General features: G+C 35.3%; 7 protein-coding genes across 11 annotated transcripts; 5 read left to right on the top strand and 2 right to left on the bottom strand.

Moving 5' to 3' along the window:
- The first annotated feature begins 1,995 nt into the window (after window positions 1-1,995).
- Window positions 1,996-2,955, top strand: LOC107061390 (uncharacterized). Its single transcript, XM_015310564.1, has one exon. The coding sequence runs from the start codon at window positions 1,996-1,998 to the stop codon at window positions 2,953-2,955; it is 960 nt and encodes a 319-aa protein (XP_015166050.1).
- Window positions 2,956-18,304: 15,349 nt separating this feature from the next.
- Window positions 18,305-21,123, bottom strand: LOC102599827 (actin-depolymerizing factor). The gene is made up of 3 exons (XM_006351615.2): window positions 20,982-21,123; window positions 20,090-20,355; window positions 18,305-18,765 (listed from the first exon to the last, which is right to left on the bottom strand). The coding sequence occupies exons 1-3, from the start codon at window positions 21,000-21,002 to the stop codon at window positions 18,615-18,617; spliced, it is 438 nt and encodes a 145-aa protein (XP_006351677.1). The 5' UTR covers window positions 21,003-21,123; the 3' UTR covers window positions 18,305-18,614.
- Window positions 21,124-22,136: 1,013 nt separating this feature from the next.
- On the bottom strand, window positions 22,137-26,065 carry LOC102599499 (chromatin modification-related protein MEAF6-like). Of its 2 annotated transcripts, none has more exons than XM_015310586.1 (6): window positions 25,893-26,065; window positions 25,705-25,799; window positions 25,530-25,600; window positions 23,863-23,932; window positions 22,594-22,646; window positions 22,137-22,472 (listed from the first exon to the last, which is right to left on the bottom strand). In XM_015310586.1, the coding sequence occupies exons 1-6, from the start codon at window positions 25,903-25,905 to the stop codon at window positions 22,370-22,372; spliced, it is 405 nt and encodes a 134-aa protein (XP_015166072.1). In that variant the 5' UTR covers window positions 25,906-26,065; the 3' UTR covers window positions 22,137-22,369. The 2 variants fall into 2 exon arrangements, with proteins under 2 accessions (XP_015166072.1, XP_006351676.1); XM_006351614.2 differs by having other exon boundaries at window positions 22,142-22,472; window positions 25,530-25,630; window positions 25,893-26,062.
- Window positions 26,066-27,458: 1,393 nt separating this feature from the next.
- On the top strand, window positions 27,459-33,838 carry LOC102599170 (pre-mRNA-splicing factor SLU7-like). Its single transcript, XM_006351613.2, has 10 exons — window positions 27,459-27,602; window positions 27,680-27,843; window positions 27,927-28,039; window positions 28,382-28,795; window positions 28,906-29,041; window positions 29,134-29,433; window positions 31,654-31,870; window positions 32,760-32,863; window positions 33,219-33,287; window positions 33,383-33,838. Exons 1-10 carry the CDS (start codon window positions 27,587-27,589, stop codon window positions 33,458-33,460), a joined length of 1,611 nt encoding a protein of 536 aa, XP_006351675.1. The 5' UTR covers window positions 27,459-27,586; the 3' UTR covers window positions 33,461-33,838.
- A 4,313-nt stretch (window positions 33,839-38,151) lies between these two features.
- Window positions 38,152-40,039, top strand: LOC102578993 (11S globulin seed storage protein 2-like). The gene is made up of 3 exons (XM_006351633.1): window positions 38,152-38,754; window positions 39,104-39,565; window positions 39,659-40,039. Exons 1-3 carry the CDS (start codon window positions 38,152-38,154, stop codon window positions 40,037-40,039), a joined length of 1,446 nt encoding a protein of 481 aa, XP_006351695.1.
- A 547-nt stretch (window positions 40,040-40,586) lies between these two features.
- On the top strand, window positions 40,587-43,357 carry LOC102578656 (TGACG-sequence-specific DNA-binding protein TGA-2.1-like). Its single transcript, XM_006351632.2, has 3 exons — window positions 40,587-40,724; window positions 41,551-41,796; window positions 42,972-43,357. The coding sequence occupies exons 1-3, from the start codon at window positions 40,587-40,589 to the stop codon at window positions 43,116-43,118; spliced, it is 531 nt and encodes a 176-aa protein (XP_006351694.1). The 3' UTR covers window positions 43,119-43,357.
- Window positions 43,358-44,305: 948 nt separating this feature from the next.
- LOC102598738 (uncharacterized) lies at window positions 44,306-47,477 on the top strand. 4 transcript variants are annotated; one of them, XR_001473950.1, is made up of 6 exons: window positions 44,306-44,650; window positions 45,246-45,318; window positions 45,890-46,057; window positions 46,794-46,971; window positions 47,059-47,354; window positions 47,456-47,477. XR_001473950.1 is itself a non-coding variant. In XM_006351612.2 (5 exons), exons 2-5 carry the CDS (start codon window positions 45,293-45,295, stop codon window positions 47,161-47,163), a joined length of 477 nt encoding a protein of 158 aa, XP_006351674.2. In that variant the 5' UTR covers window positions 44,307-44,650; window positions 45,196-45,292; the 3' UTR covers window positions 47,164-47,477. The 4 variants fall into 4 exon arrangements, 1 of the variants encoding a protein (XP_006351674.2); XR_001473949.1 differs by having other exon boundaries at window positions 44,307-44,650; window positions 45,196-45,318; XM_006351612.2 differs by having other exon boundaries at window positions 44,307-44,650; window positions 45,196-45,318; window positions 47,059-47,477.
- The last annotated feature ends 16,686 nt before the right edge of the window (window positions 47,478-64,163 follow it).

Here is a 64,163-nt window from a genome sequence, read left to right as displayed (position 1 = left end):
GCCTTGAGCAAGCAGACGGCCGACTCAAGGTTGCCTCGAGTGTCAGAAACATGATTGAGACATGAAGTTTTGAGGATTTCCATTACTGTGGCTACACCACCCTCCCAAGACGTCACTCGTTGAATTCCACTGGGTATGTTGTTGTTGTTGTAGGATACCTTATATCCTACAGATCCACGAGGATGTACCATGACTTGAAGAAGTGGACTTATTTATAGCTCCGGCCTTAGCATTAATGACATGAAAGCCTGCTACATCAATTTGAGATCCTGTAGTAATAAAAACGGATTAAAAGAGTTGCCATAAAATTTCTGACAGAGCTCTCAGACCTTCAAAAGTCATGACTTTGCTTTTGTAATTGTAGATTGCTTTACAACAATTGGCACCATACGATTTTAGCATCCCTAACATATGATAGAGGAGGATCATTGGTTATTTAATGTTTTCAAAAACCTTTTCAACAAGCCTTGAGTACTTGAGAAAATCTTAGTATTTCATTTCATCTGCTTAAAGACGAGCAGTTTGAGGGCACTATTCAAATCTTAGAGAACATGTTTCTGGATTGACCTTGGAGGTGATAAACTTACCTACCCTTAACTGGAATTTCTTACAACAACTTTCAGCCTGATACAAGAAGCTTTTGTCAAGGTTCAATTAGTGAGATAGAGCTTGCTCACATTTCAAAGTAGGAAATAAAAATTCTTATGCGGATTGGAGTAGAACAAACTTTGTGTCCACAATTAGGGACATAGTTATTCTACGAGTCTTCCTTGAGAATGGTGTGATGTGACAGAAAATAAGAAAATTGAACCAAAGGCATATTATAGGCCATACAAATTTATAAGCGAGATATGTAGTGGTGTTAGTTTGGCACTTTCTTCGTGAAATTTATATGGTCGCTATGTGCATGAAACATGGACTATATAACTTGAAGAGGACTTAAAAGTATGGAAAGAAGAAGTCAACGACTATTGTTGGCACACACATAAGAAAGTTATGATCAAAGAATTGGTTGTGACAATGAAAGTCTTATGGATAAATCAGTGTTCTTAATGGCGCTCGCCATTCGCCAAAGGCGCAAAGGCGAGGCGAGCATGTCACGCCATTTCTTAGTGAGGCGCGGTGAGACCAATTAGGCGACGTGAGGCGACATGAGGCGACGTAATGGCGACTTGAATGGCGGCGCCTTTTAGTTTTAAAATTTTAAAAAGGTCTTGGACTTAATATTAGTCAAAACTAGGGGTTTTTTTTTCATATTTCCAAACTTGGGACTCAGTCGCGACTCTCTCTTCAACCTCGTGATTCTCTTCAACCTCGCGATTCTCTCGATTTTCTTCAACCTCGTGATTCTCTTCTTCTCCTTCAGTCGACTCTTCTTCTCTTACTTTCTTCCTCGCGAATTGAAAGGTATGGTCTCTTTTCTTTCTTCCTCTCTTCTCTTCTTCTCTTATGTTCAATTTCTTGTGAAGTGAATCTGAAATTCTGAAATCTGAAGTTCTGATACTACTGCTTTGCTGCCTTCTCTGCTCTGGTTTTTTACTCTGTTTCTTCACTGCTTTCTTTTTAGAGGTACCAAAGATAAAATACAAATGACGTTAAAAGACCCATTTAACTACTATTAGAATTATTTATTTGTTTTTGAAATTTTAATTTAATTTACTTGAATAATCAGTACTTAAGTATGCAAATTTCATTTACGTTTGGAATTTAGAAAAACATTCAAATTTTTGTTTTGATCTACAGTTCTACACCGTTTTTCCCTTTTTAAAATTTATCTTACATTTTTTTATTTTTTATAAAAATGGTATCATTTAAATTACATGTCATGTTAAATCATATATCACTGCTCTGTTTTTTTACTCTGTTTTCTTTGTTCACTATAAAATGTTACTGAATGCTACTGCTTTCACTGTGCTGTCTATTATTTTTTTTTAAAAATTAATTCTTCTATAGTAATTAATATAGTATCTGTTGTATTGTACAATAGTGAATTAAATGGCGGATGCTAGCAAAGAAAGAGACATTGAATGGAATTATGGTACTCAAGGAGCAACGAAAGATTCGGTTAATTGCAACTTTTGTGGGAGTACTTTTAATTGTGGAATAACTCGACACAAGCAACATTTAGTGGGTGGTTTCAAGAATGTTAAACAATGTACAGCTTGTCCGTCGGCGATTAGAGAAGAAGTAAGGGCTTATATGCAAAATAAAATCGCTAATAATCCCAAATTTCAAGTGAGGCTTCCGGAAGAATATATTGATATTGATGATGTTGATGATATGGATGAGTATGCGGAAATGATACCTCCATCCAAAACTCCAAAGATATCTTTTAGTGGAGGTGCAACATCCACCGCGCGGAATGTGACGAAAGGCCCTATGAATCTCTATTTTCCGCATAAATCAACACAAAAAGGAGGCTTTGAAAAAGGAGGAGGAATTGATGAAACAAAGAAAATTCTAAGAGAGCGTGCGGTAAGTGCTTTCGCGATATGGATTTATGATGCGGGGCTCCTTTTTAATTGTGTCAATCACAAATCATTTGATAAATTTATTGAGACAGTAGGACAACATGGCCCCGGAATGAAGTCTCCTACATTTCATGAAGTTAGAGTTACTCACCTAAAAAAAGAGGTGGAGAAAGTGGAAAAAATAGTTGATGAGCATAAAGTGCAATGGACAAACTTTGGATGTTCCATTATGATAGACAAATGGACGGCACGAAATGGTAAAATGATCACCAATATTTTGGTGAATTCTCCAATCGGTAGTGTATTTCTTGGTTCTGTTGATGCTAGCAATGAATCTACCGATTCCACCAAAATGTATAAGTTCTTTGAAAGCACTATTGAAAGAATTGGACTGGAAAATGTTGTACAAATTGTCACTGCTAATGCTAGTGAGAATGTTAAAGCGGAAAGCATGATGATGGGTGCATACCCACACATTTATTAGACTAAATGTGCCGCTCATTGCATCAACTTGATGTTTGGTGACATATTCAAGGTTAAGCCATATGCTTCCGGTAATATCACTCTCATATCCTCTAACTTTCTTTATAGTCAATATTTAATACTTATTCGCTACTAATAACTATAATCTCTTACCTTAACAGTTTTTAAGAAGGCCATCAGAATCCATTCTTACATTAGTCAAAGGCCATTGTTGTTAAACTTGATGATAAAATTCACCAAGGAAAGAAATTTGGTGAAACCGACCACGACAAGATTTGCAACGGCGTTCTTAACTTTGAGAGCTATGTACATACAAAGAAAAAACTTGAGAACTTTAGTCCTCTCAACCGAATAGACTTCAAGTAAATTTGCAAAGGAAATTTCGGGAAAGATGTTGCCAATCTTATTATTTCTGCCCACTTTTCGGATGATGTTGTTCGAGCACTTATAGTTTGTGCCCATTTGACAAAAGTGCTTCGTTTGGTGGATGGGGAAAAAACACCACCAATGGGCTATATTTATGAAGCAATGGATAGAGCCAAAGAAACTATTCAACGGGGTTTTCGTGGAATTAAGAAGCAATATGAGAAAGTGTTTGAAATTATTGATCCAAGGTTGTCAGACCAACTCTATCGGCCTTTGCATGCTGCAGGCCATGTTTTGAACCCAAGATTGTATTATAAAGCTCAAGAAGAGGGAACTTTACTACAGAGTCTGTGGACCGAGTATTATGCATGTATTGAGAAGATGATCCCCGATACAACAAAACAAGATTTACTAGTCGCTGAGCTTCCTAGGTACAAAATGGCGAATGGACTATTTGGTTGTGGTCCGGCTAAAAGAGCTAAAGACACAAGGTCACCGGGTAAGTGAGTTGATTTAGCTCTTACTTAAATTATTCGACTTATTTACACTCATTAGCCTCAAAATTTATTTTATTCTAGTGGAATGGTGGTCACTATTTGGTAGTGAAACACCAAACTTGCAAAAGTTTGCCATGAAAGTATTAAGCCTAACTTGTAGCTCATCCGGATGTGAACAAAATTAGAGGAATAGTTAATATCAGTAACGTATGTGTAGATTCATTCCAAAAAGAGGAATAGTCTTGCACTATCGCGTCTCAATGATCTAGTGTACAATAAGTACAATAGAACATTGAAACGTCGTTATGATGCTCGTGATCTCGTTGATCCAATTCGCTTGGATAACATTGATGATTCAAATGAATGGTTAGTTGGATGCCCCGAAGATCAAGAAGATGAACTAGTATATGAGGATGATTATCTTACTTGGGGTAGTGTTGCTACGGCAATTGGAGCTGATGAGAGTATCTATCATCTTAGGGGACTTTCTTCAAGATCAAGAGCACTTAACAAGGGCAAAGGAGTAGAAACTTCATCTACAAGTTCAACTTCAAGTAGGACTTGGACTCTAATTGATGAAGACTACGAGGAGGAAGAAGATGAGGAGCAATATAATGATGTAGAGGATGTTGATCTTCAAGAGTTGGATAGTTTTGAAGAATAATAGACTTTTAGAGTTCTAGTATTATCTTTTGAATTATTGGGTCTTTAAAGTTCTAGACTTTTAGTATCTACTTTTTGTTTTTGAATTGAAATATTTGCTAATATATGTTATTGGTATTGAGATTTTGGAAATTTATATATGCAATTAAATATTTTTAATTTTTGGTATTAATTGGCGCCTTGATTCAAAAAGGCGATCGCCTCGTCGCTCGCCTCGCCGCCTGGCGAGGCAGGCCTTTGGCGCCTTTTGTCGCCTCTCACCGTCCAAAACACTGCTATTTATAGGATTGAACTGGAAAATATTGTACAAATTGTCACTGATAATGCTAGTGAGAATGTTAAAGCGGGAAGCATGATGATGGGTGCATACCCACACATTTATTGGACTCCATGTGCCGCTCATTGCATCAACTTGATGTTTGGTGACATATTCAAGGTTAAGCCATATGCTTTCGGTAATATCACTCTCATATCCTCTAACTTTCTTTATAGTCAATATTTAATACTTATTCGCTACTAATAACTATAATCTTACCTTAACGGTTTTTAAGAAGGCCATCAGAATCCATTCTTACATTAGTCAAAGGCCATTGTTTTTAAACTTGATGAGAAAATTCACCAAGGAAAGAAATTTGGTGAAACCGGCCAAGACAAGATTTGCAACGGCGTTCTTAACTTTGAGAGCTATGTACATACAAAGAAAAAACTTGAGAACTTTAGTCCGCTCAGATGAATGGACTTCAAGTAAATTTGCAAAGAAAACTTTGGGGAAAAATGTTGCCAATCTTATTATTTCTGCCCACTTTTCGGATGATGTTGTTCAAGCACTTACAGTTTGTGGACCTTTGACAAAAGTGCTTCGTTTGGTGGATGAGGAGAAAACACCACCAATGGGCTATATTTATGAAGCAATGGATAGAGCCAAAGAAACTATTGAATCGGGGTTTCGTGGAATTAAGAAGCAAAATGAGAAAGTGTTTGAAATTATTGATGCAAGGTGGTTAGACCAACTCCATTGGCCTTTGCGTGCTGCAGGCCGTGTTTTGAACCCCTGATTGTATTATAAAGCTCAAGAAGTGGGAACTTTACTACAGAGTCTGTGGACCGAGTATTATGCATGTGTTGAGAAACTGATCTCCGAAACAACAATACAAGATTTACTAGTCGCTGAGCTTCCTAGGTACAAAATGGCGAATGGACTATTTGGTTGTGGTCCGGCTAAAAGAGCTAGAGACACAAGGTCACCGGTAGTGGAATGGTGGTCACTATTTGGTAGTGAAACACCAAACTTGCAAAAGTTTGCCATGAAAGTATTAAGCCTAACTTGTAGCTCATCCGGATGTGAGCGAAATTGGAGTGTGTTTGAACACGTAAGTAAAAAAATTATATCCTAATTTCCATATTATATTATTATCAATATCTATTAGTTAATATCTGTAACTTATGTGTAGATTCATTTCAAAAAGAGGAATAGGCTTTGCACTATCGCGTCTCAATGATCTAGTGTACATTAAGTACAATAGAACATTGAAACGTCGTTATGATGCTCGTGATCTCGTTGATCTAATTCGCTCGGATAACACTGATGATTCAAATGAATGGTTAGTTGGATGCCCCGAAGATCATAAGATGAACTAGTATATGAGGATAGTATTATCTTACTTGGGTAGTGTTGCTACGGCAATTGGAGCTGATGAGAGTATCTATATCTCAGGGGACTTTCTTCATAATCAAGAGCACTTAACAAGGGCAAAGGAGTAGAAACTTCATCTAGAAGTTCAACCTCAAGTAGGACTCGGACACTAATTGATGAAGACTACTAGGAGGAAGAAGATGAGGAGCAATATAATGATGTAGAGGATGTTGATCTTCAAGAGTTGGATAGTTTTGAAGAATAATAGACTTTTAGAGTTCTAGTATTATCTTTTGAATTATTGGGTCTTTAAAGTTCTAGACTTTTAGTATCTAATTTTTGTTTTTGAATTGAAATATTTGCTAATATATATTATTGCTATTGGGATTTTGGATATTTATATATGCAATTAAATATTTTTAATTTTTGGTATTAATTGGCGTCTTGATTAAAAAAGGAGATCGCCTAGCCGCGTGGCGAGGCAGGCCCTCGTCGCCTCTCGCCGTCCAAAACACTGATATTTGAAGAATTGAACCGGAAAATGTTGTACAAATTGTCACTGATAATGCAAGTGAGAATGTTAAAGCGGGAAGCATGATGATGTGTGCATACCCATACATTTATTGGATTCCATGTGCCGCTCATTGCATCAACTTGATGTTTGGTGACATATTCAAGGTTAAACCATATGCTTCCGGTAATATCACTCTCATATCCTCTAACTTTCTTTATAGTCAATATGTAATACTTATTAGCTACTAACTACTATAATCTTACCTTAATTCTTTTTAAGAAGGGCATCAGAATCCATTCTTACATTAGTCAAAGGCCATTTTTATTAAACTTGATGAGAAAATTCACCAAGGAAAGAAATTTGGTGAAATCGGCCAAGACGAGATTTGCAACGGCGTTCTTAACTTTGAGAGCTATGTACATACAAAGAAAAAACTTGAGAACTTTATTCCTCTCAACCGAATGGACTTCAAGTAAATTTGCCAAGGAAACTTTGGGTAAAGATTTTGCCAATTTTATTATTTCTGCCTACTTTTGGAATGATGTTGTTCGAGCACTTACAGTTTGTGGCCCTTTGACAAAAGTGCTTCGTTTAGTGGATGGGGAAAAAACACCACCAATGGGTTACATTTATGAAGCAATGGATAGAGCCAAAGAAACTATTGAACGGGGTTTTGGTGGAATTAAGAAGCAATATGAGAAAGTGTTTGAAATTATGATGCAAGGTGGTCAGACCAACTCCATCGGCCTTTGCATGCTGCGGGCCATGTTTTGAACCCATGATTGTATTATAAAGCTCAAGAGGAGGGAACTTTACTACAGAGTCTGTGGACCGAGTATTATGCATGTGTTGAGAAGATGATCCCCGATACAACAATACAAGATTTACTAGTCGCTGAGTTTCCTAGGTACAAAATGGCGAATGAACTATTTGGTTGTGGTCCGGCTAAAAGGGCTAGAGACACAAGGTCACCGGGTAAGTGAGCTGATTTAGCTCTTACTTACATTATTCGACTTATTTACACTCATTAGCCTCTAAATTGATTTTATTATAGTGGAATGGTGGTCACTATTTGGTATTGAAACACCAAACTTGCAAAAGTTTGCCATGAAAGTATTAACCCTAACTTGTAGCTCATCCGGATGTGAGCGAAATTGGAGTGTGTTTGAACACGTAAGTAAGAAAATTATATCCTAATTTCCATATTATATTATTATCAATATCTATTAGTTAATATCTGTAACGTATGTGTATATTCATTCCAAAAAGATGAATAGGCTTGCACTATCGCGTCTTAATGATCTAGTGTACATTAAGTACAATAGAACATTGAAACGTCGTTATGATGCTCGTGATCTCATTGATCCAATTCGCTTGGATAACATTGATGATTCAAATGAATGGTTAGTTGGATGCCCCGAAGATCAAGAAGATGAACTAGGTATATGAGGATGATTATCTTACTTGGGGTAGTGTTGCTACGGCAATTGGAGCTGATGAGAGTATCTATCATCTTAGGGGGACTTTCTTCAAGATCAAAAGCACTTGACAAGGGCAAAGGAGTAGAAACTTCATCTACAAGTTCAACTTCAAGTAGGACGCGGACACTAATTGATGAAGACTACTAAGAGGAAGAAGATGAGGAGCAATATAATGATGTAGAGGATGTTGATCTTCAAGATTGGATAGTTTTGAAGAAGAATAGACTTTTAGAGTTCTAGTATTATCTTTTGAATTATTGGGTGTTTAAAGTTCTAGACCTTTAGTATCTACTTTTTATTTTTGAATTGAAATATTTGCTAATATATGTTATTGCTATTGAAATTTTGGATATTTATATATGCAATTAAATATTTCTAATTTTTGGTATTTATTGGCGCCTTGATTCAAAATGGCGATAGCCTCGCCGCTCGCCTCGCCCCATGGCGAGGAATGTCCTTGTCGCCTTTTGTCGCCTCTCGCCGTCCAAAACACTGATATTGAAAGAATTGGACAGGAAAATGTTGTACAAATTGTCACTGATAATGCTAGTGAGAATGTTAAAGCGGGAAGCGTGATGATGGGTGCATACCCACACATTTATTGGACTCCATGTGCCGCTCATTGCATCAACTTGATGTTTGGTGACATATTCAAGGTTAAGCCATATGCTTCCGGTAATATCACTCTCATATCCTCTGACTTTCTTTATAGTCAATATTTAATACTTTTTAGCTACTAATTACTATAATCTTATGTACATACAAAGAAAAAACTTGAGAACTTTAGTCCTCTCAACCGAATGGACTTCAAGTAAATTTGCCAAGGAAACTTTCGGGAAAGATGTTGCTTTTCTTATTATTTCTGCCCACTTTTGGGATGATGTTGTTCGAGCACTTATAGTTTATGGCCCTTTGACAAAAGTGCTTCGTTTGGTGGATGGGGAGAAAAAACCACCAATGGGCTATATTTATGAAGCAATGGATAGAGCCAAAGAAACTATTGAACGGGGTTTTCGTGGAATTAAGAAGCACTATGAGAAAGTGTTTGAAATTATTGATGCAAGGTGGTCAGACCAACTCCATCGGCCTTTGCATGCTACAGGCCATGTTTGGAACCCAGGATTGTATTATAAAGCTCAAGAAGAGGGAACTTTACTACAGAGTCTGTGGACCGAGTATTAAGCATGTGTTGTGAAGATGATCCCAGATACAACAAAACAAGATTTACTAGTCGCTGAGCTTCCTAGGTACAAAATGGCGAATGGACTATTTGGTTGTGGTCCGGCTAAAAGAGCTAGAGACCCAAGGTCACCGGGTAAGTGAGTTAATTTAGCTCTTACTTATATTATTCGACTTATTTACACTCATTAGCCTCTAAATTTATTTTATTATAGTGGAATGGTGGTCACTATTTGGTAGTGAAACACCAAACTTGCAAAAGTTTGCCATGAAAGTATTAAGCCTAACTTGTAGCTCATCCGGATTTGAGCGAAACTGGAGTGTGTTTGAACACGTAAGTAAAAAAATTAATATCCTAATTTCCTTATTATATTATTATCAATATCTATTAGTTAATATCTGTAACTTATGTCAAGATTCATTTCAAAAAGAGGAATAGGCTTGCACTATCGCGTCTCAATGATCTAGTGTACATTAAGTACAATAGAACATTGAAACGTCGTTATGATGCTCGTGATCTCGTTGTTCCAATTCGCTAAAGATAACATTGATGATTTAAATGAATGGTTAGTTGGATACCCCGAAGATCAAGAAGATGGACTAATATATGAGGATGATTATCTTACTTGGGGTAGTGTTGCTACGGCAATTGGAGCTGATGAGAGTATCTATCATCTTAGGGGACTTTCTTCAAGATCAAGAGCACTTGACAAGGGCAAAGGGGTAGAAACTTCATCTACAAGTTCAACTTCAAGTGGAATCGGACACTAATTGATGAAGACTACTAGGAGGAAGAAGATGAGGAGCAATATAATGATGTAGAGGATGTTGATCTTCAAGAGTTGGATAGTTTTGAAGAATAATAGACTTTTAGAGTTCTAGTATTATCTTTTGAATTATTGGGTCTTTAAAGTTCTAGACTTTTAGTATCTAATTTTTGTTTTTGAATTGAAATATTTGCTAATATATGTTATTGCTATTGAGATTTTGGATATTTATATATGCAATTAAATATTTTTAATTTTTGGTATTAATTGGCGTCTTGATTCAAAAAGGCGATCGCCTCGCCGCTCGCCTCGCCGCGTGGCGAGGCAGGCCCTTGTCGCCTTTTGTCGTCTCTCGCCGTCCAAAACACTGCTATTTAAAGAATTGGACCGGAAAATGTTGTACAAATTGTCACTGATAATGCTAGTGAGAATGATAAAGCGGGAAGCATGATGATGGGTGCATACCCACACATTTATTGGTCTCCATGTGCCGCTCATTGCATCAACTTGATGTTTGGTGACATCTTCAAGGTTAATCCATATGCTTCCGTTAATATCACTCTCATATCCTCTAACTTTCGTTATAGTCAATATTTAATACTTATTAGCTACTAATTACTATAATCTTACCTTAACAGTTATTAAGAAGGCCATCATAATCCATTCTTACATTAGTCAAAGGCCATTGTTTTTAAACTTGATGAGAAAATTCACCAAGGAAAGAAATTTGGTGAAACCGGCCAAGACAAGATTTGCAACGGCGTTCTTAACTTTGAGAGCTATGTACATATAAAGAAAAAACTTGAGAACTTTAGTCCTCTCAACCGAATGGACTTCAAGTAAATTTGCAAAGGAAACTATCGGGAAAGATGTTGCCAATCTTAATATTTTTGCCCACTTTTGGGATGATGTTGTTCGAGCACTTACATTTTGTGGCCCTTTGACAAAAGTACTTCGTTTGGTGGATGGGTAAAAAAACCCACAAATGGGCAATATTTATGAAGCAATGGATAGAGCCAAAGAAACTATTGAACGGGGTTTTTGTGGAATTAAGAAGCAATATGAGAAAGTGTTTGAAATTATAGATGCAAGGTGGTTAGACCAATTCCATCGGCCTTTGCATGCTGCAGGCCGTGTTTTGAACCCATTATTGTATTATAAAGCTCAAGAAGAGGGAACTTTACTACAGAGTCTATGGACCGAGTATTATGCATGTGTTGAGTAACTGATCTCCGATACAACAATACAAGATTTACTAGTCGTTGAGCTTCCTAGGTACAAAATGGCGAATGGACTATTTGGTTGTGGTCCGGCTAAAAGAGCTAGAGTCACAAGGTCACCGGGTAAGTGAGTTAATTTAGCTCTTACTTAAATTATTCGACTTATTTACACTCATTAGCCTCTAAATTTATTTTATTATAGTGGAATGGTGGTCACTATTTGATAGTGAAACACCAAACTTGCAAAAGTTTGTCATTAAAGTATTAAGCCTAACTTGTAGCTCATCCGGATGTGAACAAAATTAGAGTGTGTGTGAACACGTAAGTAAAAAAATTTTATCCTAATTTCCATATTATATTATTATCAATATCTATTAGTTAATATCTGTAACGTATGTGTATATTCATTCCAAAAAGAGGAATAGGCTTGCACTATCGCGTCTCAATGATCTAGTGTACATTAAGTACAATAGAACATTGAAACGTCGTTATGATGCTCGTGATCTCATTGATCCAATTCGCTTGGATAACATTGATGATTCAAATGAATGGTTAGTTGGATGCCCCGAATATAAAAAAAGATGAACTAGTATATGAGGATGCTGATCTTACTTGGGGTAGTGTTGCTACGGCAATTGGAGCTGATGAGAGTATCTATCATCTTAGGGGACTTTCTTCAAGATCAAGAGCACTTGACAAGGGCAAAGGAGTAGAAACTTCATCTACAAGTTCAACTTCAAGTAGGACTCGGACACTAATTGATGAAGACTACGAGGAGGAAGAAGATGAGGAGCAATATAATGATGTAGAGGATGTTGATCTTCAAGAGTTGGATAGTTTTGAAGAATAATAGACTTTTAGAGTTCTAGTATTATCTTTTGAATTATTGGGTCTTTAAAGTTCTAAACATTTAGTATCTACTTTTTGTTTTTGAATTGAAATATTTGCTAATATATGTTATTGCTATTGAGATTTTGGATATTTATATATGCAATTAAATATTTTTAATTTTGGTATGAATTGGCGCCTTGATTCAAAAAGGCGATCTCCTCGCCGCTCGCCTCGCCGCGTGGCGAGGCAGGCCCTTGTCGCCTTTTGTCGCCTCTCGCCGTCCAAAACACTGCTATTGAAAGAATTGGACCGGAAAATGGTGTACAAATTGTCACTGATAATGCTAGTGAGAATGTTAAAGCGGGAAGCATGATGATGGGTGCATACCCACACATTTATTGGACTCCATGTGCCGCTCATTGCATCAACTTGATGTTTGGTGACATATTCAAGGTTAAGCCATATGCTTCCGGTAATATCACTCTCATATCCTCTAACTTTCTTTATAGTCAATATTTAATACTTATTAGCTACTAATTACTATAATCTTACCTTAACAGTTTTTAAGAAAGCCATCAGAATCCATTCTTACATTAGTCAAAGGCCATTGTTGTTAAACTTGATGAGAAAATTCACCAAGGAAAGAAATTTGGTGAAACTGGCCAAGACAAGATTTGCAACGGCGTTCTTAACTTTGAGAGCTATGTACATACAAAGAAAAAACTTGAGAACTTTAGTCCTCTCAACCGAATGGACTTCAAGTAAATTTGCAAAGGAAACTTTCGGTAAAGATGTTGCCAATCTTATTATTTCTGCCCACTTTTGGGATGATGTTGTTCGAGCACTTACAGTTTGTGGCCCTTTGACAAAAGTGCTTCGTTTGGTGGATGGGGAGAAAAAACCACCAATGGGCTATATTTATGAAGCAATGGATAGAGCCAAAGAAACTATTGAACGTGGTTTTCGTGGAATTAAGAAACAATATGAGAAAGTGTTTGGAATTATTTATACAAGGTGGTCAGACCAAACAAAATGGCGCGTGGACTATTTGGTTGTGGTCCGGCTAAAAGAGCTAGAGACACAAGGTCACCGGGTAAGTGAGTTGATTTAGCTCTCAAATTATTTGACTTATTTATACTCATTAACCTTTAAATTTATTTTATTATAGTTGAATGGTGGTCACTAATTGATAGTGAAACACCAAACTTGCAAAAGTTTGCCATGAAAGTATTAAGCCTAACTTGTAGCTCATCCGGATGTGAGCGAAATTGGAGTGTGTTTGAACACGTAAGTAAAAAAATTATATCCTAATTTCCATATTATATTATTATCAATATCTATTAGTTAATATCTGTAACTTATGTGTAGATTCATTTCAAAAAGAGGAATAGGCTTTGCACTATCGCGTCTCAATGATCTAGTGTACATTAAGTACAATAGAACATTGAAACATCGTTATGATGCTCGTGATCTCATTGATCCAATTCGCTTGGATAACATTGATGATTCAAATGAATGGTTAGTTGGATGCCCCGAAGATCAAGAAGATGAACTAGTATATGAGGATGATTATCTTACTTGGGGTAGTGTTGCTACGGCAATTGGAGCTGATGAGAATATATATCATCTTAGGGGACTTTCTTCAAGATCAGGAGCACTTGACAAGGGCAAAGGAGTAGAAACTTCATCTATAAGTTCAACTTCAAGTAGGACTCGGACACTAATTGATGAAGACTACGAGGAGGAAGAAGATGAGGAGCAATATAATGATGTAGAGGATGTTGATCTTCAAGAGTTGGATAGTTTTGAAGAATAATAGACTTTTAGAGTTCTAGTATTATCTTTTGAATTATTGGGTCTTTAAAGTTCTAGACTTTTAGTATCTACTTTTTGTTTTTGAATTGAAATATTTGCTAATATATGTTATTGCTATTGAGATTTTGGATATTTATATATGCAATTAAATATTTTTAATTTTTGGTATTAATTGGCGCCTTGATTCAAAAAGGCGATCGCCTCGCCGCTCGCCTCGCCGCGTGGCGAGGCAGGCCCTTGTCGCCTTTTGTCGCCTCTCGCCATCCTAAACACTGCTATTGACAGAATTGGACCGAAAAATGTTGTACAAATTGTCACTGATAATGCTAGTGAGAATGTTAAAGCGGGAAGCATGATGATGGGTGCATACCCACACATTTATTGGACTCCATGTGCCGCTCATTGCATCAACTTGATGTTTGGTGACATATTCAAGGTTAAGCCATATGCTTCCGGTAATATCACTCTCATATCCTCTAACTTTCTTTATAGTCAATATTTAATACTTATTGCCTACCAATTACTATAATCTTACCTTAACAGTTTTTAAGAAGGCCATCAGAATCCATTCTTACATTAGTCAAAGGCCATTGTTGTTAAACTTGATGAGAAAATTCACCAAGGAAAGAAATTTGGTGAAACCGGCCAGGACAAGATTTGCAACGGCGTTCTTAACTTTGAGAGCTATGTACATACAAAGAAAAACTTGAGAACTTTAGTCCTCTCAACCGAATGGACTTCAAGTAAATTTGCAAGGAAACTTTCGGGAATGATGTTGCCAATCTTATTATTTCTGCCCACTTTTGGGATGCTGTTGTCGTAGCACTTACAGTTTGTGGCCCTTGACAAAAGTGCTTTGTTTGGTGGATTGGGAGAAAAAACCACCAATGGGCTATATTTATGAAGCAATGGATAGAGCAAAAGAAACTATTGAACGGGGTTTTCATGGAATTAAGAAGCAATATGAGAAAGTGTTTGAAATTATTGATGCAAGGTGGTCAGACCAACTCCATCGGCCTTTGCATGCTGCAGGCCATGTTTTGAACCCAGGATTGTATTATAAAGCTCAAGAAGAGGAAACTTTACTACAGAGTCTGTGGACCGAGTATTATGCATGTGTTGAGAAGCTGATCTCCGATACAACAATACAAGATTTACTAGTCGTTGAGCTTCCTAGGTACAAAATGGCGAATGAACTATTTGGTTGTGGTCCGGCTAAAAGAGCTAGAGACACAAGGTCACCGGGTAAGTGAGGTGATTTAGCTCTTACTTAAATTATTCAACTTATTTACACTCATTAGCCTCTAAATTTATTTTATTATAGTGGAATGGTGGTCACTATTTGGTAGTGAAACACCAAACTTGCAAAAGTTTGCCATGAAAGTATTAAGCCTAACTTGTAGCTCATCCGGATGTGAACAAAATTAGAGTGTGTGTGAACACGTAAGTAAATTTTGCTCGTGATCTCATTGATCCAATTCGCTTGGATAACATTGATGATTCAAATGAATGGTTAGTTGGATGCCCCGAAGATCAAGAAGATGAACTAGTATATGAGGATGATGATCTTACTTGGGGTAGTGTTGCTACGGCAATTGGAGCTGATGAGAGTATCTATCATCTTAGGGGACTTTCTTCAAGATCAAGAGCACTTGACAAGGGCAAAGGAGTAGAAACTTCATCTACAAGTTCAACTTCAAGTAGGACTCGGACACTAATTGATGAAGACTACGAGGAGGAAGAAGATGAGGAGCAATATAATGATGTAGAGGATGTTGATCTTCAAGAGTTGGATAGTTTTGAAGAAAAATAGACTTTTAGAGTTCTAGTATTATCTTTTGAATTATTGGGTCTTTAAAGTTCTAGACTTTTAGTATCTACTTTTTGTTTTTGAATTGAAATATTTGCTAATATATATTATTGCTATTGAGATTTTGGATATTTATATATGCAATTAAATATTTTTAATTTTTGGTATTAATTGGCGCCTTGATTCAAAAAGGCGAGCGCCTTGATTCAAAAAGGCGATCGCCTTGACGCTCGCCTCGCCGCGTGTCGAGGCAGGCCCTTGTCGCCTTTTGTCGCCTCTCGCCGTCCAAAACACTGGGATAAATCATACTATTGAAGAAGCTATTTGGGAGTCAGAGCAAGTGTGAGTCATCAAATATGCACTTCAAATTCGGGGACCGTATTTCATAAGGTGGAGAGATTGTAACACCCCATATTTTGAAAATTTGGTCTAAACAAAATAAAAGGGATTTCAAAGTGTAAGGGCCAAAGCCCACCAAAGTGTCATACTCATACCCTACATTGCACAAGAGATTTCTGAAGAAAAGATTTCTACTCTGTACTTCAAAGAAATAGAGATTCTACGCAGCAAAACTAAAAAAAAATCAAAGAAAGGCTGTATGCCTGTATCAACTTCAACTCCTTCAAAGTGCATGTTAAGAAGCTTTCACATATATTTGGACTTCATCAACTACTATCAAAAATCAAGGTAATGTAGTTAATTCTCTGTTAGAAACTATGTTTGAAATTCATGCTTGTTCTCTTATGGTTAGACTTGATGTTTCATTCATTATTCATGTCCTGACTATGGTTTAGCTTAATTTCAGAATGTAGTTCAAGGTTTGTTTAAGTATATGCTAGTTTAATCCTTAATTTGTCTGCTTTTTAGTTCGGTTCAAAGTCTTATTTTACAGAGTATATCACTGCCTAATAGGTCCCCTTTGATATATATTGATTTGCTCTTTTTGCGTTTAAATTGTGTTAATAGCTTGTTCAAGTTTTCCGCTCATGTACAGTAACTTTTCCATCATTTTGCAATTCTCATTGAAAGTTTTGGTGTGTAGCCATGACATATCTTCTGAATAGATGAATATCCTTGTATCTCTAAGTAGTTTAAGTAGTCTAAAATTTATATGGATTTTTTCTTTGTTTTCCCTCATCGTTTGCTTCTGGAGATATTCTCATAATTTCATGGCAATTCTTGGTCACTTCTTTTACTCTTTTTGAATGAATTACAGTCAGTAAAGTAATCTGGGGGAAGGGAAAGTGCGATGGTATTACTATGTGATATTATTAGACACCTTTGTTTAATTCAGAACATTAATTAATTTGAAAGTGCCTGTGTGGATGCCCAAAAAGGTTCCTAACATTACCACTGCCAAGTCTCCCTGTAAAGAAGTACTATCATGTGTATTGATTCTTTGAGTGATCTTATCTTTTGATTGTATGATCTAGGTTTCATTTCTTCTTTTCATGTTTGAATTGTTCCAGTATTTTCTTGGGGCTTAGTTAGTTGTCCAAGTTTCTGTAGCTTACTAGGTTGAAGTTAGTTTCTCACAGACATAGTATTTGTGTGCCTATGTAACATAGTATTTGTGTGCCTATGTAACATAGATACTTAAATATTAGAGCATGATTTGTTGGAATGACATTGTCTCAATTGAACCTATCCGTGGATGTATGTGAATCCAAGTGACTTTTTATGTTCATCTTCTTTGTTGAGTTAAAAAATATTTCCTTTCTGATATTTTTGTTGAGTCCTGTTTGGTCAACAGCAAGAATCCTCTAATTGGTTCAGTTATAAATCGGGTGAAATGGGGTGGGCGGCCTCAATGCGGAGGGGCTGGGGCCTCAAGGCAGGGGTCTCGAGGCGGGGGGTTGGTTAGGCAAATATCTCACAGAAAGGGGTGCCGAAATCCTGATGCAGCAGGATCTTCCCATCATGATCGACTAAAGGGAAAGTCGCAAAAGCAATATTGGTTCGAATCCAATTCATGATTCCAGTTCAGAATTCATTCAATCAAAGAAAAGAAGGAAGCATTACGAACACATAGCCAAAGCAGACAGGGTGAGAAGATGTGACAACCAGAAAGAATCCTTTTCCCTTTCTCCAACAACGAATTTGAAAGTAAGCCAATTATAGACATCTATCATACTCGTTGTAAGGTATGAACGGGCAACAGGGAATCGAGTGAATGACCTTAACGATCGTTTTAGAATGATCGGGACTCTAGGCGGGCGGACTTAGGGAGGGGACCTCGAGGTGGGCGGACTCAGGGTGGGGGCCTCGAGTCGGGCAGACTCAGGGTGGGGGGCCTCTGGGTGTTTAAAATTAGTTACTAGTTTCATATCTTTCCCTTTTATCCTTTATATGTTCTATCTAGTAGTACTGCAGTTTCTTTAATTCAAGCTATTAGTACGGAGATACTATAAGTCTCAGGTATTTGTGATTATGTGTAATTACTGCTCCTAGAATTCCATATGTTTTGTGTCATGTGTACTCCATAATTATATGCATTATAGAAGTTCCTAACATTAGTATAACACTTACTGTCTAAAAGTAGTTACTCCCAATGCTTGTATGTTGATTCTAACGAAAGACATAATTTTGTACTTGTATAGTCCACAATTGGAAAATTGGCAACCACTGATATTATGTTATGCAGGTTCCCAAGTGTTCAAACATCTGATAAAAAAGCAAAATAATGCCAACACCATATACACTAACAAGCTAAATGCTTAGCTGGAAATCAGCCCTTCCCATATGCCCAATTATTTAAGAAGAATTTTCCTCTGTGAGAAACACAACGATATATAAGCTATTGGCACTAATCACTATGATAATAGTAAGGCCCTGCGAGTTCTGTTCCTTATAAGAGGAAAGATAGTGTTTATTGCAAGATGGCTCAGTGAGCACGGTCTTTCAGCACTTCAAGATCAACTTCTGTTGGATCAGTAGCCTGAATCTCATAATGAAAACCATCGAGCTCTCTTTTAAATGCGTCTTTAGAGGTGGCGTAAAGCATCTTCGCACGGATACGAGATGTTGCAGGAGACCTAAGGAAACAAAAGCAATGCACAGAGAATGTGAGAAGGAAAAAGATATAAGTGTTACATAACAAGTAGTACTAAATTACATTTAGAAACTTAACAATTGTGATTCAAGAAAAAAAGTTGTTGAGTCCTTAAATGATTGTCATTAGGGGTGTACATGATTGGGTTGGTTCGGGTTTTTCAAATATCAAACCAAACCATTTGTGTAAAAAATTTAAATTTATAAACCAAACCAAACTAATAAAATTTGGATTTTTTCGAGTTTTTCAATCTCGAGTTGGTTCGGGTTTTTCAAATACCAAATCAAACCATTGTGTCGAATTTTTAAATTTATAAATCAAATCAAACTAATAAACCTTTGATTTTTTCGGTAAAGTTTGCATACAAACTTATTATTAAGTTGTGCTCCAAATATTTCTTTAGTCCAACCAAAATACAATTAGCTAAGGTGTTTCTTAAGAAAATAACACAAAATATGAGATGAGTGATGACACTAAAATATTCAATAAAAAATAATAATGAAATCATCATATAAAATAAATATTGCAAAGTCATAATGAAAATGATCATAATTTAAAAAGCACTAAATCATGCTAAAATAAGTTTAATAAGTATTAGTTACATTACTAAATATTTAAGGAAATTAAAATTAGATTATGTATTTTTAAATTGTCTAAACCAATGTTAAACTAAAGAACAAATATTCAATATTATTGTCATTCTTAGTGTTGAATTGATTTTCTTTTTGCATTAGTATTAATTTGATTTTGATTTAAGTTTTATTATAATTATCAGCATCTATGAACTATAATCTTTATTGGACCATTCCGAATTATAAGTTTTAAACTTGAAATAATATATTAAAAGATAAAAACTATGAAATAGTATAAGAAATATTTTAAAACTATATCAAATGTAAATATTTTTATGTATAAAATAAAATTTTAAAATTACATATATAATGTCGGGTTGGTTTTTTTAGTTAAAACCAAACCAACCCCAAATATAGTTGAGTTTTTTTCCAATACCAAACCAAGTCAAACCAAACCACCAGCCGAGTTTTTTGTTCGGTTTAACTCGATTTGCGATTTGATTCGATTTTCGATTTGATTTGTACACCCTAATTGTCATATATAACAGAACAGAAGGATAAAAAAGACGTCTCTTTTACATCTCTAACTTCCAGAGGGACAAACTTCTATCTCCTTTCTCCTTCACTTCCCCGTCTTGGAAGGAAGCATACAGGAAAACCAAGCAAATTAAAAAATCAAACAATAGTTGGAATCATACACAGATGAAAATATGCACAAGGAGGTGGGAGACTGACCAATGAACAAAGAATATCTTGCTCTTTTGGCAATTCTCAGAAGTCACAAAATCAAAGTCATACACCGCATATCGGCAATCATTTTCTGGTAAAGAAGCAGTAAAGTCATCAAAGCTTTCTGCAGGGCTGCCAGTTTTCTCAACAACAACCTCCTTTTTCATTTCATCGATCTTGAAAATCACATATCTATGAACCTTCTTCCTCTTCAACTCCAAGAATGCATTTTTGCCGTGATCAGCCACACCCATTCCAGAAGAAGCATTTGGCTGAAACTCAAAGAATAAATCCAGTCCAGTGTCAATACTTCACTTGAAAACAGAGATATAATTTGAGGATTTCAAATATCAAAAATTTAGTTCTTCACTAAGTTTTTGAAGTTCTCTTTGGACATGTATTTTACTTGGAAAAAAAATTGAAGTTTTGTGAGCGGAAGTCCCAAAAACTGGTTTAGATTAGTCAAAAATATTTTAAGATCATATTTCCAAAAATCTGATCAAATTTCATGGTCAAACATCACAAATTTTCAAAAAGCATACTCTCAAAATCTATGATCAAACGCTAGCTCAGAAAACTAATTTAACTTTTCAAAATTGACATTTATAGTGACGGTGTCAAGCCAAATAAAATTTAAAGCGCCTTGACTATTCCATCGGATATCAGCTACTTCCCAGCAGGAATAGCTAGAGAAACCACCACATAACTCTGTTGCATTTTTATGTTCAATTATCCTAGTTGGAAGATGTACATCCTTATAACTTGATAAGTTGGTGCTAATAAGGATCAGATATTCCCAAGGGACTACTACATAAAGTCAAAATTAACAAGTGAACATAACATACAAATTGATCAAAGACGTAGATGAACAAAACGAAATTAAAGATAGATGACATACCCCTCTGAATTTGAAAGACATGAGAAGAGCAAAAAAAAATTAAAGGAGCCTTGAGAGGAAGAAAGGAGTTGAAGGTGTTGTTGATTGAGTAGATTAGATTATAATTAGAGAAGAAAAGAAAAGAAAAGATACTGTCAAAATGAAGCAAATAGTATTTATTCTGGCTGTTCTTCACACTAGTTATCTTTTATGTCTCTATCAAAAAAAAAAAAAAAGAGAGATCCCCAACAAACCTTCTCAACTCAGGGTCGGTGCGTTGATTGAACGCTACCCATACTTTTTGCGATGCCAAACGCCAATTTGACCATGCATTCCTCTTCAACATTATTGCCTTTTCCTCAATACTAATAATGTTTTTGACTAATGGTATCAAATTGACAAGTTAAAAAAATGAAATGACTCGTCCAAAAGATATCAATCGATTTGGCTAAATTAGAGCTCATAATGCAACTCACTAAATTCTTACTAAGTTATAATTATTGAAGTATCTAACAAAGAAATATTTATTATAATGATATATAACATATCAAATAATTTTTTTTTTTTTTTTGGAAGTGTTTTTTTACAAAATTTCTTATAGTGATATGTCGAACTATATATCAACCTAGTTTTTAGATAGGCTAAATTCGGAAGGTCAAAATAAGCTAATTTTGTTATCCTTATTTTTGTCATTATGTAACAGCTACAGTAATGGTGTAAGATCAATCCTTATTGTCCAGTTTAAGCTGGTTAAAATCGTCTACTGAATGATCACGTTAAATCATTCATTCATTGACATGTTCTCTGAAAATTTCTAGTTTGGCAAGCTAAACACAAATATTAAAATTGACAGTTGGCTCTTTTTTTCATTATTTTTTCTATTTTTTCCCCTAAATATGAAGACTGCATGGCCCCAAAAGATTGAAAAACTGCAAGTTTTCAAGAGAAGAAAAGCCTAATGTCGAAGAGACTTACGGTCCACTTGGAAGAATATCATTCATGATTTACTACTTACTAGTGTTCTATACACAGCCATTGATACGATTAAAAATTTATACTGCATTGTGTTTTGCACATATTATAGATGTATCTGGAAGAACAATATATTTTCTGTGCAATTTTGGTCCCAGAGAGAACGCAGGAGATTTAAACCAAGTCTGAAGTGTCATGTTGATACTCAAAAAGGAAAAACAAAACGTTCATTTCATGCTGTGGTCAAAAACATTTACTACTACTATATATAATAGCAACAGAGAAAAATATTCACTGGGATACAATATCTTTTTAATCTGATGTCCGCCAATACTAAAGAAATACAATTCTAGGCCGCCAAATATATTTGTACATGTCAAAATTGACCAATGTCATCATTCCAAATCGACCAACCTACCGTTTCACCAGAGTCCAAATTACATTAGATCTGGATCATCTTCATAGTCATAGTCTGGTTCACTTGAATGCCTCATTCTCTTTGCATCTCTTGGACCTCCCCTGCCCTTCCTTTGTCTACCTCTGGAGAAACAGCCAAAAAACAGGGTAGTCTATTGTATTAGAACTTATAAGAGAAAAAGTTGCGAAACTATCTATTTTACTCCTCCAACGAAAGTAGTTTAGGATAATATTCACTACTTACTGAACATTGGCAGATATCCCTCCACCATCCCGACCAAGAGCTTGTTCCTCAGCCTGAAAATGTGCAAAAATGCTACTTTCATGTTCTTTGAAATATGTAATTAGCATCACAACTTCATGTTGGATGAAATATGCATTAAGGTGTCATTCCACGACCATCGTCCAACTCTGAAGCAGATGGGAACATGATAGACCATGGGGAGGAGTTGCTCAATTATCTTTTTTACTTATGGTCTCTTTTGGATGGAGACAATCAAGGGGTTACAAGGAGAGATTCCAGAAAGTGCAATTTAAGTTTCAACGCGAGGTTTCAGCACATTGTAATTTAAGGATAGATGAAAGGCAATAACATACATGAGAACCAGCAACTATGTCACAACATCTTCCGAATGCAACCTGAGCTATTTCCAAGCAAAATTACCGTAAATATCATTTTTTTTAGTGCTCAATGTTATTGGCAAAGCTTTGAGAACACTCAAAAGGTGGGGGATTCTAATACGGATGGGAGCTTCTAGGACGTTGCTTGGTAGTTGGTAGAGCCCTATCTCTTTCTTTTCCACTCTACTTATATTTAACCCAGTCTTTTTCAACCAAAAACAAGCTCAAACTGCCTTTACACCTTAACCACCGCTTACCCACTCAAATGGGACTTGTTCCCTTTAATCTACTTCTCTGGTGATTCATTTGGAAATTGATACCTTCTCTATTACATTCCTTCCTTTTTCCATTTATTTTATGCTCTCTCTTCTTTCCTATCCTTTTACAGGGTTCTAAAGGGAGAATTTTGCATTGTAATTCAACAGAATGGGCTAAGATCTCTATCTTAAAACAGGACTATAAACCAAGAAGGTGGTCAAAGACGAGTGATGACCAAATGAACACCTTGCTATTGTTGCCCCCCTATCAAGAATTTTTAGCTTTAGTCAGCTTTAATAAATCTTCTTGACATTCATATGGGGCGCCCTAACTTGCCTCACAATCTCTAGACATTTAAAAGATGGAAACAGGGCAGTAAATGGATTATAATCTATTAGCTATTGTACTATGTCCAGTATAAATCTTAACAAGAAACAAAGGGCACCATTGTACAACAGGGAACAGAGCATATGATCTTGCAAAATGACAGACATAAACTTAAAGAGACAAACTAAATTTGCATGCCATGCACAGAAACTCTGATATGATTCCCAGTGTATAAGATCATAAGATATACATCCATCAACAGCATTCAATCGTTTCCCCTTGCTGAGAAATACAGAAAAATACATACTGCCGGTGAGGTGACAGACGATAAAGAAAAGAGCCTATCTTCAGGTTGAAACTTCCTGGACCGTTTCAAGCTGCAAAATAATTAAAAAGAAAAAGGCTAATTTCAATAAAGAAACATATAGGTGAACCTTAAGTTTAGGTCGGAAAATTGAAACCTAAAGACAGTGATTCAGTAGATTTTTAAAATCATCATTATATTACCAGACGATTAATGGAATAAACTAATGATGATACTCTTCTATCTCTTAGGAACGGCAGTTTCAATAGCATTTCCAACATCAAATAGATGTTTAGTAAATGTGTAGTCTGCAAGTTCCTCCAAATCTCCAACAACCACTAAACAACTCACTTCTCCAACTCTTCTCGTAATAGTTATGTGAGTCAAAGTAAATAACAAAAATAGGATGCAGGGAAGGATCCTTATATCAGTGGTGTCCATTTCAACTTGAATGCATTTCGACTAATCCACTGGACAAACTGTCCAACCCACAAGCATGTATTGCAAAGCATTCCTGCCAACCAAACAGGAGGAAATGGGCTCACACTAAGTGTTATAGCTGCAATTCAAACCTGGAGCCTCCCTTCAACTACTAGTCAATCCTCTTGGGTACAGGAATTATACAAATTTTACCAACAACTGAAACGCTTAATCACGTGGATCTATTCAGCACAATCAGCCCAACTAAAATGTCAATAACATTGGGTTTATACCAATGTCTAAAAAGTTTTTCAGTACTCTCATCTTGTAGAATTTAGCTCCGTGGTGAAAATGAATTGCAACTGTTGTTATTCACACACTGACAACATGATTAATATTCTTCCATGCACCTTCTCCGAAAAACAAAGGAGAAAAGACAGAGAAGGACAGCAGAACTAAGCCTTTCAAAAAGGAGTCTCACAAGGTGAGACAATGACACGAAGCTAGCTCATTTACATCATTGATGAACTTTTACGGCCTTTGCATGAATATACACAATTACATTTTACAAAGCAAAAGCAAAATGCCAAAAGTAATTTGGATGTATTCTACCTTCTTGTCCACATCCATCACAGAACATTGGCTATCAAAATCTTGTCCCATACTAACCCTATGCTTTTAGTCTTTCCTATTATACTCCTTCCATCAATGTGCAAGTAACTTGACCACTTGTAATTTGTGAACACAAATTTACTTGTCCATAGTATCATCATAATAAATTGCGGTATAATTACTTACATCAACTACAGCAAATTATGGGACTACACTATTCTCTAGACAGTAAAGGCTTTTCTTACTTCTTAAGAAGGACATGAAAGGAATAGAAAGTGGAGAGAGAACAGGCCTGTATCATCATAAATGCTAAATCAGCATGATTATTAGTCTCCACTCTCTCCATTTCTCTTTGAAATCCTTACCTCCAAATATACCACACTAGGAAAGCAATCCACTCAAGAAGCACTAGAGTACATCAAGACCTATATCCATTTCTCTAAACCAAGTCATCAACAATATACAATTATATGAATTGCTTTATCCCCAAAAAACAAGGTCATATGAAACAACTAAGCTTAATTCCAAATTAGTTAGTGTCAGGTAAATAAATTCTATGCATGCATTCACCATTCTGCTCTATTCAAACGCAATTCATTGCAATATCACATCCATCCTAGGTTTCATTTAAAACTTACAAGCTGGTGCTCTTGGAGGAAGATAAAAATCCTTCAAACCCTTTTAGTACATTTCCACATTGGCTAGGATCCTGTAGGTAAATAGTCTCCATGTCATAAACCTGCAATTCAGTTAGAATTTCATGGAATCAATGTTGAAACTAAACGTAAAACACAAACCCCAGAAATTTGTGACCTGTTTTTCGAGGTTTCGGAGATCTTCGTGAAGTTTAGCTCTTTTTGACAAGAGAGCAGCGAGCACTGCCGAGGGATTGGAGGATGTTCGTTGCCCTAAAATGGATTACGTGACAAACATAGTTGAACATATTTGTTAAGCAAAAATTAGGAAGAAAGAAAACTAAGAGGGTTGAACCGAGGGTTTACCTTCGGCTTCCATTGAAATTTTTGCGCGAGATGAAGAACTGTTTATATAGGTTTCTGATAGCAACGCTGGCAGCTTCTGAACCCTTCCGATCTTGGGACAAAAAGGAGTTTTCTTTTCTCGACGTTGACGTTTCGGCCGTTCAGATGAGTAATTTTTTTTCCTATAAAATAAAATATAAGTATTTTTTTTGGTGTTTAGCCTTGAAATAAAATACTTTTAAAAAATATATATTACATTGTTGGGAATATTGACTTCTTTCTTTAACGAAATGTTAGGGTTAGTTATTTTGGGACCATATGGTGCTCATCGAGTTAGGAAAGCATACAACAAAGTACTATTAAGGAAGGTTTTATGGAGATGTTTGGAATTGAGAGGTTTATATGTAGCTAATATTAGAGCGATTAAAGACATGTGTAATGGAGTCAAGATTCGAGTTAGAACAACGAAAGCAGACTCGAAATATTTTCTAGTTAAGATGGGGTTACATCACAGATTAGCTATTTGTCTAGCTTTTATTTGTCTCGGTGATGGACGATTTTGACATGATACATGTAAGGGGAGTATCATTGTGTATGTTATTTGTAGATGACATAATATTAATTGATGAGACACGTGCTAGAATTAATGATAAACGAGAGGTTTGGAGATATAACTTAAAGTACAAAGGTTTCAGATTGAGCATAACCAAAATTGAGCACATAGAGTACAACTTCAGTGACACATTGCTTGAGGCGGATACGAAAGTGACGATTGATACACATGTAATTTCAAAACAAGGGAACTTCAAATATGAACAATCCAACAAAGGTTGATGATGAGGTTATACATTGTATTGAAGCAGTGTGCATGAAATGAAGAATCGTATATATAATATCCTATGTGATGAGAATGTGTTATTGTAACTTAGCGATAAGTTCTATAGAATGATTTTATACCACCGATATTTATGAGTAGAGTATTGGCCAGAAGATGAAAACAAAAGCAAAAGTGAAAATATGGATGTACAAGCATATCAAAAGAGACAAGATTAGGAACAAGATGAAAGCAGTTTCCGTAATGAATAATATGTGAGAAATAGGAAGATGAGCATAGATGCCTTAATAAAAAGTGCGAAAAGTTTACAGTGTTAGATTAAAAAAGAGATAGAGGTATACTAAAAAATCGTGTTTTTCTAACATAAGTTGTATTCAAAATGTAGTAAGCAAATAAGTATTTTTCGACACCCTCCTATTATTTTTATGTAGTTGACAAATATTGATCAAGATACTTACTATAGTAATCAAATGTTTACGACTACTATACTACTTAGATTATTATGTAAAATAAGAGACATGTAAAGAAATTTAAACATTTCGACTATATTAGTCGAAATGCTAAATATATTGAAATACATCAAATTATCGATTTTATATCATAATATATATAAGTAGGTGCCATTATTAATCCAAAAAAAAAAGTACCATTTTTTTCAATTTCGGCGTTCAACTACAGGCCCAGCAAAACGGACCGGGTCGGTCCACACCGCTCCACCAACTAAAACCAGACGGTAGCCGTAGAGTTAAAACCGCCATCTGTCCAAAAGTATAAATCCATTTCCGACTCGAATTCTAATTGCGGGCCGGAGTGTATTATATTTCTAGGGTTTGGTCAATCCAATCGTTTTTCCTCTCAATTTTCGTTTACAGAAGTAATTATGGCTACTGCATCAGGTATGCATTTATTTTATACCTAGCTTGGAATTTTGTGTTCGATTCATTCGTAATTTTATAATTGTATGGAATTTCAGGGGCATTTAAATCTAGGGAGGATCATAGGAAACAGTTGGAATTGGAAGAAGCAAGAAAGGCTGGTCTTGCTCCGGCTGAGTTGGACGAAGATGGAAAAGAGATTAATCCTCATATTCCTCAGTATATGTCTTCAGCTCCTTGGTACCTTAATGCAGAAAGACCAGTACGTATCTCCTCTTTTATTTTGGGGTTTTATGGTTTTCATGCGCAAAATTTGACCTTTTTCAATTGTTTGGGTGTTCGCAGAGTTTGAAACATCAAAGGAACTGGAAATCAGACCCGAATTACACAAAATCGTGGTATGACAGAGGTGCGAAGATATATCAAGCTGACAAGTATAGGAAGGGTGCATGTGAAAAGTACGTGTGGTGTTTCCTTGCTTCTTTGAGTTTTTAAGTTTTTGTGTTTCTGTCTGTGGCTTATGCTTAATTTCTTTTGTCATTCATTGGCACTTAGTTGCTCATCTTGCTTGCATTGGAGTTCAAAAGAAATCCAACTATGAAGATATTTTACTTTGGAAATTTAAATTTTGAACACTTATGCTTGCTGCCTTCCTTAAATGTCTTGGTTCAAGTGATTAGCCATTTTCTTATAAGTTCCATAAGAATTTCATTAGATGCCTTGGTTCAAGTGATTAGCCATTTTCATAAAGGTTATCCAAGGGATCCCGAAAGATGAATGTACATTTGTTTTTTGTGCAGCTGTGGAGCAATGTCCCATGACACTAGGTCATGTATGGAAAGACCACGCAAACTGGGAGCAAAATGGACAGGGAAACACATTGCCCCTGATGAGAAGATAGAGCAGTTTGAGCTGGACTACGATGGTAAAAGGGATCGTTGGAATGGTTATGATGCTGCTTCTTATGCCCATGTCATTGAACGATATGAAGCAAGGGATGAAGCAAGAAGGAAATACCTCAAGGAGCAACAACTTAAAAAGTTGGAAGAAAAAAATAACAAGGATGACAAAGAAGGAGGTGATAGTGACAATGAGGATTGTGAGGATGCTTTGAAGGTAGACGAAGCGAAGGTTGATGAAAGCAAGCAAATGGATTTTGCCAAAGTTGAGAAGCGTGTGCGGACCACTGGTGGTGGTAGCACAGGGACTGTTAGGTAAGTTTTTCTTAATATCTTTTCTGGGTCATTGTGGTGGTTAGGTTGTTCGGATTTTTCCAATATTGTGGTTGAATGCTATGCTCTATTGATGCATCTGTCATGACCAGGAACCTGCGTATTCGGGAGGATACAGCTAAATATCTTCTCAATCTTGATGTAAATTCAGCACACTATGATCCCAAAACACGGTCTATGCGTGAAGATCCTCTTCCTGATATGGACCCGAATGAAAAGTTCTATGCTGTAAGTGCTCCTAATAAAAAATGAGATTTTATTCTCTCTCTATCTTTTGTTATATGCATATTTATTAACTCATTGATCGTTTTTCTGTTTAGGGAGATAACCAAAACAGAGTTAGTGGTCAAGCATTGGAGTTCAAGCAGCTTAATATTCATGCCTGGGAGGCTTTTGATAAGGGTCATGATGTTCATATGCAAGCAGCTCCATCCCAAGCAGAATTGCTCTACAAAAATTTTAAGATTAACAAGGAGAAATTGAAGGTGCAAACTAAGGATGATGTCATGGAGAAGTATGGCAATGCAGCTAGTGATGACACACTTCCAAGAGAACTCCTACTGGGTCAAAGTGAGAAAGAGGTTGAATATGATCGTGCTGGTAGGATTGTGAAGGGACAGGTAACTGTTTACTTAATAGCTGCCTAAAATTGATTGAAGTACTATTCAAGTTTTGGTTTTTCTGTTTTTCTTGGGGTGGTTGGGGGGTAATTTCTGTTGATATATTTCAGTTTTTTTTATCATTATTTGTTAAATAGATGGCCTAAGTAGCACACCTTTGTCTCAAAAAAGAAAATAAAAATTTCTTGAGTATGTTGTCTAAATATTTGTTTGTGCTGGTGTTGGATTAGTAATATAACCAACCTAACTAGCTTGGGATTGAGGCATAGTAATAGTTTTATATTAAATTGGGTGTCATGGATGGTTAAAGTTACAGTTGTCTGTACTTTCTCATCCCTTGGAGCAATTCTATGGGGGGATAAGTTACTTCAAGATATTTGTATAGAATAGTGATTCTTTTTGAGGATCTATTTCAGTGAAGCAATAGTGTCTCTATTTATTGATCAGGCTATATCATGATTCATGTCTAGTATAAAGCATCTCCATCTTTGAAGTTAGCCAATATATCCAAAATAGAATTGCAATTTTAATACTTTTAACTCCTCTACTGTAATTTAAGATCTTTTGTTGATGCTATATCATATCCTTAAAAAACAAAGGAACATGTGTTCATCTAAAAACTAATGTTTTACCTAAGGGAGTTGGAATTCGGAAAGAAAGAAAAATACAAAATATTCTCCCGTTGCCCCTTCTAGGGCAGCGTAACTAATTGGGGAGTCAAAACTTCCCTTCTTTGAATGAGGTTTTTCGAATATTTCTAATTATGTATATACATATTAATAAAATCTAAAATTGTAATTAGAGTTTTTTTCTGTTGTTTTTGAACATATTAATTACAATATTTTCTTTGATGTCCAGTTTGAACCAAAAGTTAGATTGTTTGATCCTCGTCGAACCCCGTCAATCTTTCTGGGATGGACGGAGTAGATTATACATGTATTTTTGGTGACAATAGTGGACTACTATCATTCTAAGGCTGGATCAAAATAGTATGTCATAAGAATATAAAATTAACCTCTTTCAAAATGTTGTTGTCCTAAATAGACATCTATCCAGTTGCTGCTGCCCCTGATGTATATAGTGGTAAATCAATTTTTTCAAGCTGCTTTCAGTTGTCTGTAAAAATCACAACAAAAATGACGCCTGAATTTTGAACTAGTTGGGGTTGGCTGAATGGATTCTCTACGCCACGCTGCTCTACTGGACATAGTTTACTCATTCACTGACCATCATCACCACTGCCCTCTGAAGGTGTGTATGTTGGTCTCTTCTCTACGAAGAGTCCCCTTGAAACAGAAAGTAACACTCGAATTGAAAGGAAAGACTAGAAATGAAGTGAATGAAAGAGGAATAGCATAAAGATTTATACATATACTGGAAAAGAAAGATTCTAAAACTAGATTGTTGATCAATTTAGCTTGTACGGTCTATAACTAAGCTCCACCACTGACTGGAATGGCGAAGAACCGAGAGCAAGAGAGAGAGACAGGTTTTCAAGCAAGATTCAAAAAAACATGTAGGCTGAAGTGGTGTTTTTGACTTCTAACATAATGGTAAAATTAAGTCTGTTAGGGGTCGTTTAGTTTGAAGACAAGTTATGATGAGATTAATTATGTTGAGATTATTTTTTATTGGTTGTTTGGTTTGTCAAATATGCATGGCATAATTTCTAAGAATAAGTTGTTTGTTTATAAAAGATGGTTTAAGGGGGGGTACTTCTATTATTTTACATTTTTATCCCGGGATAAGTTATCCGTGATTAGTGTTCCACCCACAAGTAGGGGTAACTTATCCCAGTCATAACTATTTATCCTATGACTGGGATAAGTTTTCCCACACTTTGTAACCAAACAAAGAATTGAGGGGTGCTAAAAACTTATCCTGAGATTATTTTTCTTTATCCATCACACCAAACGACCCCTTAAGGTCTCGATTTTCCTTTTACACAAGGATAAACAACTAACTTGGATTTATTGAAGGCAATATTTTTTGATGTGCCATTTATTGTCTGAGAGAGATGATTTTGTTGTTCCTACTTATGGAAGGGGGTTTGGAGCTCTTAGCTTGTACAGTCTATTCGTCAAGTTCTATGCTTTCTTTTGTGCATAAATGAGGAAGAATGATTTGTATTCGAATAGATGGAAGGGAAATGTGCAGTCAAATATTTCCTGTCATACTTGTTTGTTTCTATTGCCTAATTCAGTAACTTGCTATCTGCAGGAGATGTCACTTCCTAGAAGCAAATACGAAGAGGATGTTTACATCAATAACCACACCACTGTTTGGGGTTCATGGTGGAAAGATCACCAATGGGGTTACAAGTGCTGCAAACAAACAATCAGAAATAGCTATTGTACTGGTGCTGCTGGAATTGAAGCAGCAGAAGCCTCTGCTGGTCTTATGAAAGCCAACATTGCTCGTAAGGAAGCTGCTGAAGGTATATTGAAACTGCTGACATGTCTTGAAATTATCATACACTGCTTGCAATAACAATCTTACTGTCATAAGTCATTGTAGTTTGCTTTAAGATCGTATCTATTTCTCCTAATTTACAGGAGACCTTCTAATTTTTAAGCTCACAACCTTCTGCTGAGTACTAGAAAGTAATTGTTTTCCGCACATGCTGTTGAAGTTATACTTCAACTCTTGCTTTAGTAGTTTTGTCAGTACCTGACATTGTTTTACCGATCAAATAAGTAATTTCCATTGTTTGCACGCCCTATAGAACTAGAATTGTCTTTTTCTTTTTTTGAAAAAAATGAAGTAAGAGATTTTATAGGTGCATCAAGAAAATGCAATGAGTACAGAAGATAGTAAGTACAAAGGAGAATTTGCTAGCTCCATTACATGAGGTTCTATGCTAGAGATAAGGAGAATAGAACTAGAATGTCTTGGAGTTGGTGATGGTAATGGTATTGGCTTTCTTGGATTTAGAAGAAAAATGATCCTTTTTGTATTTAGAAGAAAAATGATGGATCAGTTTATCGGTAAACATATTCATGATCAGGATAATGCATAAGGACCTTTGGACCTTTTATAGCTTTCTGTTGAAGTGGTTAGCATAACCTCTAGGGTTTTAGTGGTTACAAACATAACATCTACATTTCGAGACTACTCTACTTAACTTTGAATTTTTAGTGGATAACTCCTTGGTTTCTGCTTGAATTAGCAGTCAGTTTAAACTTCATCTTATTTAATGTAAGAGTTGGCCAGCAAAGCTGCTGAGAGGATTGTTTCATTGAAGACCATATCAAAGCACATTTTTGGCAACTGTCTTCTTCAGTATTTGATAACATCTTTTTTCTTTTTCTCAATATTTGATCCAGATACACATGTGCCCGTTGAGGAGAAGAGGCTAGCTACTTGGGGGACTGAAGTACCGGAAGATCTGATACTAGACCCGAAAAGGCTCACTGAAGCTATAAAGAAGGTACTCTTATAAACCCATTCATGGTGCTACCACCGTTTTTGCACTTCATGCTAATATGAATTTTGTCAGTGTATTTCCTGCTTCAAGTAATTTATTTTTAGGAGGGTATAGTTGGTGAGGGTAGAGTTTTGGGGGCTGATGCTTGTAGATATTCCACCACCACCAAAAAAAAAAAGGAGAGAGATGCTTAGAGGAGGTGGGGAGAGATATTTCATAGGGGACTGCCAGAGGTTGGGGTTGGGAAGACTGATAACCTGACTGGATCCATCTTTTGACAGCTATGTGGATTCTTAGTTGTCTCTATAGGTTCTGTTTTTCTGATGTTCTGATCAAATTTATTTTACTGTTTGAACAGGAAGAGGAGAAGAGACGTGAAGAGAAAGATGAACGGAAGAGGAAATATAATGTTAAATATAATGATGAGGTACATCTATGTCTCCAGTTTGTCTTTCCGCTGGTGGTTGTCTTCTTCTTTGTCTTTCTTCTTCGTGGTCTTTCTAACGACATTTACCTGTACAGGTTACACCTGAAGAAATGGAGGCATATAGGATGAAGCGGGTTCACCAAGATGATCCAATGAAGGACTTTCTTCACTGAGTTTTAGATGTGGCCAAATTGTTCACCTCTAAGGGGAAACATCAGTTGGGACCATGTGCCACTCTTAGGTGAAATTGGGTATGATAGTTTCTTAGTCGAAAATTGTATCGCGATGAAGAGTCTCTCTGTTGGGGTTGCTTGAAGATCTTTTTCTTCTATGATTTAGTACCTTTAAGTTGTATACAACTGCACTACATACTCTTGAGAACATATGTACAATAAGAATTGGGAAGTATCTATGTTCATGTAATATGCTGTATTTCACCGGTTTGTGGTTGTAATACAGGCAAAGCCTGTTTGTTTGAAGTCTTTACTCTGGTTCTTGTATAAATATTTGCCTTCTTTCTGCGTTTGTGTGTGTCATTTCAACTTTGTGAATGTGAGAGACTACTATTGCATTGGCTCATTGAATCAAAGTTCTGTTATTGCATTTAACGATCGAAATTATTTTTTTGTTTGGTTATGTACATTGTGAAATGTGTGGATCAATGATAAATTCATCCTTCATGTTTAATGAAGGATGTATGTAATATTTTCCCTCCACTTGCGTTCAAGAGAGTATCATAGATCGAAAGGGGCTCCACCTCGCCAAATTTCCAACACAAAAATATTACATTTATCTCTAGCTTATTTGGTGATCACTAAAGGAAGCGATGTACCCCATTTAATTTCTTTGTTTGCTCTTGATTACTGATGAGTTTACGGATGTCAATGGGCAAGTTGAGCTGAATTTGAGCAGATTAGTAAGTTATTGACTTGTTTAAAAGTTACTTAGATCTGAAAATTGAAATGAACCGAGCTTAAAATGAGATCATGACTTATCCATTCCAATTTGAGTACCTAAAAATCTTTTCTTGAAAATATTTTGATAAAATTTCTCATTGATCATTTTGAGCTATAAATTAACCCAATTTTCAATAGACTTAACCGGACAAATAAAAAAGAATAAGCCAAGAAACATTATTTAAGTGAGTTAGCAGAGTTATATTTTTATGGGTTAATTCTATCACCCCAATTGATCGCTTTAATTTCTCTGCACTCAAATGTATAAAAATAAACTAGATTAATATATAGTGGACAAATTTTATTCAGTGCTGACAAAAACTACAAAAGAGAAAAAAACCCATACTACAAACGCTGGATCAACATATTCTCTTGACGCAGCATGTCTGCACGAAATTTAGCTATGAACTCCTCTGCTCTTTCATTAATACAATGCAATTGTGGAGATGCCAATGTCAATGATTCCCACAGCTCATCATTAGTGACACTACTACTACTGCTGCTTTCCCCTTCATGGATTATCTCATCTTGTTCTGTTTCCGTTATGCAAACTTGTTTATGCTCCTTCTTCTTTGTCGTGATCATACTAGTTTGGCCAAAGTTGTTCTTCACCACAGAATCAGATATATTCTCAATGAAAAGTTGATCTATATATACCGGTGCTGATTTCTTTTGAAATTTAAGAGTAGGTCTGAATTTCGACTTGTATTTGAACTTATTGTTTGAACGTTTAGTTTTGAATTGAACTCGAAAGACAGGGGACGGGGCTAGTTTCTTGATGCATAAAGGATTTGGATTCTTGGGTTTCTTAATGACTTTGGATCTATTGAGTACTTTGTGGAAATTGATTTGTAACTTGGTGGAAAAAAACTTCCACATTTTTCGAGTTGGAAGGAGTACTCTCCGCAAGTTTAAGCAATACATGGTGATTGAATATGAAGCAATACAAATTCAGTTATGAATAAGGGGAGAAATATAACAAAGGCTGAGATACTAAGATATATAAATAGCACTAGTAGTTGATTAGTAGTTATAGTCAATTGGTGCAATAATATATATTCACTGGCTTAAATTTTACGCTACAGTTTGGTGCAAAAAGAGATAAAGAGGACAAAAATTAGGTAGTTTGAAGAATGCGTTTCTTTTCCGCAGACTTATGTCCATTTTGGTTTAACTGTCTTGCTTCGTATCTTAATCTGATGCTCCAGGCTGTGAAGCCATCTTGTTGGATAACTTTTTATTCTTTTCTTTGCAGGTAAGATTAGAGTCGAATCTAAAATTTTAAATCATCAATACAGAATATTCACTGCACTTAGATGTATTTTTATGGAAACGAGTGCTTTGTAAATTGGTCTAGTAGACAGTGGTGGAGGCATAGATTTCACTTATGTATTCAACCATCTATATATACACATACACACGATTTTGTACCTATGTAGACAATAATAATATTTTGGCGAACCTCTTTCACAGTCAATAATTCACATCCCAAAAGCTAACTCAGAGGCAAAAGGATTGACCAAGTTTTATAAGAAGATCACTCATCTCATTAATCACCAATACTGAACTTTTTTAATTCGTTAACATATATCACTTTGGAATTACTATTGTTAAGTCTCAATTTCCCCAAAAGTAGGGAGGTTTAATTTGGACTTGTGACTAAGTGCTGAGAGGAGAGGAATTAGGCAATGATTCTAACCGTGTGTGGATATAGGGAATTCGTATCTACATTTCATTTTTCCAACTTTTCCAAGATTGATCCGCTTCTACACCTTCTGACTGCTTACTTTTTATTCATATTATTAGTTGGCTCGGTACCATGCCTCTGGTATATAATATCTCTTGATTGGCTCAGATAATACGTTTGGTGGCTTGTATTCTACATCTAATACGGGATATTTATTGGTTGGCTCAAATATCATGTCTGATACAAGTTCTATATTGATTCGCTCGCGTGCCTGGTATATGTGTGATTGTTCTCTGTATGTTGGTTCCGTGAGTGGACCTCTCTTCCCTGCACCATCTATTTTCTATCTTTTTATGCTTTTGCCTTTATCCTGTAGCAACTAGCTAGATTCTTGGCTGCTAAGAGATCAAGTTGAATCAATGTCATCAGGCATAAGTTACTTAAAGAATCTACTAGTAGGACATTATTTTATTTTTTAAAATTCAGCATTTAAAAGTGATGTCGTGACCACTGACCACAAGTCAATTAACCCCTCTGTTTGACAATAGTTGTCTACTAGTAACTTGACACATCCCTTAAGAAACAATAAATAATAGGGAAAATATTATTATATTATCCTTTGACTTTATTAAATTTAATCCTTTGAAAAATGTGGTAGATGATAAATAATATTTAATAGCGACTTAGAGGGTAAAATAGACACAAAAGGTTAATTATCTATTGATTTTCTAAATTATACAAATATTGTTGGACAACTATTTTTAGTATAATGGACAACTATTATTGGATGGACGGAATACATTCTAGTAGTATTATTTTCACTTTTAGTTTTAATATTTCCATTGTTATGTTGAAAAAAGTGACCAGGCTTTATAAGTTTGTTTGGACTTAATTTAAGCTATACCCATTGACATCAAGGACGATTAGGTGTGATTTGCTTAATAAGGGAAAAAGAAGATGTCCCTCAAAGCCCCATTAATACAAAACAAATTGATTCCTATATTTTTCAATTCCCAAAAACTCTTAGTCTATTTTTTTAAGAGCGAATTGATGAACGTGCATGTATTAAGCATGCGACTGAAGTATACAAAATAAAGCTAGTATTCAGTCTTGGTTAGTTCCACCTCTAATAAAGTGTGTCAAGTTTAAGGAGACTCTTAACTATTAACACAAAGAAAAAAGTGTGAGCGAGAAAAGAGGACTATTGGCCCCGATGAAGCTACTCCCGATGTATGTGGCATAATTCCGACTTTGACCGTTAAATTTCAAAAGTTTAATAGTGAATTCGGACATGAAATCTATAAGTTTTTTGAAATAGACTTAAAACATCAATGAACTCTTAAACTTGTTAGTAAATTTCGATTAGACACTTGAACTATGACTTGTTCCTATTAAGTACCTGAATACATATGGTAAAATATTCTTATTACATTTTCAATTCAATTTTTTTCTTTTTAAACTTCTAGGCATGTTTTCAAGAATGTAATAGATAGTTAAATTAACCCTATAAAATGTGTCATCTCCTTTAATTATGCACGCCAACCTCGTTGGAATATACCTAATGTTTTACGACTTATTGAGGTTAATAAGACCAACCTCAATTGGAATATACCTAAGGTTTTACAATTTATTGAGATTGATCTATTTAATGTAGATAACTTATCTACATAATCAACATTTGAGAATATACCGGGAAAAAAAAACATACATATCCAATTTGAACATGAAATATCTAATAGAAACACTCCTATTCAACAAAGCCTCTACTCAACAATTTGAGGCCCAAATTTGTAGGCTTATTTGTCGATCCATTGGAGCCCAACCCAAATATTACTGCTTCCCCAGTTTTTTGAATTCAATCTACCTGAGGTGCTAGTATCAGAAAACAATGAATTAATCAAAACCAGAAGAGCTTAGACAAGTGGTATATGCAAAGACAGAAGGTGTAAGCAAAGCAGCTCAACACTTCACCACGTATAGTTTCATGCAAATTAAACCAAAACATCTTTGATTCCTTTAAACAACCATTGCAAGGTGTCATTTATGTTCACCATGCAGAAAAAAACAGTTTCACCATGCAGAAGAAAACAGGTTAATGCCACACGGCCATCAAACTTATTCCTCTCAAACACTATAAAAACAGAGGCCTCTGTTTCTCCAAATCTCATCTCATCTTTGTATTTTTAATCAATTAGTAATAAAACAATAAAAATCCTTAGCCATGGCGGTCTCTACTAGGCTTTTGTTAGCTATACTCTTCTCTGCTTTTCTCTTATCTGCAGCAAATGCATATAGAGAATATCCGGTTCAGCAAGGTCAGCACGGTCAGAGAAGCATTCCTCTGACTCAAGCTCAACAATGCCGCTTACAGAGGCTTACTGGAAGCCAGCCCTCTCAGCGCATTGAGTCAGAGGGCGGCTTCACTGAGCTGTGGGACGAGAATGAGGAGCAATTCCAGTGTGTTGGAGTTGCTCCTATGAGGAATGTTATTCGCCAAAATTCTCTCTCTTTGCCTAATTTTCATCCCATGCCTCGCTTGGTTTATATCGAGCAAGGCAGGGGATTGATTAGCGTTATTAACCCTGGTTGTGCTGAGACTTTCCAGTCTCAGACCTTCCAGGCTGGCCGAATGACAGGTGAAGAGAGGAGCCAGAGCCGCGGAAATGACCAGCACCAGAAGGTCCACCGCATTCGCCAAGGTGATGTCGTGGCAATTCCAGCTGGCGCTGCTCATTGGTGCTATAACGACGGTGAGGAAGAGCTTGTAGCCGTCTCCATTAACGATCTCAACCATCGGTCCAACCAGCTTGATCAGAACTTCAGGGTAAATTCATTTCCTCCCTCCTATTAAAGAATGTATACCAAATTCTACTTATCTTAAACACGTCGAAAAAGTTAAAATTAAAGAGTTACTAGAAACAGAGGGAGTAGTATTAATTAATTACCACTTCTTTCTATGATTTTTTTGTGCATGCAATTTCATGAGTTTAATTTTGTATGAAACATGTTTACCCAATCAGTTTACTTAAAAAGTAATTACAGGTAAATTGACTAATATTGGTAACTAGATCTTGCTAGTTAAACTACACCAATCAATGTACTCATTTTAACTTCGAATTCTTTCCTAATTCGATGTATTTATTGGTCGACTGTACTATTTGTGTGGATTTTAGGCATTTTACTTGGCCGGTGGAGTACAAGAAATTAGTGGAAGGCAAATTGGTGTAGGAAAGCAAAGCACACAGAAGTTCCAGAACATTTTCCGTGCTTTTAACACAGAATTGATGGCAGAGGCCTTCAACATTCCCGTAGAGATTGTGAGGAAGATGCAAGAAGAACAGAACGAACGTGGACTAATTATTAATGTCAGGGAAGGAATGAGCATGATTAGGGCCGATGAAGAAGAAGAGGAATTCGAAGGGAGATCACAACGAGGACAACAATGGTGGGCGGAAGTTACTGGAAATGGCTTGGAAGAAAACATTTGCACAATGAAAATCCGCACCAACATGGATACTCAAAGACGAGCTGACATCTACTCAAGGCAAGCTGGCAAAATTAAGCATGTTAATCGCCAAAAACTTCCCATCCTTAGAGACATGGACATGAGTGCCTCTAAAGGAACCCTATATCCGGTAATTCAGTCAATGTTATTTCCAAATTGATTAAAAACAAAAATAATACTTCTAGTACTATGACTTAAATTGATTAGAATTGGCGGATTGCAGAATGCACTTATGAGTCCTCATTGGTCTGTGAACGGACACAGCATTATCTACGTGCAAAGAGGAGATGCACAAGTGCAGGTAGTAGATCACACCGGGCAACAAGTGATGAACGACAGGGTAAATCAAGGAGAAATGTTTGTAGTCCCTCAATACTATGCCTCAACAGTGAAAGCAGGGCAAAATGGATTTGAATTCGCGGTGTTTAGGACAAGTAGTCAACCAATGAACAGCGAACTTGCAGGTTACACATCAGTGATTAGAGCAATGCCTATTGAAGTCCTCACAAACGCGTACCAGATATCGCCAAATGAAGCACAGCGTTTGAAGATGAACAGAGGAGGAGAGAGTTTCCTGCTATCTCCCCAGAGAAAGTCATTCTAAAATGGCTTTTAATGTGTAATAATCCCACCTTGGCTATCGCCTAGTAGTACTGGTTTGTAGTCTTTGTTTTTAGGCAAAGATGAAGCAAGAGCGACTTGTATTTAGGAGCAAATAATGTAACGAATAAAGCTCCTGCCTTTTTTGTACCTAAATCTCATCCAAGATGTTCTTTCTTTCTGTGCAAAATTTCTGAGTAAACGGGATGGATACATTTGACATATAAACCAAATCATCAATTAGCAAGGATAATCAATCTCAACTCAATAGATTATAAACAAAACTTAAATAAAATAAGATTAAACTCAGAGAACAATGGATAAAGTTTAAAACTTCTATAAACCAAGAATTCTCTCTTAAGCTCAGAGTTTTATTCCATCACATTATACTCACACAATTTTGGTTGTTATTGTGTTTTTGTTCTAAGAGATTATACCTCTGTCCTGATTTTCACAAAAGTGACACCACTCCTCAATCATGTAGTACCCACTCCTCAGTCATGTAATAGCTCTTTGAAAATCTATTATTTTCTAAAACAATTCCTCGAGGCATGGCGCCTCCGGGGCTCAGGAGGTCCTCGAGGCATGGCGCCTCCGGGGCTCGGGGGGTTCTCGAGGCATGGCGCCTAGGGGCCTCGGGGGGGTCCTCGAGGCATGGTGTCTCGAGGGCCCTGGGGGCCTTGAGGCGGGTGGGTCCTAACTCGGGACGGGGGCCGTTTGAGGCGGGTAGGTGTTGTGAGCTTTTGGAGCTCTTCCTTTAACGGATTTCGCACATACACACATATTGATTACGAAGAATTCAATGAGAATTTAGAAAGGTGCAATGGAAAAATTCTCAAAGGGTATGGCAACCGATAATATTTTTTGAAATTTCCTCCCCTTTTTTTCTCTCTGCAGTTTTGTGATTCAGTATTTTCTATCTTTTACATATTCTCAGCCTTTTAAACTATTTTTTGATCGTTTAGAATCTATTTCGTTCATTTGCATTCTCGATTTAGTGTTAACATCGAGATGCAACACAAATGTTGAGAATATGGAGCACCTTGGTCTTTATTGAGAAAGAAAAAGTAAGAAAAGGGGATAGCAGAAAAGGAACATCCAGCTAAAGTGATGTAGACTTTGTAGTTGTACATTAATTTTGTATCGACTAATATTGCAATATTTCTTTTGATGAAGTAACAGATTTTATAGAAATGGCATCAGAAAGATGCAATTAGACCAACATTGAACATCTATTACATTAACAGATTTTTATATAGCTTTTAATTAGGTTGCAGCTCCTCTCATAGTGTGTGCGCTTTTAATGTTTCCATTTCTCCGATGGTCTTGCTTTAGTCAGACCTCTCCATCCACCCCTATCTTCCCCTTTACAAAACTAGGTACATTCTAATATCCATTGGACATTTCCTTCCTTTCTTTTTTCTCTTTTTCTTTTCAAGGGTTAAAGGTGATGAGGAGAGATTATTGACTAAATTTTTCCTGCAAGTTCTTAAATTTCTTGCCACTTGATTGCAGCTGCTCATTAATCAGTTGGAGCCTTTAACCGAACAACAATTATTGGCAATCAACAACTTACAACAGTCATCCCAACAGGCTGAGGATGCTTTATCCCAGGGAATAAAGGTATTGCAGCAGTCTTTGGCTGAGACTCTCGCAGGGTCTCTTGGACCTTCAGGTTCCTCTGGGAATGTTGCAAATTATATGGGTCAAATGGCCATGGCAATGGGGAAGCTTGGAACTCTTGAGGGCTTCATACGGCAGGTGCTTAATCAATCCTTCACATCTATGTCTATTCCTTTGAAATTATATACTTGCTTTGTCTGAAATGCTTTCTAAAAACCTGCAGATTCATCACTGACATGTCAAACTTGTGCATCTTTCTGTTGGTTAGCCTCTTCCGTAGTTGTCTCCTTAAAAAAGAAAATGAGAGATGCATTCGGAGAAGGAAAAGGGAGAAGTAATAAATTCCAAATGTCTTTGTTAGATTTTCATATTCCAATTTAATCCAAACAAACTTGTCTACTGCACCATATTGTTATTATCATCAATACCTTTTGAAGTACAAGTGATGAGGGGCCTGAGGAGGGAAAGAGAAGGAAAACTGAAGTTCCTGCTTAGAATTGAACTCTTGCTTACTCTAGGTCTAGTGAAGCTAGGAACCGTTCATTCTTATTTACTGCACAAGATAACATCTTTGAACAACTTTAGGCCCCAGCCAAACAAAAAGTGTCCATTTCACCTCACAGTACTCCTAGCCAACTGATGACATATTCTCCTGTCTACTAGAATGACTAGCTATCTGCAGCTGCATATTTGCTGCTTAATGCTGGCTGAGAACATTTTAAGTTTTACCACTCCTCATAGTGGCTCTGTGAATTCAATTTTTTTAGTCATTTGAAAGTTTCAGAGAGCCTTAAGCAGAGGAGAATCTATAAGGTGCTTATTCCCTTGTTAATTTAAGAGGTACATACTCCTGCTGTGAAATATTTGATCGATTCTGACGTCCGTATATCTGGGATTTGGTGTTAATAGTTGCATTTAAGATCTATCTTGGGGATTCTCTTTTCCAAGCCTTAGGTATGTGTATTTGTTTCGAAGACGGAGGGGGAGGAGGAGATGTTTTATGGGTCTACTACTCATTGCTTTAAGGCTGACTCCTATTTAGTGATGATAGTTTACATAAATTTTCTTTGGAACATATTGGGAATCAGTAGCAAATCCATCCATGGATTCACAGGTTCTGTAGAACCCATGCTTCAGGGTCGTACCATACACATGTGTGAGCGAGTGAGATATATATTTCAGAACTCACTTTCTCAAATCACAATCCGCCACTGTTGGAAATGTGTAACCACATTTTGCGCATGTTTGAAGTTTTTTTCGTCTTTTTTCCCCCACTTAAATAGGCTGACCTATAAATTAAAATGTCCTTTCAGGCTGATAACCTTCGGCAGCAGACATTGCAGCAAATGCATCACATATTGACAACTCGCCAATCAGCTCGTGCTCTTCTTGCTATCACTGATTATTTCTCTCGGCTTCGAGCACTGAGCTCTCTCTGGCTTGCTCGTCCCCTGGAATAACATCCACTTTCTTCTAATACACTGCTCTGAAAGACCCTTGGTGACATTTGTACATGAGAAACCTCTTTGTTGGAAAGCTGAGCTGCTGAGGTTTAATGGATACATATATTTATATAGTGGTATTTGTAACATTGTTTCATATTTAACTAAGATAGTGTGAGATCAATGAATTGTTGTTGTATTTTAGCATATCTAATGGTTCCAATTAGGTTAATGGAAATGAACATTCACTTATAATACCCTCCAATTTTTGCATTGTTATTTAGCTATTGATTTTTTTTTTCATTGTATCGTTTGAGATTGAGGCGTAGTCGTTGTTATAAAATCTCTATCTATAGAAATACATGTATGCCCTTTTTTTTGGCCCTTGGTGTGTATCGTAATTGTATCGTATACATACCTCTAGTTTTGTATCGCGTATACAAAGATATTTAATTCACAAAGTTGTATACGTTGAAGATATACAATAGTGGAATTATATTGTTGTATACTATTAAGTAGTAGTATAAAATATAAAGTAATAAGGTTTTAATTGCATTGGTATTAGTCCATTATAAATTCCCTTACATTGTATATTAATGGGTGATATATCCTCTCTTCTTTTTGGGTATTCCAATTCCGTCCAACTAATAACAATATATCTAGTGTAACTTCATAAATAGAATTTGAAAAGGTGATGCTTACACAATCTTATCTTTACCGTTAGAGAGTATTTTTTTAGAGAATAGAACAAATTTGACTTTTTGTCCAAACCATTAACAAGCATATGAAGACATCAAAGTAAAGTGTAACTTATTAAATTACATAATAGAGTATCTTTTGGGAATTGGGTTCGAAATATATCTGAACTTTAACTGAAATTGTTGTAACAATTCCAAACTTTGGGCAGGACCTATTACCTCCTGCACTATTTAATAGTGTATTTTAAAGGTATATATGTGTCCACGTAGACATGTTACTATTTATAATGATCACTCGTTATAAATAAATATTTTATCATAGAGACTTCACTGTTGACACCCAATTTTGACCTCCACAATTTGATTAATTATTCAAACTTCCACAATTTCAAATGAGGTAAAATAATTTGTTTTACAAAAGTTAAAATATTTTTCTATCTATTTTCAAGACAAGTTTTAGATTAGCTTTTGGATAATTTATCTCATTTCTAATTTTATTGATTTAAAATTGTTTCAATCTAATTTATTTAGCACAAGTTTCTCCAAATCCAATTTAAACCCAAAAGAAAACCAAAGTAATTTCAAAAAGCAAACTTGATACCCAACCTATAAATAGCCCCAAATTCCTAACGGCTAACACAGACCTCATCTCCCTCATTTCAAAATCCGCCGGAATTTGTACGAAAACCAGTGGATAAACGGCTAATAGCTGTCTCCCTCACCCCAAATCCGTTTCTCCCCATCCTTTTTCCTCTGAATTCGCAGATCTGTAAAGTTTTGTTCACTGTTCGCTTGAGAAATCTCGAGGGTTTTTGCTGCCTATGGCCTCCAATGTCACTTTTGTCTGAAAAGGTAACCATCCCCTTCTCTATCTCCGAAACATGTTGCTGATCTAATTATGCTAGGCTTGAGCTGTTTAATTTGTATATTTCTTCCTTCTTCCACTTTATTTAGAAATTTGTTGGGAATTCATACATTAATTGTAGTTGAAGCACGCGTTCTTGCATGGTATCTGGATTCAGACTCTTTCACTAATGCATTCTATCTTGTTGAATTGATTCATGAATCTGTTAGTTCTACGGCCTTTCTCGACCCAAAATTTAAAGGCATGTTCAACTTCAATACACCCCCTTCTATAATTTATGGTTTGATTTTACTAGTTTTGACCTCTATGCCTCTAATCCTATTTTTCTCTTTGTAAGACTATCACCTAAGCTTATCTTGCTTTAATTTTTTGTTATATTAGTTACTTTGTCCTGATTAGATTTTGAATCTGTTAGTTCCTCAAATTTGGTTCTTCCCTTTGTTCCACCTACCTGTTAAGTAATAGAGAATTAATGGATCCATTCTAGACTCCATTACACTTCCTTGTTATGCTTCTGCTTGGTGATTTACAGAAGATACTACATCTGATTTGTGTTTCAATTTCAATTGATTATCCGCAAAGTTGGCTATAGTTCACGATGGCTGATATCAGTCCTAGTACATCAACAGATGCCGATACTGAAGATAAAAACAGGGTAAGTTAGTTACCTCTCAAATCCATATCTAGTCATTATTTCATTTGATGTTTTGAACTATGACTAGTCTTGACTTCAATAAGTCCAAATTTTGATTGATTATGATGACTTTGTAATTTGAAGTAAGTCCTCCTTTAAAATCTGGTTGGGCAAGTAGACCTTTTTTATTTTCCTATATCAAGGAGAATATAAACAATGGGTGAAGATCTTCTTTTGTATGCAATGCTCTTATTTCAACATGCTTGTAACTCCTATTTATCGTCTTTGTATTGCTGTTCTTGTTAGTAAAATAAACAGCTCTTAATGTTTCCGTTTCTCCAATGGTCTTGCTTTAGTCAGACCTCTCCATTCACCCCTATCTTCTCTTTTAAAAAACTAGGACATTTCCTTCCTTTCTTTTTTCTATATTTTTTTTCAAGGGTTAAAAGGTGATGAGAAGAGATTATTGACTTAATTTTTCCTACAAGTTCTTAAATTTCTTGCCACTTAGTTGCATCTGCTCATTAATCAGTTGGATCCTTTAACCAAACAACAGTTATTGGCGATCAACTTACAACAGTCATCCCAACAGGTTGAGGATGCTTTATCCCAGGGAATGGAGGCATTGCAGCAGTCTTTGGCTGAGACTCTCGCAGGGTATCTTGGACCTTCAGGTTCCTCTGGGAATGTTTCCAATTATATGGGTCAAATGGCCATGGCAATGGGGAAGCTTGGAACTCTTGAGGGTTTCATACGGCAGGTGCTTAATCAATCCTTCACATCTGTGTCTATTCCTTTGAAGTTATATACTTGCTTTGTCTGAAGTGCATCCTAAAGCCTCCAGATTCATCATACATGTCAAATTTGTGCATCTTTCTGTTGGCCCTCGAGGTATGGTGCTTCGGGACGGGGGCCCTCGAGGCATGGTTCTGCACTAAAATGATCAAAACTAGTTAAGTTGATAGAGAAGAAATCAAGAAATGTTTGCTCTGTGTCTATAGTAAGTTTGATGAGATATATATAGCACAAACTAAGCAAAGAAGTTTAGTTGTTGCTTTGGAGTAATCAATTCCAGGAAGGTCATTTTCATTCAATAGTTCACAAAAAAGTTCTCTGTCTTGATGCTCTTTACAACCCTCCACACACACACACACACCCAACTTTCTCTTCTTTTTATTATGAATTGGTACAAGTAAAAGTATTATTTGGATAAATCCATGATTGGCTAATACTGTAAGTGAATCCCATTTGATTACTGTAGGTAAAGAAAGTATTTGAAGGAACTTAATTTTATTTGAATACAATTATCAACCTATAATATCTTGATATTTGCAAATCGGAGTTATTGGACTTTACTTTATCCATTGTACTATATCTTAGAATATAATTTGAGTTTGGTTTGTGTTCTGGCATTAGCTGGCAAATCCGAGAATTCTTATTTACAAGTTCAAAAATTGTCTTGAGAAGATATATGATTAATTTTTTGTTGGAGACAGGGAATTTCAGTTTGAACTTAGCAAGATACCCTACTGCCTTGCACCCAAGTGTGTAAGATACTTACAGAGATACCGTTGGATATCTAGAAGACCCACCGTTCAAATAACTGAAGACTTCCCCATCAAATCTACACGCTTTATTCTAGATTTACTCGAAAATGTTGAGAGCAATGTTGAGGTAATATCTAATTTTGTTATGTTTTTCCTAGAAAGAGTACTCTGCCTGTACTCAAGCTGATTTTGTTATCCCTTCAAACTTATTTAGATTAAAGGCTTGGACAAGCACAAAAGCAGAGGCGCCACATGTACTGAGCACATGGAAGAAAATATCCACTGTTTGATGAACTGTTGTCTTTTGTTAATTGCTTAAAGAAATATAGATTATCAGTTTCACGACCTCTTCCTCTTCCATCACCTCAGAATGTCGCTGCTACAAGTATTATTCCCAATACCTCTGCACCATTGGCACTACTTTAAGATGACATTTCTACTACATGCTACCATTCTCTTCAGAACGTTGTATATCACAACACCTTTGGGGCTGACCTCCACTGCAAAGAAGTAATGTTCAATTACATTATTAGCATGTTTTGATTTCACTTAAATGAGTAACTTGACTCTACTGCAGGCTGCTTGACAAACTTAACATCTATTATATTCAGATGGAAATGTGGATGAGTAGCAATAAAACCATCTTCCAGACTGAAAAACAACAACTATATCGGTCAAGTTGTATGATCATCAACAACAAACGAGCTTCTTCTTGGTTGTCATTGGACCCATACTGGCACGGGCGCTTAACATCTAGTACAACTGTAAAGAGGCCCAAACCAGCGAAAGCTTTTCAATAGTAACTGAAAAGGGAAATAAAACTGGCCCAATATTTCTGGGCAGCAGCAGCTAAAGCCCGAATGGCCCAAACTCATTCTCTCTCTCTCTCTCTCTCTCTCTCTCTCTCTCTCTCTCTCTCTCTCTCTCTCTCTCTCTCTCTCTCTCTCTCTCTCTCTCTCTCTCTCTCTCTCTCTCTCTCTCTCTCTCTCTCTCTCTCTCTCTCTCTCTCTCTCTCTCTCTCTCTCTCTCTCTCTCTCTCTCTCTCTCTCTCTCTCTCTCTCTCTCTCTCTCTCTCTCTCTCTCTCTCTCTCTCTCTCTCTCTCTCTCTCTCTCTCTCTCTCTCTTGATTGATTGATTGTATTTAGTTATTTTTGTTTTGATTAATTCTAACTTTGAATACTTAAATTAACTTAATTAAATGAAAACACGATATAGGCTTCAAGTGAAGCTTTACAATGAAAAAACTAATACTTCAAAGAGTTACACGAAGTACAAAGAGAAGAAGTGCTGCTCTTGTTGATTTTTTTAATACTTAGTATTTATTCTTTTGAATAGGAGGAACAAGAAGAAACATTAAAAGAGATATTAACTCTTGTTTAATTGTTTGAATTGTGTATTTTATTCTTTGTAATAGGAGAAGCAAGAAGAATCTTGTTTGACTTTTTGAATACTTGTATTTTATTCTTTTAAATAGGAGAACCAAGAAGAAATAGTAGAACAGATATGTTACTCTTGTTTGATTTTTTGAATACTTGTATTTTATTCTTTTTAATAGGAGAAACAAGATTTTTAGTTTTTTGAATACTTGTATTTATTCTTTTTAATAGGAAAAAGAAGAAGAATCTTGTTTGATTTTTTCAATACTTGTATTTTATTCTTTTTAATAGGAGAAACAAGAAGAATCTTGTTTGATTTTATGAATGCTTGTATTTTATTCTTTTTAATAGGAGAAACAAGAAGAAATAGTAGAAAAGATATGTTACTCTTGTTTGATTTTTTGAGTACTTGTATTTTATTCCTTTTAATAGGAGAAACAAGAAGAATCTTGTTTGATTTTTTGAATACTCGTACTTTATTCTTTTTAATAGGATAAACAAGTAGAAACAGTAGAACATATATGCTACTTTTGTTTGATTTTTTGAATACTAGTACTTTATTCTTTTTAATAGGATAAACAAGTAGAAACAGTAGAACATATATGCTACTTTTGTTTGATTTTTTGAATACTAGTACTTTATTCTTTTTAATAGGATAAACAAGTAGAAACAGTAGAACATATATGCTACTTTTGTTTGATTTTTTGAATACTAGTACTTTATTCTTTTTAATAGGATAAACAAGTAGAAACAGTAGAACATATATGCTACTTTTGTTTGATTTTTTGAATACTAGTACTTTATTCTTTTTAATAGGATAAACAAGTAGAAACAGTAGAACATATATGCTACTTTTGTTTGATTTTTTGAATACTAGTACTTTATTCTTTTTAATAGGATAAACAAGTAGAAACAGTAGAACATATATGCTACTTTTGTTTGATTTTTTGAATACTAGTACTTTATTCTTTTTAATAGGATAAACAAGTAGAAACAGTAGAACATATATGCTACTTTTGTTTGATTTTTTGAATACTAGTACTTTATTCTTTTTAATAGGATAAACAAGTAGAAACAGTAGAACATATATGCTACTTTTGTTTGATTTTTTGAATACTAGTACTTTATTCTTTTTAATAGGATAAACAAGTAGAAACAGTAGAACATATATGCTACTTTTGTTTGATTTTTTGAATACTAGTACTTTATTCTTTTTAATAGGATAAACAAGTAGAAACAGTAGAACATATATGCTACTTTTGTTTGATTTTTTGAATACTAGTACTTTATTCTTTTTAATAGGATAAACAAGTAGAAACAGTAGAACATATATGCTACTTTTGTTTGATTTTTTGAATACTAGTACTTTATTCTTTTTAATAGGATAAACAAGTAGAAACAGTAGAACATATATGCTACTTTTGTTTGATTTTTTGAATACTAGTACTTTATTCTTTTTAATAGGATAAACAAGTAGAAACAGTAGAACATATATGCTACTTTTGTTTGATTTTTTGAATACTAGTACTTTATTCTTTTTAATAGGATAAACAAGTAGAAACAGTAGAACATATATGCTACTTTTGTTTGATTTTTTGAATACTAGTACTTTATTCTTTTTAATAGGATAAACAAGTAGAAACAGTAGAACATATATGCTACTTTTGTTTGATTTTTTGAATACTAGTACTTTATTCTTTTTAATAGGATAAACAAGTAGAAACAGTAGAACATATATGCTACTTTTGTTTGATTTTTTGAATACTAGTACTTTATTCTTTTTAATAGGATAAACAAGTAGAAACAGTAGAACATATATGCTACTTTTGTTTGATTTTTTGAATACTAGTACTTTATTCTTTTTAATAGGATAAACAAGTAGAAACAGTAGAACATATATGCTACTTTTGTTTGATTTTTTGAATACTAGTACTTTATTCTTTTTAATAGGATAAACAAGTAGAAACAGTAGAACATATATGCTACTTTTGTTTGATTTTTTGAATACTAGTACTTTATTCTTTTTAATAGGATAAACAAGTAGAAACAGTAGAACATATATGCTACTTTTGTTTGATTTTTTGAATACTAGTACTTTATTCTTTTTAATAGGATAAACAAGTAGAAACAGTAGAACATATATGCTACTTTTGTTTGATTTTTTGAATACTAGTACTTTATTCTTTTTAATAGGATAAACAAGTAGAAACAGTAGAACATATATGCTACTTTTGTTTGATTTTTTGAATACTAGTACTTTATTCTTTTTAATAGGATAAACAAGTAGAAACAGTAGAACATATATGCTACTTTTGTTTGATTTTTTGAATACTAGTACTTTATTCTTTTTAATAGGATAAACAAGTAGAAACAGTAGAACATATATGCTACTTTTGTTTGATTTTTTGAATACTAGTACTTTATTCTTTTTAATAGGATAAACAAGTAGAAACAGTAGAACATATATGCTACTTTTGTTTGATTTTTTGAATACTAGTACTTTATTCTTTTTAATAGGATAAACAAGTAGAAACAGTAGAACATATATGCTACTTTTGTTTGATTTTTTGAATACTAGTACTTTATTCTTTTTAATAGGATAAACAAGTAGAAACAGTAGAACATATATGCTACTTTTGTTTGATTTTTTGAATACTAGTACTTTATTCTTTTTAATAGGATAAACAAGTAGAAACAGTAGAACATATATGCTACTTTTGTTTGATTTTTTGAATACTAGTACTTTATTCTTTTTAATAGGATAAACAAGTAGAAACAGTAGAACATATATGCTACTTTTGTTTGATTTTTTGAATACTAGTACTTTATTCTTTTTAATAGGATAAACAAGTAGAAACAGTAGAACATATATGCTACTTTTGTTTGATTTTTTGAATACTAGTACTTTATTCTTTTTAATAGGATAAACAAGGGGGGGGGGACCCTGAGGGTAGGTAGGTGGGCTCGGAGGGGAGGGGGGTAGGTAGGGAGGTAGGGGTAGGTAGGGGGCCTTAGATAGTCCAAAGCTTTAAGGTTTAAATTTTTTTTTCATAAGGTTCAGATCCTTGAAGTCTTCATCCAAGCTTTCCGGAAAAGCTCCTTTGGTGGTGGACACTCGTTGTTTACCACTCGTCATTCCGGTTCGCTACCCAAAACCAGGTAATATTCTTATTCCCTTTTCTTTCTTTTAGTTTTATGCTTTTTGAAATTGGTAGTAGATTCCTCTGTTGTATGCTTGCTTAAATTTAGTCTTCCTTAGTTTTTTTTTTCGTATTAACCGTTTATTCTTAATTTGATATGAAGTGTTGTGTTGTTTCCTTTAATGATTGTGTATGCCTAATTTAGTTTACTAAAAATGCTCAGATTTGACTTCAATATTTGGCATTTTTGGTTAGTACTGATCTTGCTACTTGTTTTAATGTGATTTATATCATGAGTATTTTATTGCCCTGTTATTATTACGTTATCAATGATTCTTAAGGAGCTGGTAAATTCTTCTATTTTAGCTAGCATTAGTCTCTTTCGAACCGTAAAATGTTACTTCTCTGTTTGTAGTTAATTATTGTGTAAAGATGTAATTATTCACTTGTGGTTTTGTTTCTTGTGAGCTTAACATAAGTCTTGTTTGTTTGTACAATAACACTATTAGAATAATCTTAAGTTGGTTTGTATAATGGGATCAGATGTTCTTTTCGTTTTTCCTTAATTTGTTTAGGTTTATTTCCAGTGTTTACTCTCAAATATTTCTGTGTTCTTCCTTAGTGCTCCTATATGTTTATGTTTAAGGATCGTTGATCTAAAAATGCATAATCTTTGAGACATAGAAGTGACCTGTTCAATTAAGCATAAGATCGTACCATCTTAAGCTCCTATCTGCTAATTTGAAGTAGCTGAAATTTTGTTGGTTTTGCAACATTTACTCAATTGATGACCATCAATGTTTTTAAGTGTACTTCCATGGTTGAAATCCGATTGTATGGTTGTCTTTACATGTGTTCGAGGATCGAGTTTAAAAGGTTCATTCTATATGCTGAAGTTGGTAGCTTAGTTCTCTTTTTCCCTGTTTAAATTTGTATCAAGCATGATTCATTCTGAAATGACATGATCTAATTTCTTGATGATTTTGTGTCTTTGTAAGAATCTAGTTTAATGTTATTTCGGGGCTGCAATATTTATAGTCCATTTTGGTTGTGTTTTGTTAGAAATTTCCAGTCTAGCTTGTTGATGCATTATTTGAGCAGAAATTGTTTCATCATAAAGTTGAATATGCCCTCCTACATTATAAGCATTTCAATATTGATGTTTTATTGTTGGTGCTGCTATAATACTGTTTCATGTTCAAAAATGGGATTCACTCCTTACTTGTACAGATTTCATTATTGTGGTTTAAATTTTCTCTATTTGTTTGGATTCTAGTGAAGAGTGATTCTAAGTGCTGGCAAGTGTGATTAGTTTGCATTTAAGCCTTTAGTTGCCTAATGCATGTGTATCTCATCTCCTTTATGTTGCACTTCTGTCATTTTTAAGAGAGTTTCTTTGCATGCCTTATCTAATTGGGTATTAATTCATTCAAGACCAGTGTGTTCCTTTATTTTAATTAAATGCATGTCCCATAATATATTTCTTAAGGTGTAAACATTACCTTCCATTTTAACTAGTGTAGAAATTACCTTGGTTTCATTTGTTCAAGTTACTTGAAAATTGTGATTTGAAGTAGTTTTTTTTAATCGCCATTTATTAATCCTTTTTTCTTTCTTTCTTTCTTTCTTTTGTTTGTTGTGTGTTGCATCTGAGCCCCCCTTGGACTCCTCACCCTCTTCCAAGTCACGAAAAGGAAGCTGATATATTGGGTTGAGACCCAAAAAACCAGCAGCACAGTGACTGGGTGACAGCAGTCCTAAAGGGCTGAAATTTGAATATTTTGGACTTAAAAACTTGGTAAAATGACCAGCAGCAGCAGAGACCTCAAAAATGCCGAAAAAGGAGGAACAAAATTGGGTTTAAACCCCGAGAAACCAGCAGGATGGCGGCAGTCCCCTAAGGGCTGAAAATTGGATTCTTTTCGGGCTTAAAAAGTCCAGTTAGATCGGCAGCAACAAAGAGCATTTAGGCAAAGTGCCTAGATTTTTGTTATTTGTTATCTTGACTTATGTTCTTAATTTGTTTTAGAAATGCTAACACTTTCTTCTTATATCTAATTTAGATGAATCCTTGGGAAGTTTTCTATTTTGTTAAAGTATTTTGCTTCAAGTATTCAAATTTTCAAACCTTTTTAATTTACGCCATTTATGCTTCAAGACTAACTTGAGAATTATCTATATTCTTTCATAGGTAGTAATAACTTTCAAATCCATGCCTAAGTGATTGTGTTGATTATTCGATTCAAAAACTTTACTCGGATAAATTGTTAAATTAAAATTTTATTTTGGCACTTCAACATTTGAATTATTTCATTATTTCATTTATCAAAAAAAATAAAAATAAAAAGATTTTTCAAGCAATTTAAGTTTTCTTTTAAAATTAACCAACTTTTAAATCCATCGGTCAACCGCGTGTTAGCGGATTCTCTAAGATGCCTAAACCCTTCCTTAGAGAATTATTTGAACCCTTACCCGACTCTGGTTTTATTAAAAATGTTTTATTAAAAAAAACCATTTAAAAATGGTTTTCTTAATTTTTCCTAAAAAATTAAGTGGCGACTTCCATATTATAATTTTATCCAAAAACTTAACAAAATTGCCAAAGTTGCAAAAATGATTTGAAACCTTAGTTTTCGAAATCAGATCGTAACACCCATTTCCTCATTTACAAGCTTTTTTTTAAGAATCGCGCAAATAGGGATTTTTCGTTTGTATCCCATGGATCTGGCGCCCAAACCACCCAAAAAAACTATTCTCAAAAAACTTTATGAGGACCCCTGTAATGAGTTGGAGAACCTTCACTTATCACACCAATTTTTAACGCTCATTTTTGCATTTACAAGCCCTTTTATACGAATCTCACAAATTCCTCGATTTTTTGTAGGTATTAATTAGTCCATGGATCTGGCGACCCAGAGCACCAAAAAGTTTTTACTCAAAAAAATCATGAGGACCTCCATAATGAGTTGGACAATCTTCACATACAGTCACACCATTTCGTAACGCCCATTTCCGCATTTACAAGTCTTTTTTTACGAATCGACAAATTTCTCAATTTTTATCAAAAAACTTTATGAATAGGTCGTAATGAATTAAGAAACCTTTAGTAACATTCACACCATTTTAACGCCAATTTTTGCATCTACAAGCCTTTCTTTAAAAATCACGCAAATTTCTTGATTTTTCGTGGGTTTAGCATATGGATCTGTCACCCAGAACACTTCAAATAAATTTCTCCAAAACCTTTACGAGGACCTCTGTATTAATTTAGGGAACCTTCACACATACTACATTTTTTTAACGCTTATTTTCGCATTTAAGAGTCCTTTTATTCGAATCGCGCAAATTTCTTAGTTTTTCGTGTGTTAATATTAGCCCCATAATAACGACCCAGAGCATCCAAAAGTTTTTACTAAAAAAACTTTATGAGGACCTCCGTAATTAGTAAGAAACCTTCACACACTCACACCATTTTTTAACGCCCCTTTCCTCATTTACAAGCCTTTTTTTACGAATCATGCAAATTCCTCGAGTTTTCATATGTATTAGACCATGCATATGGCGCCCCAGAGCACCCAAAAAAAATTTCTCAAAAATCTTTATGAGGACTTTTGTAATGAATTGGGGAACCTTCACGTATATCCAAACCATGTTAACGCCTATTTAGCATTTACAAGCCCTTTTTTACAAATCACGCAAATTTCTCGATCTTCCGTGCGTTTTAACCCCATAGATCTAGCGCCTTGGAGCATCAAAAAATAAATTTACAAAAAACTTTATGAGGACCTCTGTAAAGAGTTGTTGAACCTTCATGTATACTCACACCTTTTTAATGCCTATTTTCGAATTATAAAGCCATTTTTTACGAATTGTCCAAATTCCTCTATTTTGTGTGTGTTTAGTACATGGATCTAGCGCCGCGGAGCACCAAAATTTTTTTACTCAAAAAACTTTATGAGGACCTCCGTAATGAGTTGGAGAACTTTCATGTATACTCACACCATTTTTTAACGCTCATTTCCGCATTTACGCCCTTTTTTACGAATTTTGCAAATTACTCGATTTTTCTTATGTATTAGCCCATGCATACGGCACCCCGGAGCACCCAAATATTTTTTCTCAAGAAACATCTTCCATAAAGAGTTGGGGAACCTAAATTTTTTAAACACCCATTTTCGCATTTACAAGCCATTTTTAAGAATCGCGCAAATTCCTGAATTTTTTGTCTGTATTAGCCCATTGATCTAGCGCCCCGGAGCACCCAATTTTTTTTTCAAAAAACTGTATGAGGACCTCTGTAACGAGTTGGGGAAACTTAACGTATATTTCACACCATTTTTTAACTCTCATTTCTGCATTCACAAGCCCTCTTTTACGAATCGTGCAAATTGCTCGATTTTTCGTGTGTTAAGCCCATGGATCTAGCTCCAGAGCACCCAAAATGTTTTTCTCAAAAAACTTTATGAGGAATTTTGTAATGAGTTGGGGAACCTTCATGTATACTCACACCATTTTTTAATGCTTATTTTCGTATTTACAAGCTTTTTTTACGAATAGTGCAAATTCTCAATTTTTCGTGTATTATTGTCTATGAATCTGGCGCCCCGGAGCGTCCAAAATTTCTCCCAAAAAAACTTTATAAGGACTTCTGTAATGAGTTAGAAAATTTTGACATATACTCACACAATTTTTTTAACGCCCACATTTACAAGCCATTTTTTACAAATCGCACAAATTCCTCAATTTTTCGTGTGTGCCATGGATCTGGCGCTCCTGACCACCAAAAAAAAATTCTCAAAATTTTTTATGAGGACCTCCGTAATGAGTTGGGGAACATTCACATATACTCACATCATTTTTTAACGCTCATTTCCGCATTTACAAGCCTTTTTTTACGAATCACATAAATTCTTAATTTTTCATGTGTAATAACCCATAGATCTGGTGCTCGCACCCAAATCTTTTTCTCAAAAAACTTTATGAGGACCTCCGTAATGAGTTTGAGAACCTTCACAATTTACTCACACCATTTTTTAATGCACATTTCCGAATTTACAGGCCTTTTTTTACATATCACGCAAATTCTTTAACTTTTAGTGTGTATTAACCCATGGAAGTAGCACCCCGGAGCACCCAAAATGTTTTTCTCAAAAAACTTTATGAGGACCTCCATAATGAGTTGGGAAACCTTCAATGTCTACTCACATCATTTTTTAACGTCCATTTCCAAATTTACAAGCCATTTTTTAAAAATTGCGCAAATTTCTAAACTTTTCGTGTGTTAATCTATGGATCTGGCGACCCAGATCACCCAAAATTGTTTTCTCAAAAATCTTATGAGGACCTCTCTAATGAGTTAAGGAAACTTCAGGTATACTCACACAATTTTTAACACCCATTTTCACAATTACAAGTCCTTTTTTACAAATCACGCAAATTCTACAACTTTTTGTGTGTTAATCCCAATGGATCTTTTACCCCGGAGCACCCAAAATATTTTTTTCTCAAAAAACTTTATAAGGACCTTCGTAATGTGTTAGTGAACTTTCACGTATACTCACACAATATTTTTAACGCCCATTTCCGCATTTAGTAGACTTTTTTAACGAATCGCAACAATTGCTCGATTTCGTGTGTATTAGCCAATAGATCTAGCGCCCCGGAGCACTCAAAATGTTTTTCTCAAAAAAATTTATGTGGACCTCCGTAATGAGTTGGAAAACCTTCATGATACACTTACACCATATTTTAAATGCCGATTTATGAATTTAGTAGATTTTTTAAGAATCACGCAAATTTTATGATTTTTCTTGTATATTATCCCATGGATCTAGTGCCCAGATCAACCAAAAGATTTTTATCAAAAAACGATATGAGAAAGTCCATAATTATTTGAGGAACCTTTATGTATACTCACACCATTTATAATGCCCATTTCTGCATTTACAAGCCCTTTTTTATGAATTGTGCAAATTCTTCAATTTTTCGTGTGTATTAGCCCATGGATATGGTGCCCCGGATCACCCAAATTTTTATCTCAAAAAACTTTATGAGGACCTCTGTAATGAGTTGGGAACCATCATGTATACTCACACCATTTTAATGTTTATTTCCACATTTACAAGCCCTTTTTTATGAATCGCACAAATTCTTCAATTTTTCTTGTGTATTAGCCCATGGATCTAGCGCCCCCGGAACAACCAAAATATTTTTCTCACAAAAATTTATGAGGTCCTCTGTAATGAGTTGAGGAACTTTAATGTTTACTCACACTAGGTTTTTTAAGGCTCATTTTCACATTTATAAGTATTTTTTTAAATCACTCAAATTCCTCAATTTTTTGTGTTTATTAGCCCATGGATCTGGATCCAGAGCACCGAAAATTTATTCTCAAAATTTTTTATAAGGACCTCTGTAATGTATTGAGGAATGTTCATGTAAACTCACACCATTTTTTTAACGATCATTTCCACATTTACAAGTTTTTTTACTACGAATAGCGCAAATTCCTCAATTATTCGTGTGTATACCATGGATCTGGCGCCCCGGATCACCTAAAATTGATTTCTCAAAAACCTTCCTTTGTAATGAGTTGGGACACATATACTCACACCATTTTTTAAACGCCCATTTCCGCATTTAGTAGCCTTTTTTTAAGAATCACTCAAATTCCTCAATTTTTCGTGTGTATTAGCTCATGGATCTAGCCCCCCAGAGCACCCAAAATGTTTTTTTCTCAAAAACATTTATGAGGACCTCCTTAATGAGTTGGGAAACCTTCATGTATACTCACACCATTTTTTAATGCTCATTTTCGTATTTACAATCCCTCTTTTACAAATCGGGCAACTTACTAAATATTTCGTGTGTAATAACCCACGGATCAGGCGCCCAAGAGTACCCAAATTTTTTTTCTAAAAAATCTTCCTCAGTAATGAGCTAGGGAACCTTCACATATACTCACACTATTTCTTAAAGGCCCATTTCCGCATTTAGAAGCTTTATTTAAGAATCCCGCAGATTCCTTGATTTTTCGTGTGTATTAGCTCATGGTTCTAGCACCCCGGACCACCCAAAATGTTTTTCACAAAAAACTTTATAATGACCTCCGTAATGAGTTAGGGAACCTTCACGTATACTTACATTATTTTTTTAACGTCCGTTTCCCCATTTACAAGCCATTTTTTACGAGGACCTATGTAATGAGTTGGGGAACTTTCATGTATCACACATTTTTTTAAAGAATATTTCCGCATTTACAATCCTTTTTTTCACAAATCGCACAAATTCTTGATTTTTCGTGTGTATTAGCCCGTAGATCTGGCGCTCTACAACACCCAAAAATTTTCTCAAATTTTCTTTATGATGACCTCTTTAATGAGTTAGAGAACCTTCACGTATACTCACACAAATTTTTAACACCCATTTCTGCATTTACAAGTTTACGAATTGCACAAATTCCTCGATTTTTCGTGTGTAATGCCCATGGATCTGGCGCCCCGGTGCACCCAAAGTTTTTTCACAAAAACTTTTATGAGGACTTTTGTAACGAGTTGGGGAACCTTCACATATACTCACATTAGTGTTTAACGCTCATTTCCACATTTACAAGCCTTTTTTTAACGAATTGCACAAATTCTTCAATTTTTCGTGTGTATTATCCATGCATCTGGCGCCCTGGTGCACCCAATTTTTTTTAATCAAAAAACTTTATGAGGACCTACAAAATGAGTTGGGAAACCTTCACGTATACTCACACCATTTTTAATATCATTTCAGCATTTATAAGCCTTTCATTACGAATTATGCAAATTCCTCAACTTTTCGTGTGTATTCCCCATGGATCTGGCACCCAGATCACCCAAAATTGTTTTCTCAAAAAACTTTATGAGGACCTCTGTAATGAGTTGGGGGACCTTCAAGTATACTCACAACATTTTTTATCGCTCATTTCTACATTTACAAGCCTTTTTTACGAATCGCGCAATGTAATCAATTTTTAGTATGTATTAGCCCATTGATGTACCGCTCGTAGCACCAAAAAAAAAATCTCAAAGAACTTTATGAGGACCACCATAATGATTTGGATACCTTCACGAATACTCACACCATTTTTAATGCCTATTTCCGCATTTGCAAATCCCTTTTTATGAATCACGCAAATTTCTTGATTTTTCCTGTGTATTAGCCATTGATCTGGCGCTCCAGAGCACCTAAATTTTTTTCTCAAAAAACTTTACGAGTACTTCCGTAATGAATTGAAGAATCTTCAAGTATATTCACACCATTTTCAACACCCATTTCTGCATTTACAAGCCTTTTTTTACGAATCGAGAAATTTTTTCAATTTCTCATGGATTTGCCAGCCAGAGCACCCAAAATGTTTTTCTCAAATTTTTTTATAAGGTCTTCCGTAATGAGCTGGGGAATATTCGTGTATAGTCACAATATTTTTTTAACGCCCATATTTGCATTTACAAGTCCTTTTCTACGAATCGCACAAGTTCCTTGATTTTTCGTGTGTATTAGCCCTTAGATCTGGCGTCCAAGAGCACCCAAATTTTTTCTCAAAATCTTTATGAGGACCTCTGTAATGATATGGGGAACATTCACGAATGCTCATACTATTTTTTAACTCCCATTTCCGCATTTACAAGATAATACGAATTGTCGAATTCATCGATTTTTTGTGTGCGTGCCCATGGATCTGGTGTCCTGGAGCACCCAAAAAATTTTCTCAAAAAACTTTATGAGGACCTCCGTAAAGAGTTGGGGAACCTTCATGTATACTCATACCATTTTTTTAATGCCTATTTCCGCATTTACAAGCCTTTTTTTTTACAAATCATGCAAATTCCTTGATTTTTCGTGTGTTGCCTATGGATCGGGCACCCCGAAGCACCCAAAATAGTTTTCTTAAAAATTTATATTAGGAACTCCGAAATGAGCTAGGGAACCTTCACGTACACTCACACCATTGTTAAACGCACATTTCTACATTTACAAGCCAATGGTTACGAATTTTGCAAATTCCTCAATTTTACGTGTGTTATTAGCCCATTGATCTGGCACTCTGTATCAACTAAAAAAAAATTTCAAAATACTTTATGAGGACCTTTGTTATGAGTTGGGGAACCTTCACGTATCCTCACACTATTTTTAACGCCCATTTCCACATTTACAATCCCTTTTTTACGAACCGCTCAAGTTTCTCAATTTTTTTGTGTGTATTAGCTTATGGATTTGGAGCCTTGGAGCACCCAAAATTATTTTCTCTAAAAAAATTATGAGGACGTTCGTAATGAGTTGGAGAACTTTCACGTATACTCACATCATTTTTAACGCCTATTTCCGCATTTCCAAGTCCTTTTTCAGGAATCACGCAAATTAATCAATTTTTTTTGTGTGTATTAGCTCATGGATCTGGCACCTAGAGCACCGAAAATATTTTTCTCAAAAGACTTTATAAGGTTCTCCATAATGAGTTGGGGAACCTTCACGTATACTTATACCACTTTTAACGTCATTTCTGCATTTACAATCCAATTTTTAAGAATTGCGCAAATTCCTCAATTTTTCATGTGTATTGGCTAATGGATCTGATGCCCTGGAGTACCTAAAAAAAAATTCTCAAAAATCTTTTTGAGGACCTCTGTAATGAGTTGGGAACCTTCACGTATACTCACACCATTTTTTAATGCTCATTTTCGTATTTACAAGCACTTGTTTTACGAATCGATCAAATTTCTCGAATTTTTGTGTGTATTAGACCATAGATCTTGCACCCCAAAAAAAATTAAGACCTCTGTAATTTATTGGGGAACCGTCACGTATACTCACACTATCGTTTAATGCCCATTTCCGCATTTACAAGCCCTTTTATTACGAATCGCGTAAATTTCTCGATTTTTCATGTGTATTAGCCCATGAATCTGGTGCCCGGAGCACCCAATTTTTTTTTATCAAAAAGTTTTATAAGGATCTACGCAATAAGTTGGGGAACCTTCACGCATACTCACACCATATTTTTAATGTCATTTCCGTATTTACAAGCCTTTCATTACGAGTTGCGTAAAGTCCTCGACTTTTCGTGTGTATTATCCTATGGATCTTGCGCCTAGAGCACCCAAAAAAAAATCAAAAAACTATTTGAGGACTTCTGTATTGAGTTGGGAACCTTCAAGTATACTCACACCATTTTTTTATTGCTCATTTCTGCATTTACAAGCTCTTTTTTACGAATCACGCAAATTACTCAATTTTTCGTGTGTATTAGCCCATTGATCTAGCGCTCGTTGAACCAAAAAATTTCTCAAAACACTTTTTGAGCACCACTGTATTGAGTTGGGGAACCTTCATGAATACTCACAACATTTTTTGAACTCTCATTTCCGCATTTACAAGTCCTTGTTTATGAATTCCACAAATTCATCGATTTTTCGTGTGTATTTGCCCATTGATTTGGCGCCCAGAGCACCCAAAAAAAATTTCTCAAAATTTTTTATAAGGTACTCCGTGATGATTTGGGGAACTTTCACGTATACTTATACCATTTTTAACGTCATTTCCGTATTTACAAGCCCTTTTCGACGAATCGCACAAACTCCTCAATTTTTCGTGTGTATATTAGCTCATGGATTCAGCGCCCTGGAGCCCCCAAAATTATTTTCTCAAAAAACTCTGAGGATCTTCGAATAAGTTGGGGAACCTTCACTTATACTCACACCATTTTTTAACGCCCATTTCCGCATTTACAAGTCTTTTTTTAAGAATCGCTCAAATTCATCGACTTTTCGTATGTATTAGCCCATTGATCTGGCGCCCCCAGCACCAAACAAACTTTTCTCAAAAAATTTTATTAGGTCCTCCGTAATGAGTTGGGAAACATTCATATATACTTATACCATTCTTAAAGGTCATATCCGCGCCTTTACAAGACTTTTTTTACAAATTACACAAATTCTACGATTTATCGTATGTATTGGTCCAAGGATTTGACTCCTCGGAGTACCCAAAAAAAATTTGTCAATTTTTTTTATGAGGATCTGTAATGAGTTGGGCAAGCTTCACGTATACTGATGGTATTTTTTTAAATCCAATTTCCGCATTTACATGCCCTTTTTTTACGAATCGCACAAATTCCTCAATTTTTCCTTTGGTAATATTAGCCCATAGATCTAGCGCCCATCGCCCCCTAAAAACTTTTCTCTAAAAACTTTATGAGGAACTCTATAATGAGTTGGGGAACCTTCGCGTATACTCACACTATTTTTTAACTCTCATTTCCGCATTTACAAGCCTTTTTTTATGAATCGCGCTTCCTCAATTTTTCGTGTGTATTAGCCCATGAATCTGACACCCTAGAGCACCCAAATTTTTTTTATCAAAAAACTTTATGAGGACCTACATAATAAGTTGGGGAATCTTCACATATACTCACACCATTTTTAACATTATTTTCGCATTTACAAGCCCTTCATTACAAATTGCGTAAATTCGTTGACTTTTCGTGTGCATTAGCACATAGATCTGGCGCCCAAAGCACTCAAAACTTTTTCTCAAAAAACTTTATGAGGACCTCCGTAATGAGTTTGGGGACCTTCAAGTATACTCACCATTTTTTTTATCGCTCATTTCCGTATTTACAAGCCTTTTTTACGAATCACGCAAATTTCTCAATTTTTCATTAGTATTAGCCCATGGATCTAGCGCTCGTAGCACCCAAATAATTTTCTCAAAAAAATTTGTGAGGACCACCGTAATGAATTGGTTAACCTTCACGAATACTCACACCATTTTTTTAAAGTTTATTTCTGCATTTACAAATCAATCTTTATGAATCGGGCTAATTCCTCGATTTTTCGTGTGTATTAGCTCATGGATTTGAGGCCCTGGAACCCCCAAATTTTTTTCTCAAAAAATTTTATGAGGACCTCCGTAATGATCCGGAGAACCTTCATGTATACTCGCACCATTTTTAACACCCATTTCCGCATTTACAAGCCTTTTTTTGTGAATCGCGCAAATTTCACAATTATTCGTGTGTATTAGCATATGAAACTGGCGCTTAGAGCACTCCAAAAAATTCTCTCAATAAACTTTATGAGGAACTCCGTAATGAGTTAGTGAATATTCATGTATACTCACACCAATTTTTAACGCCCACTTCCACATTTACAAGCCTTTTTTTTATGAATCGCGCAAATTACTTGATTTTTTGTATGTATTAACCCTTGGATCTAGCGTCCCAGAGCACCCAATTTTTTTTTCTCAAAAAACTTTATGAGGACCCCCGTAATAAGTGAGGGAACCTTCACGTCTATACAAACCATTTTTTAACTCTCATTTCCACATTTACAAGCCTTTTTTTACGAAATGCGCAAATTTCTCTATTTATCATATGTATTAGCACATTGATCTGGCAGTTCCAAGCACCCAAAAAAAATTCTCAAAAAACTTTATGAGGACCTCCATAATAAGTTGGGAAACCTTCACATATACTCACAACATTTTTAACGCTAATTTCTGCATTTACAAGCCTTTTTCTACGAATCACGCAAATTCCTCAATTTTTTGTGTGTATTAGCCCATGGATCTAGCGTTCCGATGAACCCAAAATATTTTTCTCAAAAAATATTATGAGGACCTTTTTAATGAGTATGGGAACCTTCACGTATTTTAACATTCATTTCTGCATTCGCAAGCTCTTTTTTACAAATCGCGCAAATTACTCGATTTTTTGTGTATAAGAGAGGGGTATGGGGGTGGTAGAGAGGGGGAGTAGATGGGGGTAAAGAGAGGGG

The sequence above is a fragment of the Solanum tuberosum genome, unplaced genomic scaffold, assembly GCF_000226075.1.
Source record: "Solanum tuberosum cultivar DM 1-3 516 R44 unplaced genomic scaffold, SolTub_3.0 scf00130, whole genome shotgun sequence".
NCBI classification, from domain to species: domain Eukaryota; kingdom Viridiplantae; phylum Streptophyta; class Magnoliopsida; order Solanales; family Solanaceae; genus Solanum; species Solanum tuberosum.
The sequence above is the reverse complement of the archived record's forward strand: the minus strand, read 5'-3'. Positions and strand labels throughout refer to the sequence as shown.

Coding starts and splice junctions, on each gene's coding strand:
- LOC102598738 (XM_006351612.2), top strand. CDS start 45,293: ATGCCGATACTGAAGATAAAAACAGG. Junction 45,319..45,889: donor ATACTGAAGATAAAAACAGG/GTAAGTTAGTTA, acceptor TCATCCCAACAG/GTTGAGGATGCTTTATCCCA. Junction 46,058..46,793: donor TTGAGGGTTTCATACGGCAG/GTGCTTAATCAA, acceptor TGTTGGAGACAG/GGAATTTCAGTTTGAACTTA.
- LOC102599827 (XM_006351615.2), bottom strand. CDS start 21,002: ATGTCTTTCAAATTCAGAGGG. Junction 20,356..20,981: donor TGTCTTTCAAATTCAGAGGG/GTATGTCATCTA, acceptor TTTGAGTTTCAG/CCAAATGCTTCTTCTGGAAT. Junction 18,766..20,089: donor AAGATATTCTTTGTTCATTG/GTCAGTCTCCCA, acceptor TTGTTTCCTTAG/GTCTCCTGCAACATCTCGTA.
- LOC102578993 (XM_006351633.1), top strand. CDS start 38,152: ATGGCGGTCTCTACTAGGCTTTTGTTAGCTATACTCTTCTCTGCTTTT. Junction 38,755..39,103: donor AGCTTGATCAGAACTTCAGG/GTAAATTCATTT, acceptor TGTGGATTTTAG/GCATTTTACTTGGCCGGTGG. Junction 39,566..39,658: donor CTAAAGGAACCCTATATCCG/GTAATTCAGTCA, acceptor GGCGGATTGCAG/AATGCACTTATGAGTCCTCA.
- LOC107061390 (XM_015310564.1), top strand. CDS start 1,996: ATGGCGGATGCTAGCAAAGAAAGAGACATTGAATGGAATTATGGTACT.
- LOC102578656 (XM_006351632.2), top strand. CDS start 40,587: ATGGCGCCTCCGGGGCTCAGGAGGTCCTCGAGGCATGGCGCCTCCGGG. Junction 40,725..41,550: donor CCCTGGGGGCCTTGAGGCGG/GTGGGTCCTAAC, acceptor ACTTGATTGCAG/CTGCTCATTAATCAGTTGGA. Junction 41,797..42,971: donor TTGAGGGCTTCATACGGCAG/GTGCTTAATCAA, acceptor ATGTCCTTTCAG/GCTGATAACCTTCGGCAGCA.
- LOC102599170 (XM_006351613.2), top strand. Junction 29,042..29,133: donor CGAATGAAAAGTTCTATGCT/GTAAGTGCTCCT, acceptor TTTTCTGTTTAG/GGAGATAACCAAAACAGAGT. Junction 29,434..31,653: donor GTAGGATTGTGAAGGGACAG/GTAACTGTTTAC, acceptor TGCTATCTGCAG/GAGATGTCACTTCCTAGAAG.
- LOC102599499 (XM_006351614.2), bottom strand. Junction 25,631..25,704: donor TCCGAAACCTCGAAAAACAG/GTCACAAATTTC, acceptor ACTGAATTGCAG/GTTTATGACATGGAGACTAT. Junction 22,647..23,862: donor CGTCTGTCACCTCACCGGCA/GTATGTATTTTT, acceptor GCACATTTTCAG/GCTGAGGAACAAGCTCTTGG.